Here is a 72,089-nt window from a genome sequence, read left to right on the forward strand (position 1 = left end):
CTATTATCTTGATACATGAATTATAATAATAACTATACATTTATTATTGCCTCTAGGGCATAATTCCAACAGTCTCCCACTTGCACTAGAGTCAATAATCTAGCCCTCACATCACCATGTGAATTACATTGTAATAAATCTAACACCCATACAGTTCTGGTGTCGATCATGCTTTGGCCGTGGAAGAGGTTTAGTCAGCGGGTCTGCTACATTCAGATCCGTGTGCACTTTGCATATATTTACGTCCTCCTCCTCGACGTAGTCGCGGATGAGGTTGAAGCGTCGTTTGATGTGTCTGGTCTTCTTGTGAAACCTTGGTTCCTTTGCTAAGGCAATGGCACCAGTGTTGTCACAGAACAAGGTTATTGGATCCAGTGCACTTGGCACCACTCCAAGATCCGTCATGAACTGCTTCATCCAGACACCCTCCTTAGCCGCCTCTGAGGCAGCCATGTACTCTGCTTCACATGTAGAATCTGCTATGACGCTTTGCTTGGAACTGCACCAGCTTACTACACCCCCATTAAGAATAAATACGTATCCGGTTTGCGACTTAGAGTCGTCCGGATCTGTGTCAAAGCTTGCATCGACGTAACCCTTTACGGCGAGCTCTTCGTCACCTCCATACACGAGAAACATCTCCTTAGTCCTTTTCAGGTACTTCAGGATATTCTTGACCGCCGTCCAGTGATCCACTCCTGGATTACTCTGGAACCTACCTGCCATACTTATGGCCAGGCTAACATCCGGTCTAGTGCACAGCATCGCATACATGATAGAGCCTATGGCTGAAGCATAGGGGACGGAGCGCATATGCTCTCTATCTTCATCAGTTGCTGGGCACTGAGTCCTACTCAATCTCGTACCTTGTAACACTGGCAAGAACCCTTTCTTGGACTGTTCCATTTTGAACCTCTTCAAAACTTTATCAAGGTATGTGCTTTGTGAAAGTCCTATCAGGCGTTTTGATCTATCCCTATAGATCTTAATGCCTAGAATGTAAGCAGCTTCTCCTAGGTCCTTCATAGAGAAACTTTTATTCAAGTAACCTTTTATGCTTTCCAAAAGCTCTACGTTGTTTCCAATCAGTAATATGTCATCCACATATAATATTAGAAACGCCACAGAGCTCCCACTCACTTTCTTGTAAATACAAGATTCTCCAACCACTTGTATAAACCCAAATGCTTTGATCACCTCATCAAAGCGTTTGTTCCAACTCCGAGATGCTTGCACCAGTCCATAAATGGATCGCTGGAGCTTGCACACTTTGTCAGCATTTTTAGGATCGACAAAACCTTCGGGTTGCATCATATACAACTCTTCCTTAAGGAAACCGTTAAGGAACGCCATTTTGACATCCATCTGCCAGATTTCATAATCGAAAAGTGCAGCTATTGCTAACATGATTCTGACGGACTTAAGCATCGCTACGGGAGAGAAAGTCTCATCGTAGTCAATTCCTGGAACTTGTAAAAAACCCTTTGCCACAAGTCGAGCTTTATAAACGGTCACATTACCGTCAGCGTCCGTCTTCTTCTTAAAGATCCATTTGTTCTGAATAGCCTTGCGGCCCTCAGGCAGTATCTCCAAAGTCCACACTTTGTTCTCATACATGGATCCTATCTCGGATTTCATGGCTTCTAGCCATTTGTTGGAATCTGGCCCCACCATTGCTTCTTCATAATTTGCAGGTTCATTGTTGTCTAACAACATGATTGATAAGACGGGATTACCGTACCACTCTGGAGCAGCGCGTGATCTCGTCGACCTACGTGGTTCAACAGAAACTTGAACTGGAGTTTCATGATCATCATCATTAACTTCCTCCTCAACTGGCGTCGCAATGACAGAGGTTTCCCCTTGCCTTGCGCCACCATCCAGAGGGATGAAAGGTTCGACATCCTCGTCAAGTTCTATCTTCCTCCCACTCAATTCTCTCGAGAGAAACTCCTTCTCGAGAAAAGTTCCGTTCTTAGCAACAAACACTTTGCCTTCGGATTTGAGATAGAAGGTGTACCGAACTGTCTCTTTTGGGTAACCTATGAAGACGCATTTTTCCGCTTTGGGTTCCAGCTTTTCAGGCTGAAGCTTTTTGACATAAGCATCACATCCCCAAACTTTAAGAAACGACAACTTTGGTCTTTTGCCATACCACAGTTCGTATGGTGTCGTCTCAACGGATTTTGATGGTGCCCTATTTAAAGTGAATGCAGCTGTTTCTAATGCATAACCCCAAAATGATAATGGCAAATCAGTAAGAGACATCATAGATCGCACCATCTCTAACAAAGTACGATTACGACGTTCGGACACACCATTACGCTGTGGTGTTCCAGGCGGTGTTAACTGCGAAACAATTCCACATTGTCTTAAGTGAGTTCCAAACTCGAAACTCAGATACTCACCCCCACGATCAGACCGCAGGAACTTGATCTTCTTGTTGCGATGATTTTCCACTTCACTCTGAAATTGCTTGAACTTTTCAAATGTTTCAGACTTGTGCTTCATCAAGTAGACATAACCATATCTACTTAGATCGTCAGTGAAGGTGAGAAAATAACGATATCCGCCGCGTGCCTCCACGCTCATTGGACCACATACATCGGTATGTATGATTTCCAACAAGTCACTTGCACGCTCCATTGTTCCGGAGAACGGAGTCTTAGTCATCTTGCCCATGAGGCATGGTTCGCACGTGTCAAGTGAATCAAAGTCAAGTGACTCCAAAAGTCCATCAGCATGGAGCTTCTTCATGCGCTTTACACCAATATGACCCAAGCGGCAGTGCCACAAAAATATGGCGCTATCATTGTTTACTCTAACTCTTTTGGTCTCAATGTTATGTATATGCGTATCTCTATCAAGATTCAATATGAACAATCCTCTCACATTCGGTGCATGACCATAAAAGATGTTACTCATAGAAATAGAACAACCATTATTCTCAGACTTAAAAGAGTAACCGTCTCGCAATAAACAAGATCCAGATATAATGTTCATGCTCAACGCAGGCACTAAATAACAATGATTTAAGTTCATCACTAATCCCGATGGTAGTTGAAGTGACACGGTGCCGACGGCGATTGCATCAACCTTGGAACCGTTTCCTACGCGCATCGTCACTTCGTCTTTCGCCAGCCTTCGTCTATTCCGCAGTTCCTGCTTCGAGTTGCAAATGTGAGCAACAGAACCGGTATCGAATACCCAGGCACTACTACGAGAGCTGGTTAAGTACACATCAATAACATGTATATCAAATATACCTGATTTTTCTTTGCCCGCCTTCTTATCTGCCAGATACTTGGGGCAATTGCGCTTCCAGTGACCCATACCCTTGCAATAGAAGCACTCTGTTTCAGGCTTAGGTCCAGCCTTGGGTTTCTTCGGCGGATTGGCAACAGGCTTGCCGCTCTTCTTCGAATTGCCCTTCTTGCCTTTGCCGTTTCTCTTGAAACTAGTGGTCTTGCTTACCATCAACACTTGATGTTCTTTACGGAGTTCAGACTCTGCGACTTTCAGCATCGCAAACAACTCGCCGGGAGACTTGTTCATCCCTTGCATGTTGTAGTTCAACACAAAGCCTTTATAGCTTGGCGGCAGTGATTGAAGGATTCTGTCAGTGATAGCTTCTTGCGGAGTTCAATCCCCAGTTCAGCTAGACGGTTTGAGTACCCAGACATTTTGAGCACATGTTCACTGACAGACGAGTTTTCCTCCATCTTGCAAGCATAGAATTTATCGGAGGTCTCATACCTCTCGATCCGGGCGTTCTTCTGAAAGATAAACTTCAACTCCTGGAACATCTCAAATGCTCCATGACGCTCAAAGCGACGTTGAAGTCCCGGTTCTAAGCCATACAAGACTGCACATTGAACTATTGAGTAGTCCTCCTTACGCGCTAACCAAGCGTTCTTAACATCCTGATCAGCCGTAGCGGGTGGTTCATCTCCTAGTGCAGCATTAAGGACATAATCCTTGTTTCCAGCTTGTAAGATTAGCTTAAGATTACGAGCTCAGTCTACAAAGTTGCTTCCATCATCTTTCAACTTAGCTTTCTCTAGGAACGTATTAAAATTGAGGATGACACTTGCGTGAGCCATGATCTACAACACAAATATATTCAAAGTGGACTTTAGACTATGTTCAAGATAATTAGAGTTCAACTTAATCAAATTATATGCTAAGCTCCCACTCAAAAAGTACATCTCTCTAGTCATTTGAGTGGTTCATGATCCACTTACACTATCCCAAGTCCGATCATCACATGAGTCGAGAGTAGTTTCAGTGGTAAGCATCCCTATGCTAATCATATCAACTATATGATTCATGATCGACCTTTCGGTCTCATGTGTTCCGAGGCCATGTCTGCACATGCTAGGCTCGTCAAGTTTAACCCGAGTGTTCCGCGTGCGCAACTGTTTTGCACCCGTTGTATGTGAACGTTGAGTCTATCACACCCGATCATCACGTGGTGTCTCGAAACGACGAACTGTAGCAACGGTGCACAGTCGGGGAGAACACAATTTCGTCTTGAAATTTTAGTGAGAGATCACCTCATAATGCTACCGTCGTTCTAAGCAAAATAAGGTGCATAAAAGGATTAACATCACATGCAATTCATAAGTGACATGATATGGCCATCATCACGTGCTTCTTGATCTCCATCACCAAAGCACCGGCACGATCTTCTTGTTACCGGCGCCACACCATGATCATCCATCAACGTGTCGCCATCGGGGTTGTCGTGCTACTTATGCTATTACTACTAAAGCTACATCCTAGCAAAATAGTAAACGCATCTGCAAGCACATATGTTAGTATAAAGACAACCCTATGGCTCCTGCCGGTTGCCGTACCATCGACGTGCAAGTCGATATTTCTATTACAACATGATCATCTCATACATCCAATATATCACATCACATCATTGGCCATATCACATCACAATCATACCCTGCAAAAACAAGTTAGACGTCCTCTAATTTTGTTGTTGCATGTTTTACGTGGTGACCAAGGGTATCTAGTAGGATCGCATCTTACTTACGCAAACACCACAACGGAGATATATGAGTTGCTATTTAACCTCATCCAAGGACCTCCTCGGTCAAATCCGATTCAACTAAAGTTGGAGAAACCGTCACTTGCCAGTCATCTTTGAGCAAAGGGGGTTACTCGTAACGATGAAACCAGTCTCTCGTAAGCGTACGAGTAATGTCGGTCCAAGCCGCTTCAATCCAACAATACCGCGGAATCAAGAAAAGACTAAGGAGGGCAGCAAAACGCACATCACCGCCCACAAAACATTTTGTGTTCTACTCGAGAAGACATCTACGCATGAACCTAGCTCTGATACCACTGTTGGGGAACGTCGCATGGGAAACAAAAATTTTCCTACGCGCACGAAGACCTATCATGGTGATGTCCATCTACGAGAGGGGATGAGTGATCTACGTACCCTTGTAGATCATACAGCAGAAGCGATTAGAGATCGCGGTTGATGTAGTGGAATGTCCTCACGTCCCTCGATCCGCCCCGCGAACAATCCCGCGATCAGTCCCACGATCTAGTACCGAACGGACGGCACCTCCGCGTTCAGCACACGTACAGCTCGACGATGATCTCGGCCTTCTTGATCCAGCAAGAGAGACGGAGAGGTAGAAGAGTTCTCCGGCAGCGTGACGACGCTCCGGAGGTTGGTGATGATCTCGTCTCAGCAGGGCTCCGCCCGAGCTCCGCAGAAACGCGATCTAGAGGAAAAACTATGGAGGTATGTGGTCGGGCAGCCGTGAGAAAATCGTCTCAAATCTGCCCTAAAAGCCCCATATATATAGGAGGACGGAGGGGGACCTTGCCTTGGGGTCCAAGGGAACCCCAAGGGGTCGGCCGAGCCAGGGGGGAGGACTCTCCCCCCCCAAACAGAGTCCTACTTGGTTTGGTGGGAGGGAGTCCTTCCCCTTTCCCACTTCCCCTCCTTTTTTTTTCTTCTTTGATTTTTCTTCCTTGGCGCATAGGATTTGGTGGGCTGTCCCACCAGCCCACTAAGGGCTGGTGTGACCCCCCCAAATACCTATGGGCTTCCCCGGAGTGGGTTGCCCCCTTCCGGTGAACCCCCGGAACCCATTCGTCATTCCCGGTACATTCCCGGTAATTCCGAAAACCTTCCGGTAATCAAATGAGGTCATCCTATATATCAATCTTCGTTTCGGGACCATTCCGGAAACCCTCGTGATGTCCGTGATCTCATCCGGGACTCCGAACAACATTCGGTAACCAACCATATAACTCAAATACGCATAAAACAACGTCGAACCTTAAGTGTGCAGACCCCGCGGGTTCGAGAACTATGTAGACATGACCCGAGAGACTCCTCGGTCAATATCCAATAGAGGGACCTGGATGCCCATATTGGATCCTACATATTCTACGAAGATCTTATCGTTTGAACCTCAGTGCCAAGGATCCGTATAATCCCGTATGTCATTCCCTTTGTCCTTCGGTATGTTACTTGCCCGAGATTCGATCGTCAGTATCCGCATACCTCTTTCAATCTCGTTTACCGGCAAGTCTCTTTACTCGTTCCGTAATACAAGATCCCGCAACTTACACTAAGTTACATTGCTTGCAAGGCTTGTGTGTGATGTTGTATTACCGAGTGGGCCCCGAGATACCTCTCCGTCACACGGAGTGACAAATCCCAGTCTTGATCCATATTAACTCAACTAACACCTTCGGAGATACCTGTAGAGCATCTTTATAGTCACCAAGTTATGTTGCGACGTTTGATACACACAAAGCATTCCTCCGGTGTCAGTGAGTTATATGATCTCATGGTCATAGGAATAAATACTTGACACGCAGAAAACAGTAGCAACAAAATGACACGATCAACATGCTACGTCTATTAGTTTGGGTCTAGTCCATCACGTGATTCTCCTAATGACGTGACCCAGTTATCAAGCAACAACACCTTGTTCATTATCAGAAGACACTGACTATCATCGATCAACTGGCTAGCCAACTAGAGGCATGCTAGGGACGGTGTTTTGTCTATGTATCCACACATGTAAATGAGTCTTCATTCAATACAATTATAGCATGGATAATAAACTATTATCTTGATACAGGAATTATAATAATAACTATACATTTATTATTGCCTCTAGGGCATAATTCCAACAATTACATCCTTCATTAACTTCCTTTGCTTGGAAGGAGGAGGGTTAGTAGCGAGAACCTCATCTTGCTCTTCTCCCTCATCATGACGATAATCTCGAGTGAACGGGTGCACAACAGCTTTGACAAATCTCATTCTTTGCCTTTCTACCTTAACTTCTTATACAACGCCTTGGTTTCCTTGGAGGTGATAGGGGCTTCAAGAGATTTCATTTCCCCCTATTGAAGCTGACTCAGGTGCCTTCCTGGCTTCAATGCTGGCATATTCCTTCCTGACAAGTTTCCTCTTGGATGTATTTCCCTTAGGTATGAAATCAGCATCCTCTTCATCTGAGTTCCTTGGATTCCTTTCTCTAGTGACTCCCTTGGGAAAGTCATGGGAGCTAGGAGTCCTTGGGTCTAAATAGCTTCCCCCAGAACTAGTGCAAGCATCAAGATCCATACTCTCCTCTCTGAAGTTATTCTGGCTATCATCAGGTCCTGACATGGTTGAGCATTGATCTCGTGAATAGAGGTAGAGGAGTGGAAAAGATAAGCATCACAAAATACAGAGGTTTTTGCAAGTTTGAACTCAAAAAGTTAGTTTTGTATTTTCTTGGTGTCAGATTCAGTTCCACCGATTTTCAAATTTCGGAGCTTCTAAGGAAACAAACTTTGTTACCACAGAGTTGCTTGCTCATTTTGGTTTCACCGAAAAGTGACTCGGTCTCACGGAAGTTGTTCTTAGAAACCCTAAAACACCAAATCTGTAACACAAACAGGAACTTTTGGTTTCACCGAAAAGCCCTTTATGTTGTGGGAGACCCACATCGGTGACGCCGATTTTTTCACTCGGTCACTCTGAAACGCATACGGCAGAAACCTACACCTAAATTTTCTCGTTCGACTACTTCTATGAGATTTTCTTGTGGATAGGAATATTGCAAATTGTGGCTAGAAGAGGAATGAGTCCTAATGCACATGAATCAGGGGTTAGAGTGCAAAAGGGGTGGAAGTTTTACCCTAGCTTGGCAAAAACATCGCTATGACGGCAACGGAGAAGACGAACACGTTGACCAGCGACGGACTCGTGCGGTGAGGGTGCACAAGAGGCAATGGAAATTGTCCGGATACACGGGAGGCCACGATAGTGGGGTGCGTGACATTCAGTTCGAAGTGAAAATTCAAAGTTCGGACACGCAGAGATGTATGTAGCCACCTCCAATCGGTGGCACCGAGCCAAATATTTTGGTTCCATCGAGATGCATAACTACGTGTAGACAGAGCAACTCAATGTAGCGGAGATTTAGAGATCGGTAGTACCAAGATTGAAAACCTAGATCAACCCTAGTGCTTCAATGGAACCGAGTTTTAAGAATTGGTCACACTAAGAAACACTTGGGAGGTTTTCGAAGTCGGTCCTTGTCGAAATAGTAACTCTGAGTGCTCCTCACCTAGAGGGTCCGATAAGTGCTTGCTCAAATTTTGCGGTGAAGGATGAATTGAATTTGAGAAGATATAGCATAGACAGCTAGAGGGGGTACCAAGGAATTCTTGTACATCCAATTGGCCAAAAAAATTGAAATCCAAAATAACAACAATTGGATTTCCTTGAATGGATAAAAATATGCACACCAACATGCTAACACAATAAGATGTCAAATAGAATATGTCAAACATGCACAACCACTCTAGTATCAACCAAGCACTTTGGGGATGGCGAAGTCATCTATATATGAGTATATTGATTTAGGAGGCAAACAAGAATACTTGATCATAGGTCATACTCATTGTTTAAGCACAAGTGGGGTTACCACTTTTCCATAAAAGCTTTTAATGTGCTCACACCTTGTGAGATGCTTTGACTCAAGTCCTAGAGTAAAACTCTCCTTTGATGTGTCATCCCCCCTTCGTGGAGGTGGAGTAATAATGGATGCTCTATGTTAATGAAGATCATCTTGAGTTAGGAGCTATCCTTGTTGTTTTGTAGTCTCCTCGTCCACATGCATTAGTCCCACAAAAGGAACAAATACAAGGATATCTATGGACATGGAGTGTAAAACATGTATAAAGATGTCCATCGATACATTAATTACCTTGTCCCCTGCTTACCAACGAGGTTATTTGTGATTCCATGAAGTATTGCATAGAGTTGGAGTTGATATCAAGTAGCACTTGCCAAAAAGGTGTGAGTGAGTTTTGCCGACAAAATTGCCCCTCGTCAACTTGTCTAGTTCTTCTTCTTGGGGACCCACATCAATTTGATGGGGATCCTTGGAGTTGAGGTAGCACTTGATGAAGTAGAGCTAGTGGTGCCCTTGTGAACTATAACACCCAAGATGCGATCATATCCTTATTTTGGCACAAGGGCCTTGGCACGGATAGAAACACATCTCGCCATTTTGCAAGAATGGATATCGTTACAAGTACATGTACTAAAAAGATGAGTATAAGGAGTTGGCTTACACTCGCCACAAGCTACATAAAGATCACATCAATACAGCAATATCCAGTCGTCACGAAGAAGAGCAGGGTCCGTCTACGGACAATAATAAATGATAAAAGCACGACGTCCATCCTTGCGATCCCAGGCTGCCGGCATGGAACCCATCCTAGATCGATGATGAAGAAGAAGAAGAACCTCCAAATAGCACAATCAGCACACTCACGTCAAAGTAACTCTTTACCTATGCCTGCAACTGGTGTTGTCGTCATCTATGAGCCATAGGGACTCAGCAATCTCATTTCCAAAGGTATCGAGACTAGCAAAGCTTAATGGATGAGGTATGGTTAGGTGGTCAGGCTGCAGCAAGAGACTAAGAATTTATTTGAGGTGGCTAACTTACGAGTTCAAGAATAAGAGGCGGATGATCTACGCACATCAGACTTGAACTAATAATGATGAGATGAATGATCCTGAACTCTACTTATGTCAGACATAACCCCACCGTGTCCTCGGTGAGAGAAGGCCCTCACGAAATAGATAGTCATTGGCATGTTTTAATTAGTTTACTTCAAGTTTTCTAGAACCAAATGTTAAACAAAGTTTCCACATTGCCACAAAACCGCGGGCATGGCTTTCCGAAAGATTTAACCCTGCAGGGGTGCTCCAACTAGTCCATCACAAATTACCACAAGCCACATAGAAAGCTTCAATCACGAAAGTCGTGATCTCCTCGGATTCCTTAGTGGAAAACCTCAACTCTGAGATAACCCAAAGCATGATCAGAATCCCGATGCACAAGATGTTTCGTAGAAGGTAAAACTAATCCAGCAAGACCGCCCGACATGTCGATGATCCTGATAGGTGCCGCGTATCTCGTTCTCAGGACACGATGAATAAGCACCTACGGTGGCCTGATAGATATCACCCAAGTTGCCCTGGATTGGCCCTGCATAGTGCTCGGTTTTGGACCAACACTCATGCGTAGAACTGATCCGAGGGTTGATTAATTATACGCAAGGGTTGACTGGTCCTTATGCAAGTTTATTAGTTATTAGGAAAAACTAGTACCATAGTTGGGCCTCACCAGAAAAGCTTTAACTAAAACAAACTATCAAGGGGGTCCCCATAACAACCCCAATCGTGTTAGGAGTGCTCATTTATGGAATATAACACCGGTAGCCGAAACTAAGGCGGCAAAGGTGGAACAAAACACTAGGCTAGAAAGGCCGAGCCTTCCACCTTTTACCAAGTATATGTGTGCATTAAATTAAGTAGCAATTATATGGTGATATAATAAGGAACCCATATTATCACATGGAAGGAATTGCACCAACAACTAGCAACACTATACAATGGTTAAGCAAGCGATAACATAGCCAATCAGTGGTTTGCTAGGATGTAGAAAGGTTGAAGGTTTTCATGGCAATGTTGAGAGGCCGACATTTAACATGTGGTAGGCAGCGAGACATAACGAAAAACGAGACAACTAGGATGGCCTTGATATTAATGATATCTAGGGAAATGATCATCTTGCCTGAGATTCCGCTTGGAAGAAGAACGACTCCATGAAGCAGACGGACCAATGTAGTCGAACGGATACTCACATTCCGACATGCTTGTGGAACTCTATCGAGAAGAAGCAAACCAAAACAACAATCAACACATGATAACACCACAGCATATGCACGACATGATGCACAACACATATGATGCACGTTCATTCAATATGTAAGACATGGCATGGCAATTCAGAACAGTCAAACACTACACATTAAGTGAAGCTCAATATGCAACAAGTTGCATATTGACGAAACTCCACATTCCAATATTTAGTTCACTCTCGTTTAGGTACTCGTCAATATTAAATGATGTTAAACATGACAGGAGGTGAAACAGAAATAAACTACCTATCTAGACATTTTAAATGAGGCCGGAAACAACATATAGCATTTCTGAAACGACCCCGCAAATTGACCTTGTAATCTGACCAGATCTGTCCTAAACGTATTTTAAGTTTGTTAAACAGCAAAACAACGTGGTTCACGTGATTCTACTCGTCGTTCTAGTCCATTTACATATATGGGTCATCTCCAACGGAGCTACGATTAATTATCTATGAACTAAACCATTTTTAACATGTTGTCATGCAAACCAACATAAACTTGATGGCTAATAGTTTTAAATATGCATGAGAGTTGGAAAATATTAATCTACACGTTCTACATATATAACTTAATCCAATCCGACGCACGGTTGAAAAGTTACACGTGTTTTAAAAACATGCAATTTTTGTGAAATCCCTAGTAATTAGCTAAAATCGCAGAATTGGAAAAAACATATGCGGGCCGAATCTAAGCAGCTCGGCCAACAGGGCATGAGCACAGGACAACTATGTCGCGCATGTGTAAGGGATAGAGGGGCAAGGGAGTCTCACCTCGGGGCAAGGCCCGGCTGGAGAGGACGGTGAGGCAGGCCAAAAGGGGGAGTCGGCCGGCTCGGGACTGTTGGGCCTCTGCATGGAGGCTGGCCCAGCGGAGCTGCGGTCAACGGGGGTGCGGGGCTTCGTCCTCCATCTCTCTCCCGTAGCACAGGAACGTCGATAAGAGGAGCCACTCTATCGAGGGGGCTCGGGGACGGTCGGAGTTTCGAGGAGGCTCGGGATCGACGGGTCCGAGGGCGAGGAGCTCGTTCCAGACGGAGGCGGCTTGAGGCGGTGCCCGGACGAGCAGATCGGTAGGCGGTTTGGATCGGGACATCCGGCGGCTCGGGGTTGCTGCTCCTGCTCGGGGGCGAGCCGACGGCTGGCCAGCGGAGCTCCAGCGAGGGGGCGTCGCAGATCCGGCGTCGGGGCACCGGTTGCGGTTCCCGACGGCTAGCCTCCGGAAGCAGGAGCAGATCGGGAGGAGAGGAGCAGCTCGGGAGGAGCTGGGCTGTAGGTGGCGACGGCGGTTACCTGGCCCGGATCACGCCCGGGCGGGCCAGATTTGGGTCCGGCGGGCCCTGGCGATGCTGGGAGGTGGGAGGCGACGAGGTGGCGGCGTGCACGGTTTTCGAGGTGGGGAGCAAGGTTGCCCAAAAATAACAAGGGGAGTTGTTTAAATAGTATTAGGTGCTAGGGTTAGGGGGTTTTGCGCGTTTCTCGACCCTCCGATCAGAGAGGTGGTTTTGGTGGGCTGGAGTGGGCTGTGTTAGAGAGGCTTGGTCGGGACGAGCGGGAGACTCGTGGCGTGTGACACGAGTTTTTTTAAAACATGGTACGTCCGACAATTAAATCGGTTATAGTGTCGTTATATAAAAAAAAGTATGGGTATCAAACGAGCTCCGATTGCGACGAAATTTGGCACGCGGCCTACCTACATTAAAATAAGTCCACACGCCAAGTACAACCCAATCCGAGAAAGTTTTACATACACTTTTCAAAACAAGAATTAACGATGTTGTGGGCGCGTCCGAGTGTGGTTGGTCTCATCAGGGTCAACGCAAGAAAAAGAGAACCGGCAACTAATAACTTATGCAGGTTTTGAAAACTGGCGGCAATGGAGTGCCAATGCAATGGAGATGATGCGGATGATATGATGATGGATGTGATAACCAGACGAATCACACGACGAGAACGGAATAAAAGGGGATTCTTCTGGAGCATCGGTCTCGGGCTATTACAACTCTCCTACACTAACAAGAGATCTCGCCACGAGATCTAAGGATGAAATGGGGAAGAGGATGAGAAAGAGCAATAGGTAAAACTTAGTCATTTGTTTGACAAATGAGTGAAGTCAATGAATCTTGAAGGTTGCAAAGAGATGAAGAATGATATGAGAAAGAAGCAAGAATTCAAAAGAAATTTTGGGAGCACTTAGGTAGGAAATTGAGGCAAAATTTTGATAAGATGAAAAGATCTTGACAAGATTCACAAGAAGCCAACTAAATTGAATAAGCAAGGAGAGAACATGATCTTGATAGAACAAGATGATCGATTGAAGAGAGAAACATCACCGCAACTCTGGATAAGAGAATAGAAACTAGATCTTTGAGAAGAATAGAATGAAGAAGGAAAAGACAATTCCCATCATAATTGAATTTGGCAAGCATCCTTGCAAGAAGAATGGAACCGAGTTTTTGGCAACCCACCAACGGACAGAACAAGCTTGTAGCGGACTTACGAAAACCATCTCAACAATGAGGTGACGACCAGCAACTAACAGAAACAAGGATTGATTGGATGCAACAAGAAAGGCAAAACTTCTTACACGTAGAGGATACATAGAGGACTTGGATCAATGATAATCACCATAATAGCAACAATCCTTAGGAAAAGATTTAGGTGAAATCCAAACCAAGCTAGCTCAATGGAAGCAAAGATGGGTCAAAAAATATCTCATGATCAAATAATTGGTGGGTTTAAATATCTCATGCTTGAAATATATTCTCTTTGAGACTCCTCCACTAACAAGAACGCTATAACACCACCCCAAAGGATAAAGGAGGAAGAATTGCTCTTCGAATTGCAGAGAAAGAATACTTGAGGTACTACCACAAGAATATTGAAGAACACCTTGAAAATGAAGAGATCCTGAGCCACCTAACAGAAAACTTGGATGATGCATTGGAATAATTGAGAGACGAACGAAGAGACAGCCATTGAGAAGAATTTGAGAACGAAAGCTGAAACCTGAGAACGAAGAAATCTTCTGAAATGATGTCCTCCGGAGGATCAAGAAAAGAAACAACTCTGCAAAGCACCGGATAGATATGGAAGGAATTTATCATGATCAAAAACGATTCAAGATGATGACACAAATCTGAAATGAAAATCTTCACAAGAATGGAGCAAAATTTAAGAGAAACTCTCCATCGGTCTTCCAAGCTAAGAATGAAGATAAGGGACACCCCCAATATTATTGCAACACTCCGGAATGATGAACAAGGAAAAGTTGAGCCAATGATGAGAAATAAATTTGAAGTGATCTTGAAGAAGATATATGACAGATGGGATTCATACTTAGGTCATAATTGAAAAGAATAGAGATCTCCGAAAAAGATTAGAATGGCCAGGTAAGATCGTGGGAAAAACTGCTCAGAAAGAGAGATACTACACCGGTATCACTGAAAACTTGATGAGGTTGGGAACCTCGAAATAACTGAAAGGATTGAAAACAAGAAATTGTGAGATATCTAGACACTGCGGATAGAAAAGATATTGATGAATGACAAGAGAGGCCTGAAGAGAATTTCCAAAATTGTAAGCATTGAACAAATGGAAATGTTATGATGACACCAAAATCTTGAACTCACTCCACCGGGGAGAAAAAATGAAGAAACGATGAACTCAAAACTCCCGAGAATCTTCACCAAGAATCACCGGAAACAACATAGAAGATAAGAAAGCAGAAGCAACACTGAAAAGGAAGGCACTGGGATGATAATCTAATCACTGAAGAAAAGGGCGGGAGGGCAAGGAAAAACAAGACAACTTGGGACAAATGAGAAAAACTCCGGAAAGAAATGAGAGATTTATATTCCAAATATTGAAAAAGGATTGAATTTACTTGAACAATAGCACTCCGGTTGGAAAAGAATTGACATGATGACTCCGTTCGAAAAGAATTGATAACACAATTGATTGAGCAAAATAATTTGCATTCCCATAAAATATGAGAACACCTCTTTGAAAGTCGTAAATTCACCACTTGACATCGAAGCAACTCGAATTACCATACTCCAACAAAACAAAGGATGGGGCTTACGTAACAAGCCAGAATAACTTCATGACAAAGGTTCCATTCGATATTTTCGTGGATAGGATCACACGGGCTCTATCCTAGAATAGCCATCATGTACAAGGCAATGCACATGACATACGAAGCGTCCCTGAGTCGTAGCAAGCTACAAGGACTCTTTAAGACAGAACGAGAACCGCTGTAAGACGACTGTGAACAAACAAATCCACTAGATGTCGAACCCCAACCTCACATCATGCATCTGTTGCAAGATTGTCCTATAAGTAACTACTTGAAGTCCCACCTAAGAACTCCCGAAATTTTCTGGTCATGCAATTGGGTCCACGGATACAAGGAGTAAAATCCATCACTCAACTCCTAGCAATAACACTACCCGTCCAGTGTATCACATCCGTCAACACATAACCAGAGATCTCCGAAACTCATCTATCTTAGACCCTCGTAATCACAATGATACCAAGTATGGTGGTACCCCCGAACTCTATGAACCAGTACTGGGATGCCGGGCTTATCTCGCCACTACTAGTATTGAAGCAATTTCGAACATCCTTCGTCCTGTGATACTAAGTAATCTGAATGATAACGATGTGCTCAAGAATCCCCTGGAGCTCAACTCCCCGAAATGAAATCAACATAGCAGGAGGCACCAAGTCAGAACTCCGTCACATCGGCATCATATAGATTCCAAAAATATCAGCGTGATCCTAAAAAATATTTGAGTGAGAAGAGGAGTAGAATTAAAATTATTACGACAAGATTCCTCACCAGAGCATAGAAGAGGAGAAAAAAGAATCCTACCCTTCGATATATAACTAGACTAAAAGTAGTTTTTACTATATTCGAGTCGGCCAAGTTCGATCAATCAAGGGGGCTCCTAGGTCAGTACACCTCTAATACCAACTACTAATGCCCAGGATGCAATGATATCCTTATTTTGGCGAGAGGGGCTCGATAGGGATAGAAACGCATCTCGTCATTTCACAAGAATGGATATCGTTACAAGTACGTGTACTCCGAAGATGAGTATAAGGAGTTGACTTACACTCGCCACAAGCTACATCAAGATCACATCAATACAAAAATATCCAGTCATCACGAAGAACGGCAGGGTCTGTCTACGGACGGAAACAAACGATAAATAAACGACGTCCATCCTTGCTATCCCAGGCTGTCGTCCTAGAACCCATCCTAGATTGATGAAGAAGAAGAAGAAGAAACTTCAAGTAGCACAATTAGCACGCTCAAGTCAAAGTAACTCTTTACCTGTACCTGCAACTGGTGTTGTAGTAAGCTGTGAGCCACAAGGACTCAACAATCTCATTTCCAAAGGTATTAAGACTAGCAAAGCTTAATGGGTGAGGTATGGTTAGGTGGTGAGGCTGCAGCAAACAACTAAGCATTTATTTGTGGTGGCTAACTTACGAGTACGAGAATAAGAGGGGGATGATCTACGCACATCGGACGTGAACTAATAATGATCAAATGAATAATCCTGAGCCCTACTTACGTCAGACATAACCCCACCGTATCCTCGATCGGAGAAGGAGCTGACGAAAGACACTATCACGGTTATGCACTCAGTTGGCAAGTTTTAATTAGTTTACTTCAAGTTTTCTAGAACCAGATGTTAAACAAAGTTTCCACGTTGCCACATAACCACGGGCACAGCTTTCCGAAAGATTTAATACTGTAGGGGTGCTCCAACTAGTCCATCAGAAATTACCACAAGCTGCATAGGAAGCCTCGATCATGAAACTCATGATCTCCTCGGATTCCTCAGCAGAAGACCTCAACTCTAAGATAAACCAAAGCATCACCGGAATCTCGATGCACAAGATATTTCGTAAAAGGTAAACCTATTCAGCAAGGCCGCCGGATGTGTCGACGGTCCCGATAGGAGCCGCTTATCTCGTTTTCAGGACACAACAGATAAGCAACGCATACGGTGTCTTGATAGAAATCACCCAAGTTGCCCTGGGTTTGCCCCGCACAGTGCTCTATTTTGGACCAACAATCATTCAGAACACTGGCCTGGGGGTTGATTAATTATCCACGTGGGTCGACTGGTCCCTATGCAAGTTTATTAGTTATCAGGCAAAAGTAGTACCAAAGTTGGGCCTTGCCAGACAAGCTTTAACTAAAAAATTTTATCAAGGGGGTCCCCATAGCAACCCCAATCGTGTTAGGAGCGCTCAATTATGGAATATAACATCGGTAGCCGAAACTAAGCCGACAAAGGTTAAAAAATACACCAGGCTAGAAAGGTTGAGCCTTCCACCTTTTACCAAGTATATAGGTGCATTAAGTTAAATAGAAATTATATGGTGATATAACAAGAAACCCGTGTTATCACATAGAAGCAACCGCACCTGCAACTAGCAACGCTATCCAATGATTAAGAAAGCGGTAACATAGCCAATCAGTGGTTTGCTAGGATGTAGAAAGGTTGAAGGTTTTCATGGCAATGTTGAGAGGCCGACATTTACCAGGTGGTAGGAAGCTAGACATAATGAAAGAAAAGAGACAACTAGCATGGCATTGATAGTAATGATATCTAGGGAAATGATCATCTTGCCTGAGATCCCGCTTGGAAGAAGAACAAGTCCATGAAGCAGACGGACCAATGTAGTTGAACGGATCCTCACATTTCAACATGCTTGCAAAAATCTATCGAGAAGAAGGAAAACGAAACAACAATCAACACATGATAACACCACAGCATATGCACGACATGATGCACAACACATATGATGCATGATCATTCAATATGCAAGGCATGACATGGTAATTCACAACAATCAAACACTACACACTAAGTGAAGCTCACTACACAACAGGCAAAACAAAGTTGTTCACATGATTCTACTTGTCGTTCTAGTCCATTTACATATATAGCTCATCTCCAATGGAGCTACAATTAGTTATCTACGAACTAAACGGTTTTTAACATGTTGTCACACAAACCAATGCAAACAACACGACTAACATTTTTAAATATGCATGAGAGTTGGAAAGTATTAGTCTACGCAAAATTCTACATGTTCTACATATATAACTTTATCCGATCCGAGGCACGGTTGAAAAGTTACACACGTTTTAAAAACATGCAATTTTTCTGAAATCCATGGTAATTAGCTAAAATCACAGAACTGAAAAAAAACATATTTGGGCCGAATCTGAGCAGCTAGGCCAATAGGACATGAGCGCATGACAACTATGCCACGCACGGGCGAGGGACAGAGGGGCAAGGGGTCTCACCTCGGGCCAAGGCCCGACTGGAGAGGATGGCGAGGCAGGTCGAAAGGGGGAGTTGGGCCGGCTCGGGGCGGCTCGGTCTCGGCAGGGAGGCCGGCCCAGCGCAGCTACGGTCAACGGGGGCGCGGGGCTTCGTCCTCCATCTCGCTCCCGCATCAGAGTCACGACGACGGAGGAGGCACTCCGGTGAGGGGGCTCGAGGACGGTCGGGGCTCCGAGGAGGCTCGCGATCGACGGATCCAGGGGCGAGGAGCCCGTTCCCGATGGCGATGGCTCAAGGCGGTGCCCGGACGAGCAGATCGGTCGGCATCTTGGATCGGGACATCCAGCGGCTCGGGGCTGTAGCTCCTGCTCGGGGGCGAGCTGGCGGCTGGCCAGCGGAGCTCCGGCGAGGGGGTGGCGCAAATCCGGCGGCGGGACACCGGTGGCGGTTCCTGGCGGCTAAGGCACCACGGCTGGCGTGCGGCAACAGCAGCACATCCGGAGGACAGGAGCAGCTCGGGAGGAGCTCGGGCTAGAACTGGCGGCGGCGGTTGCCTGGCCCGGATCGGACCCGGGCGGGCCAGATCTGGGTCCGGTGGGCCCTGAGGGTGCTGGGAGGTGGGAGGCGACCAGGTGGCGACTGGCATAGTTTTCAAGGTGGGGGGGCTAGGGTTGCCCAAAAATAACAAGGGGAGTTGTTTAAATAGTATTAGGGGCAAGGGTTAGGGGGTTTTGGGCGTTTTTTGACCCTCCAATCGGAGAGGTGGTTTTGGTGAGCTGTAATGGGTTATGTTAGAGAGGCTTGGTGGGGACGATAGGGAGATTGGTGGCCCGTGACAAGAGTTTTTTTAAACACCCTATGTTTGACAATTAAATAGGCTATAGTGCCGCTATATGATAAACGATACAGGTATCAAACGAGCTCTGATCGCAACGAAATTTGGCACGCGGCCTACGTACATTAAAATAAGACCGCACGCCAAGTTTCAACCCAATCCGAGAAAGTTTTACACAAACTTTTAAAAACAAGAATTTAACAATGACGCGGGCGCGTACGAGTGTGGTTGGTCTCAAAACGGCCAAAGCAAGAACGGAGGGAACCGACAACTAATAACGGATGTAGGTTTTGAGAATTACCGGAAATGGAGTGCCGATGCAGTGCAGATGATGCGAATGATGTGATGATGAATGCGACAACCAAACGAATCACATGGTGAGGACGAAATAAAAAGGAAATCTTCTGGAGCGTCGGTCTCGGGGTGTTACATGAACCCACTTGACCATAGCTTGAGACTCTTCTTCGAATGGGTCAATTTCTTCTTGAAGCTTGTCTTTGCCCTTGAGCTTGTGATCTTTTGGTGGAAGATCATCTTGAGCTTTTTTTCCCTTAGAGAGAGTAGGATCATACTTCTCCTTTTGGCGAACAAACTTTTTCTTGGAGTATTGGCCTTCTTCCCATTCAACTCCATTGGCATTGAACTGATGTTCATAGCCAATACCTTGGTTTTTCCGGTGCCATCCTTGCTTGCTTACTTTCGGTGCCATACTCATACGTCCATTTTGCATCATGAATCCTTATTGACATCTGTCTTATTATTCTCCATTATTCCCTGTTATTATGTAATTCTTATGCCTTTTCTCTATGAATATGCAAGGTATATGAAGAGGGAAGTATGTGGAAACGGGAATTCTGGACTAAGAAACCGAGAAAAGGGCAGAAAAAGCAAGTTGCTCCAAATGACTTGAAACTTCACGGAGAATTTTTCTCGAATATGTAAGAATTATTGGGCCAAAAATACACCGGAGAGGGGCAGCCACCTGGGCACAAGTCAGTAGGGCCCGCCTAGGCCACACCCTAATGGCTTGTGGGTCCCGTGCTCGCCCTCTATTGCCTCTCTTATCCTATATAGTGTGTTTACCCTATAAAATCAAGATATAACTTTCCGGACGAAGCGCCGCCGTCTCGAGGCGGAAACCTGGGCAGAGGCCCTTTTGCTCTCCAGAAGAGCGATTCTGCTGGGGGAATTCCTCTCCGGGAGGGGGAAATCGAAGCCATCGTCATCACCAACGCTTCCTCCTTCGCGGGAGGACCAATCTTCATCAACATCTTCACCAGCACCATCTCATATCCAACCCTAGTTCATCTCGTGTATTCAATCTTTATCTCAAAACAACAGATTGGTACCTATGGGTTGCTAGTTGTATTAATTACATGTTGTAGTTGATGCTAGTTGGATTACTTGGTGAAAGACATAATGTTGAGATCCTTAATCATATTTGTTACACCTCTTATGTTGAACATTTTTATGAGGTGTGAGTAGTTACTTTTGTTCCTGAGAACATGGGAGAACTCTGGTTATAAGTAATCATATAAAGTTAGCATTCCTTCGTTATTCTGATGATATGTATGTTGTTACTTCCTTTAGATGTGTCGTGTGAACGTCGACTACATGACACTTCACCATGTTATGGGACTAAAGGAAGTCATTGTGGAGTAACAAGTAGATGATAGGTTGCGAGAGTTACAGAAGCTTAAACCCTAGTTTATGTGTTGCTTCATAAGGGGCTGATTTGGATCCACATGTTTCATGCTATGGTTAGATTTATCTTAGTTCTTCTTTCCTAGCTGTGGATGCTTACAAGAGAGGTTAATCATAAGTAGGTTGTTAGTTCAAGTAATAATAGTGCCTTAGTTCTTCTTTCCTAGTTCCTGCATGATCAAGTCCTTGAGTTCTGCCTTGTTGGGTAAGCATTAACGCTTCCCAAACCACACTACTCCTTGTTCATCCACGGAAAATTAGGGGGCCTTGCCTTCATGGATCTTCTTCTTGATGCCTTCAATGCTCTTGTGCCCTTCCTAGGCCTCCTTGATATCGTCAGCCAGCATTGGTTTGACTTCGAGGTTAGCCAGGAAACCTGGATTAACTAGCTCCAACCCGAAGCTTTCCATTTCTTCATATAAGGCGGGGAGCCTTTCCTTGAGCATAACATTCAAGGTGCTGGTCTTCCTGCTTAAGGCATCAACCACTACATTGGCCTTACGGGGGTGGTATTGAATGTTGAGGTTGTAGTCTTTGATTAACTCCAACCATCTTCGTTGCCTCATATTCAATTCCCTTTGAGTAAAGATATATTTCAGACTTTTGTGGGCAGTGTATATTTCACATTGCTTCCCTAGAAGGTAATGTCGCCATGTCTTCCGGGCATGCACTACTGCTGCCAACTCGAGGTCATGGGTGACATAATTCTCCTCATGCAGGTGTAGTTGCCGTGATAGATATGCCACGACTCTGCCGTCTTGCATTAGGACTCCACCGAGCCCGGTTCTGGAGGCATCACAGTATATCACAAACTCCTTGCTGATATCCGGAGTAGCCAATACGGGGGCGGTAGTCAATATCTTCTTCAACTCCTGGAAGATTGCTTCACACTCCCGCATCCATTTGAACTTCTTGCCTTTCTTCAAGAGCTGAGTCATGGGTCGAGCGATGTGAGAGAATCCTTCTACAAACTTGCGGTAATAGCTCGCAAGCCCGAAGAAGCTCCTGACTTCCTTCACATCTATTGGCGACTCCTAGTTGGTTACCGAAGTAATCTTGGAAGGATCGACCGCCAATCCACTTGCCATCATGGTGTGACCCAATAATCCAACTTTATTCAGCCAGAATTGGCATTTGCTGAATTTGGCATAAAGTTAGTGCTCTCAAAGCTTCTCCAACACTAACCTCAAGTGTTGCTCATGCTCTTCTTCGGACATGGAGAAGATTAATATGTTATCAATAAATACGATGACAAACTTATCCAGGTATTCCATGAAGACCTTATTCATGAGGTACATGAAGTAAGTTGGGGCATTTGTCAACCCGAAAGACATGACAGTGCACTCGTAGAGACCGTACCGGGTCACGAACGCAGTCTTGGGTATGTCTTCAGTTCGGATCTTTACCTGGTAATATCCAGATCGAAGATCGATCTTGGAAAATACCTTGGCTCCATTTAAATCGTCAAACAAGTCTTCAATCTTGGGGAGTGGGTACTTGTTCTTGATCGTGACCTCATTGAGAGAACGGTGATCGACGCAGAGTCTGATAGTCCCATCCTTCTTAGACACGAACAGAACAGGTGATCCCCAAGGTGATCCACTCGGACGAATGAATCCTTTCCTGAGTTGCTCATCCAGTTGCTTCTTCAGCTCTGCTAGCTCATAGGATCCCATCCTATAAAGCTTCTTGTAGATAGGCCTCGATGTCTCGGTAGCTCATTAGGAAAGACGTCCGGGTAATCATAGACTATTGGTACTCCGTCCAGCTCTTCTCCCGACAGGCTATTCACCTACGGTACTCGAGTGGATATTGGCTCAGAGACATACTTGACTTTGACCCCTTGGTCGCTTGTCATGGTAATAGCCCTGTTGGCACAGTCCAAGATGCTCTGGTGTTTGGCCAACCAATCCATACCAAGAATTACTTCTAGGCCTTGCGAATTAATGTCGATGAGATCTGTTGAGAAGCATATCCCATTGATAACAATCTCGACTCCTCTACTCCCTAGGTTGGTCCTTAACATTGCTCCCGGGGTATGTACTGCCATTTTCCTGTTAAGAAGGGTAGGCTTCAAACCACATTTTTCCGCAAACTTTTGAGTAACAAAATAATGTGAAGCACCACAATCAAACAATATTGTTGCTGGGGTGGAGTTGACGAGGAACGTACCGAAAATGCAGTCCGGGTCTTCCTGTGCCTCTTCTACGGAGATGTGACTAATACGTCCCCTGCTGTGATACTGCTGATTGCGGGAAGCTTGATTCCTGCCTGGTGCTCCTTGACCTTGATTTGGCGCATTGGGGCGCGGTGCGTCGGGCTTCTTGTTGGGACACTGCTTGGAATAGTGCCCAGTTTGTCCACATCCAAAACAGGTAACTTGTCCTGGAAGGTTGGTCTTGGCTCCACTGTTGTTCGGTGGGTTGAATGTTGGCTTGGTGTTGACTTGTTGCTGAGGCTGGTAGTTCTGGCGAAATGTTGGAGCCTTATACTGCTGTTGCTGATAACTGGGTCTTGCTGGAGCTGACTGCCATGGTCGTGGCTTCGGATTACTCAGTCCTCCACTACCCATCAGCTTGCACTTACGGGTGTCGTCCATTGCACGACGCTTATCTTCTAACATAAGTGCCTTATTAACCAGATCGCACAAGGTTCGGCATTCACAAACAACCAGTTGATACTGGAGTGACTGTTGCAGTCCTTCCATAAAGCGCTCCACTTTTGCGGCCTCAGTGTTGACGTCCTCTGGTGCATATCTTGACACGAGGTTAAACTTCTGCAAATACTCCTTGACAGTTCCACTGACTTGCCTTAAGGCTCGGAATTCCCGCAACTTAATGGTCATCATTCCGGGAGAAATGTGAGCAGTGTAGAATCCTTCCTTGAACATTGCCCAAGTGATGACTTGTCCAGCTCGCATGATCTGGAATCCATCCCACCAAGCTTTGGCCGTGCCTCCGAGACAGTGAGAAGCATAAAGGATTTTCTTGCGATGATCAGTGCACTTGACCAGTGCGAGGAGTTCTTCGATAGTACGGATCCAGTCATCGGCATACAATAGTTCAGTCGCCTCCGTGAATATGGGTGGCATAGTCCGCATAGACTCAGATAGAGTAGAGCGACCATTTCCATTCCCGTTCTACAACGGGTTGTTCACCAAGAGATCCAGTTGCTGGATAGCGGCATTACTGTCTTGACGTTCCTCTCGGAGAGCTTGAAGGAACTGAGCCATAGTCAACTTTCTAGAGGAGGCGGTGGCGGTGGAATATCGCCTTGCTGCTGCTCGTGGTGATCTCCAGCTTGAGCGTCCCCTCCGGTTCCCTACTGCTGACCTGAAGAGGCAGAGCCGGGGTTGCCAAAGGTGCTGGTGTGAGTTGAAATCACCATCCTGTCAGGGAGTAGACAGGTCAATATGCCGCACTGGCCGGAATCATAAGGGATGGTGCTCTATCAAAGGGGGTTTGGTGTCGTTCTAGTGTGAGATTTTTAAACCAAGATTTTTGGGGAAAGCTAATGCATTAGATTAAAACAAGGGATGTAGTCACTTACAAGTTGCCTAAGGCAGAAATGCGACTTGCATCAAACATGCTTACACAATACGCATGCTTCGCATGAACCGATACATGAACTCACTACACTTGGGGAGACTCCTAATTGCCTAAGCTGTAATCCTAAGCGGCGGACTGCTCGGTTTTGTAGGCTTTCCTCCTTCAGAGTAGTAGGAGAAGGAAGTGGTCCATCACAGCGTCTCTTAGTTGATGAAACAGTGTGAAGCTCAGTGTACTCTTCCGCGGTCAGGCGGCGACTCTGAATAGGAGTGGCCTGAAGCGGTGGTACTCCTTCTCGGAAGACAATGGTTGATTGCCCTCCGGGTGCTCCTTCATTATTAACCTTGCGGGTCTTCATCTTCTCCAGGCAAAGTAGGTCCTTGACTTTGTGTAGTTCTGAGCAAATCGTCATTCACACCTTGATCAAAAGGTGCTTCAAAGTGTCGGAGGAGAGAATGAAGTAGGTCTGAAACCTTAGTGGCGTCCCGTCCTCTGAAGATGGGCTGAGTGTCCAAATCCTGTCAATCCCATCCTTAATAAAAGGTAGGTGACGAGTAGCTGGCTCGTTAGCCATATCGAGAAGGATGTCGCAGAGACGCACGAGCGCCTCTCGTGCGGCTGTCTCCACTGCCAACATCAGATCCTCCATCTGTGGTCCTTCAAAGAACCAACTAGTTGGGGAGTCATTAGCCTTCACTATCACGTCCACATGATATTCCTTGGTGTTAGCGTTGACCCAGTGCTCGTGGTAGAGGAAGATGGGTGTGCGGCGTACTTGACACTTCTCGAGGTTATCTCCCAAAAGTAGGGGAAATCCCGTCTCGAGAAGGATCTCAGGTGCGGCAGCCATCTACAAATATGTAGGGGAGAGGGTTAGAACGTTTTAGTGGGTGCAGAAAATCTCAGGGGTAAAGGCTAGGTGCACTAATTGTCTCGGCTATCGTACATGCTACCTAAGGCTTTGTATAGTCAGATGGCTCTGATACCAGCTCTGTGGGGACCCCAACTTATGATCGAGATCGCCGAATGAACATGCTTAGTGATCCCAGAGATCAATGCTCACCGAACACACAAACACTGAATAATAAGAGTCTTACATCCAAGTGCCAAATTATTACATCACGTGACCGAGAGGTCAAGTTCACAAGATAGGGCCTATAAGGCCAAATCACACAAATACAACCAGCGGCAGAAATCTTGGGGCTAAACGGGTGCCCATGCCATCAGCCTACACCAATAGGCATTCTGATTGGGAAGCGTCCTAGTTCAGAGGGCCGTCTCCAAAGACGTACTCTTCTCCAAACTCCGGTCCTTCCATGTCTGGTCAATAATATAACCAGTGGCAAGCCAATGAGTACTTTTGAATGTACTCGCAAAAATCCCATGATATGAACAATGCAATTGAAAGTATAACAAGTAATATGCATCTTTGGTGGATAGCTCCTTATCTATGAATAAACTTGATCATGGATATGCATCATAAACTAGATGTTGATTTGAAGAACAGGTTACAAATATCAACATATTTGTCACGGGCTGAATACTCCGGATTCACCCTTGATGCCAAGTCACTAAACTTGGTCATATCAACTCTTTCATATTAACACTATTCTCCACACACTCACAATTGGTTTTTGTGGAAATGACTCGACGTAGTTTAAGCAGCACAACCCAACTGTCATTGACCGTGGAAACGACTATTCGAATAGTTTTACACTCTTCATAGGTAGTACGTTGGACCCACGATATCCGAGAAACTTCCATGTCATCCACGACTCGCGGTATATAACATACCCGAGGTAAGTACCCGGTCAATGTCTTTCCCTTGACGATACTAGACAAGGAGATCCACTCGATTGGTACCCTGCCCATATAATGTACGTCTTACGAGCACCGGCTCTGGACAGTATCATCCATGCAGGGACCAACGGTGTGCCTAGAACACGTAAAAACGGCATACTCGCCCTACCTGGCACGACCCCATCACGAGAGTGACCACACATCACTCCCGCCACTAGTAATGTGGCTCTTTGCTAGCACCGACCAGAGTAATCAATAAAGCCCCTTCCCATAAAGGGGTAACATGGTCGTACATGTAAGGTTGGGACGATTGACACATCATAAATCTATCCCCATTTCTGACGCCATACACACTCAAAATACCCGGTGCACCACTTCACCAAAAGTGGCCACCTAACTCATCATCACCCTCGGGCATTAGTGGCACCCGACGGGGTTTTCATAAACCTTTGATTTATACCCACATCATGCTCATGCTTCTATGATTATCTCTACTTGTCAACATGATAATAGCGTGACCCTCATAGGTGGTAGGATCATGCTCAAAATGCAAGTGCTCCGGAGGAGCCATCACTAACATCACTTCAATGATTTATCGATGCTTGTGATCACATGCAACGAAAATATTTGTGCTACTTAGCATGCAATATAACATATGCTCAGACATGGTCAAAGGGCTGCTTGCCTTGGTCAGCTAGGTATCTGGGGTCTTCGAGGTCTTCAAGTCCAACTCCTTCGTCACACGGGTTTTCTATCGTCGTAATAAATAAAAAGCAATAAGTGGCTCACTCCAAAACAGATCACAAAGTCACTTTAAAAATGTTGTTTATTTCTGGTAAATCCATATTGTTATTTAAAAAATATTTGTCTTTGGTTTTAGTGAAAGAATATTTTTTAAATCAATATAACATAAGCAAAACTATTCCAAATTAACCCTTTTTATTAGTATAAAACAGAGTAGTTGTTGCAAAAATTCATCCAATGGTTCTGTTAAATACTACATATTTTTAGAAAAATAACAGTGGAAGAATCATAATTTTTCACTAGTTAAATATTTTTACAAAAAACATTTAAAATCAAGTTTTAAATAAAAAATAAAAGGGCTACAGCCCCTGGCCTGGCTTGGTCTGGGACTAGGCCGACCCACTGGCCAGGCAACCAGCCTGACCAGGCGCGTGCACCGTCAGGTTTGAAACTGACACGCGGGCCCCTCCGGTCAGTGGCTGCGGGTAGCGAGGGAGATAGATGGGCCACCGACAGGTGGGGCACACCTGTCAGGGTCGTCTCCTACCTCTGGACAGAGAGGAGGAGGAGCACGTCGGCATTGCTACCGACATCCGCGGGCCCTAACGACGACGGGAATGGGTCTGACTCGTCGTCGCCTACCTGCTGGTGGTCGAGTCGATGACGGAGGGGCTCTGGTTCACCAGCGATGAGGTAGCTATGACGGAGGGGTTTCGGGTGAAGGTGAGGTGGCATCTACGGGCACAGATTCGCTCGAGGAAGAGGGGGAAAGCTTCCTGGGGTCACAGGAAGTGCTCTGGGGGGAAGAGGGACGCGAGAGCCGACGTGCAGCCGGAGATCGACCGGAGCTCCGAGGCGGAGAGGCCTCGGTCGATCTCGAGCATTGGGGCTCTGCTTGCTCAATGGGGTGGCTAGGGAGGTGATTGAGATCTCGATGAGGTGGATTGAGGGGTTCTAGAGCGAGGGGAGGGGCTATTTGTAGGCCCATGACGGTGAGCAGATTCGGGGGCGCCGGTGATCCATCGTGGCGTGCATAGGGGCGCGGAGAGAGGCTGGGGTCGAAACCACAGTCTTAGGACGTAGTTTTGGACCTCCAGGACTCACTTTGAGAGAGAGGGAGAGAGGAGAGGCGAGCTATCGTGGCCGCGCTCCTCTGGCGCTTCTGGTGCGCGCGGGCACGCATTGCACCTACTCTTAGCGCGGGAAAGGAGGGGCCCTGAGGGCTGCCCGATGCAGGGAGGCTGTCAGGGGAGAGGAGAGACACCGCAGGGAGGCTGGAACTGGCCAAGGGAGTCGCTCCCACCTCGGTTGCTCTCTCTAGCGCGCCCAGAGCGCAGCTTTGGCATGCCACGGCATGTTGGCGCAATCTGTGGTGCCTTGGACGTGTCTAGCGTGTCCTGGGCACTGGCTTGGAGATGCCTAGCTGTTGAAGTCCAGTGGGAGCCTCGGCTGGTCAAAGGAAGACAAGAAAACATGTGTTGTAAGCCTTGGGCTGAAGCTTAAATTGGAGATTTTGGTTTATCTACTTTGAACCAGAGAGGGGCCACTTGACTGGAGTTAGGCATTGATGTCAGCCACCTAATCTATGAGTTTGGGAGAAAGGGATTGGGTTTAGCTAAGGTTAGGAGGGGTTTTACCCAACTGTCACAAGGTGCTCGATAGTGGTTTGGGGTGGTTGCATCCCAGCACTAGCTTTACAACTTAACAGGATTGGGTTTGGTGCTAAAACATGGGGCTTCACCAAGTTTGAGCTCCATTGGACAAGTTTAGCTTTGTAAACTTGAAAACATCCCTAAATGACCATATATGTTCCTTCCAAAGGGAGTGTGGGAAAATCAAGTCCCACAAATCCCATTTTTTGCATGGAGTCCTCATTTGAGGTATTAGGCACTCCTGCAAAGTTTCACCTCCATTGGATAATCTGTGCTATGTAGTGTTGTTCTAACTTCATACTGGACATAAGGGATTTTGCAATTATTTGGTGACCTTAACCACCTTGGATCAAGGTGAAACTTTATGTGGGCACCAAATATGGCTTAGGGATACCACTGGAATTTTCTAGGAATTTATTGAGAATATTTCCTTTGGAAATATTTCAAAAGGTCAAAATAGACAGAAAAGGTTTTCAGGGTTTTACTCAACTAAATATAATATAAATAGGGGTTGAAAGTCTTATGTATGGAAAATATATGTCCTTGTGAGTATCTCCAAATTTTCTCAGATTTTTCTAAGGCAGAAAAGTATTTTTTCCATATAGGAATATCATTTCTGGCCTCAGAAATGGACGTGCAAATAAAATAGGAAAATAATTCATAAAATAATTGTTTTATGGTTTTGGTGAGCTATAATGGTTTTAGGACCAAATCTCCATCTTTGGGTGAGAGCACTTCTTGCCATCAAGGACTTGTAGTGCAACCCAAAGAAGGGTTTTGCATTTACCACAAATAAGAAAATGGTTTTTTAAATAAATAGTTTAGGTGAAATATGGTTTTTGATATCTCATAATCAAGCATTCAATTATACAATCACAATCATGGCACACACAACATTAGTTTTGACAAAGGTTTAATAAACTCATATTTTTGAATTACGGAAAAAGTGATAGTGAAAAGAGGGTGTGACAACAAATCATTTTGTGACTTAGCTACTTGATCTAGTTGGGTGTGAATCATAGAAGCATGTTTACATACACCTTTCACATCATTAGCAATTCTAAACATCAAGTCACTCAATTTATCTATCATCATGGCATTATTCCTCAATAAATCCTTAACATAGTTATTGAAGTGCTCTTGCTCAACAATGTAATTATCAAATTCATTCGTGCATTGATGAGGAGTCTAAGCATAAGGTATATCAATCTCATTAAAGGAATGGAAAGAGTTTACCTCTACTCCCTGTGTCGAGATATCAAGTCCATGTATTTCTCCGATCGTTGGTAATTTTCTTAATATCCTTAGTTTTAATACGTTTCTCCTTCATAGTTCTTTTTGCCTCTTGCATATCTTCGGGGCCAAGAAATAGAATACCTCTCTTCTTTAGGATAGATTCAGGTGGTAGTTTAGGGAGTGCCCAATCATCAGCATTTTGTAGCATATCATTTAATAGCTTTTTGGCTTGTTCAACGGTTCTTTCCTTCAACATACAATCAACACAACTATCTAGGAAATCCCTAGAAGGGTCTGTTAGTCCACTATAAAAAATATCCAGAATTTCATTTTTCTTAAGAGGACAATCAGGAAAGGCTCTTAGTAACTCGACGAGACTCCCCGAAGGTTGATGGAGATTCTCTTGTTTAATTTTTGCAAATTTAAATATTTCCTGTAAGGCACCTTGTTTCTTATGAGCAGGAAAATATTTCTTAGAAAAGTGATAGAGCATATCTGTAACGCCCAAGATGTGATCCGATCCTTATTTTGGCACAAATGCCTCGACAGGGATAGAAGCGCATCTCGGGTGTTGCAAGTTGGTATCAGAGCCAGGTTAGATCCTGGAGAAGAATCGTGCATCTTATTATCATATCGTCTTGTGTTCATCATAACTTTTAACCGTAACTCTGATTAACATGATCCACATATGTATCTTGGCTAGAAAAATGTGTAGAATAACATGGTGGCATTTATTTTTCTGTTTAACAACTCTAAAATGTTTTTAGTATAGAACTAGACCAAATTTTAAATTAACATATGGGGTCATTTTGAAAATGCTATATGTTGTTTCCGACCTCATTTAAAATGCCTAGATAGTGTAGTTTATTTATGCTTCACCTCTTTCCATGTTTAAACAACATTTAATTTTGATGAGTACCTAAACGGGAGTGAACTAAATATATGAATGTGGCATTTCGACAATATGCAACTCGTTCCATATAGAGCTTCACTTAATGTGTAGTATTTGATTGTTGAGATGTGCCATGCCTTGCATAATTAAACCGGGCATGCATCATGTCATGCATATCTTGTGGTGTTTACTGTGTTGATGTTGTTTCCGAATTGCTTCTTCTCAATAGAGCTCCGCAAGCGTGTCGGAGTGTGAGAGTTCATTCGACTATGTTGGTTTGTCTGGTTCACGCATGCATTCTTCTTCCAAGCGGGATCACAGGCAAGATGAGCATTTCCCCCACGTACCATTACTATCATTTCCATGCTAGTTGTCTCGTTTCTTTCGCTATGTCTCGCTGACTACCACCTGTTCAAAAAGCCTCCCAACTTTGCTGTGAAAAGCCTCTAACCTTTTCCCCAACCCAGCAAACCACTGTTTTGCTATGTTACCGCTTGCTTAGTCTTTTGATAGCGTTGGTAGTTGCAGGTGCAGTTGCTTCCATGTGACAACATTGGTTCCTTGTTATATCACCATATTATTGCTATTTAATTTAATGCACCAATATACTTGGTAAAAGGTGTATGGCTTGGCCTTCTAGCCTGGTGTTTTCTTCCATCCTTGCTGCCTTACTTTCGGCTACCGGTGTTAAGCTCCATATTGAGCGCTCCTAACATGCTTGGGGTTGTTATGGGGACCCCCCCCCCCTTGAATTTCATTTTGGGATAAAGCTTGTCTGGCAAGGCCTAACGTTGGTACTATATTTGCCAAACATAATAATACTGAAAAACATAGAGTGTCATGTACTCAAGGAGTAATTCAACATAATACAACGGGGGGACAGTGTTGATGGTGTTGGTCCCAAACAAAGCACCTTTCGGGGCCACCCAGGGCAACTCGGGGGATTTCTATTGGGGCATCGTACGTACTGCTCATCCATCGTGTCCTGAGAACAAGATACGCGTCTCCTATCGGGATCGTCGACACACTGGGCGGCCTTGCTGGATTTTTTTTACCTTTCTCGAACATCTTGTGCGAGGGATCCCAAGGATACTTTTGTCTATCTCGAGGTAGAGGTTTTCTTCCTAGAATCCGAGGAGATCACGGGTTTTTGGTAGTCGAGGTTTCTGATGGAGCATGTGGTAGTTTGTGATGGACTAGTCGCAGCACCCCTCCAGGGTTAAATCTTTCGAAAAGCCGTGCCCACAGTGATGCAGGATCTTGGAAACTTTGCTTAACATCCAGTTCTAGATAGCTTGAAGTAGACTTAACTAAAATATGCCAACTGTGTGCGTAACCGTGACTATCTCTTCTCTTGAGTTCTGCATCCGGAAGAGGACACAGTGGGGTAATGTTTGACATAATTAGGTGTTCGGGATATCTTTTCAAGAACATTATTAGTTCACATTTATTGTGCTTAGATCATCCCCCCTTTTATTCTTGTACTCGTAAGTTAGCCACCCAAACAAATGCTTAGTTGCTTGCTGCAGCCTCACCACTTAACCATACCTCACCCATTAAGCTTTGCTTGTCTTGATACCTTTGGAAATGAGATTGTTGAGTCCCTATGGCTCACAAATTACTACAACAACAATTGCAGGTACAAGTAAAGCAATACTTTGACGTGAGCGCGATGATTGTTCTGTTTGGAGTTTCTTCTTATTCTTTGATCTAGGATTGGTTCGAGGCAAGAAGCCTGGGATAGCAAGGATGGACGTCGATCTTTTATCATTTTTTCGTCCAAAGTTGGACCCTGCTCTTCTGCATGGTGATTGAATATGTTGTTGTATTGATGTGATCTTGATGTAGCTTGTGCTGAGTTGTAACGATATACATTCTTCTGTACATGGATATACTCATCTCTTCCGTACATGGACTTGTAACGATATACATTCTTGCAAAACAATGAGATGCACTTCCATCTGTGTCGAGGCCTTCGTGCCAAAATAAGGATAGGCTCACGTCTTGGGTGTTACAATATCCTGGGTACTACACGTACAACCAGGAGCAAGAGAAAGGAACCATTCCTTGGCCTCGCCTTTCAGCGAGAAAGGAAAGAGCTTAAGGATATAATAGTATTGTATCTTTTCAATATTGATAAACAAGGCAGCAATATCATCCAGTTTCATATGGTGTTCTACCACTATTTCATTTTCATAGCCATGGAAGGGATCAGATTCCTCTATAGGAATTAGTTCAGGGTCTATAGCAAATTCATAGTCCTTATCGGTAACTAGTATAGGAGAAGTAGCAAATTTAGGATCATATTTCATTTTCTTCATCATAGATTTTTCTTTTAGTTTGCCTTGTAATTTCTTCAAATCATATCTATCATTACAAGCAAGAAAGTTCCTAGCTACTTCATCATCCATAACATAACCTTCAGGTACATAAGGCAATACATATCTATTAGGAGGACAGGGTGTAGCAGGTAATTCAAAGTCTTCATCAGTTTCAGTATCTTCAAGTTCCCTAGATCTAGCAGTATGAGCATCAAGTAATTCTCCAAGTGGCACAGTTTCAGTTTTAGCAGGTGTAGCAATAGTATCATAATTAATTTGGTAATTAGAATCATCAAGTTCATGTGACATATCAGGACGAGCAACAGGTGGCGGTGTAACAAGCTGACTCAAAACAGTAGGTGAATCAAAAGCAGAGCTAGATGGCAGTGCCTTACCTCCTCTCGTGCGGGAGGGGATGATCTTAGTTCGATTATCTTTTAGATTCCTCATATTGGCAAATGGATATCCTGAAGTAAACACAATAAATAGATCTATGTTCCCTGACAATGGCGCCAGAAAAAGGTCTTGATAACCCAGAAGTGTAGGGGATCGCGACAGTCTTCACGGGTAGTATTTTTCCTTGATTTATTGATTTGACACATGGGGCGCCAAAGAATATTTGTTTGTCGTAACAATTGAGTTGTCAATTCAACCGCACCTAAAATATCTCCCTACAACAAAGATTTAGTAGCACAACAAATGATAGTAGTAACGGAAGTAGTGATAGCAGCAAATTTGGTAACTGTAGTAATGGTAGTAACAGTAGCAATTGAGTAGCACGTGTGACAGCATCACGAAGAGTAGCAACTTAGTGCTACCTCTTGATCTTGCGTTGGTTTTTCCCTTAAAGAGCAAAGGGTGATGCAGTAAGTATTTTCCTCAGTTTGAGAACCAAGGTATCAATCCAGTAGGAGTATCAAGGCAAGTCACCAATGTACATGCGCAAAAACTAACAAACTTGCACCCAACGCTAAAAAGGGGTTGTCAATCCCTTCACGATTAATTGCAAGGTGAGATCTGATGGTGGAAAGTGCAACAAAGTGAAAGTGTAGAGCTGAAAATATGATGTGAAGTAGGCTCGGGGGCCATAGTGTTCACTAGCGGCTTCTCTCATGAAAGTAAGTATTACGGTGGGTGAACGAATTACTGTGCAGCAATTGATAGAATCATGGAAATTTATGATGATATCTAAGGCTATGATCATGCATATAGGCATCACATCCGAACAAGTAGACCGATAGTTTCTACATCTACTACTATTACTCCACACATCGACTGCTATCCAGCATGCATCTAGTGTATTAAGTTCATAAAAAACGGATTAACGCCTTAAGCAAGATGACATCATGTAGAGGGATAAATTCATGGAATAGATATAAACCCCAAATTTTTACCCTTGATGGCAACAACACGATGCGTGCCTCGCTACCCCTTCTATCACTAGGTGAGCACACCACACGGTATGAACCCAAAACCAAGCACTTCTCCCATTGCAAGAATTATAGATCAAGTTGGCCAAACGAAACCACAACTCGAAGAAAATTACAAGGATACGAAATCATGCATATAAGAGATCATAAGAAACTCAAACAATAATCATAGATAATCTGATCATAAATCCACAATTCATCGAATCTCGACAAACACACCGCAAAAGAAGATTACATCGGATAGATCTCCATGAAGATCATGGAGAACTTTGTATTGAAGATCCAAGAGAGAGAAGAAGCCATCTAGCTACTAGCTGTGGACCCGAAGGTCTGTGGTGAACTACTCACGCATCATCGGAGAGGCAATGCTGTTGATGAAGAAGCCCTCCGTGTCCGAATCCCCCCTCCGGTAGGGCACCAGAAGAAGCCCCAGATGGGATCTTGTGGAGACAGAAGCTTGCGGCGGCGGAAGAGTATTTTCGTGGCTCTCTTTGGAAGTTTTGGATTTTTAGGGAATTTATAGGCAGAAGTAGGGCAAAGGAGCCACGGGGGGCCCACAAGCCTGGTAGGCTCCCCCCAGGCCGCGGCTAGGGGGCTTGTGGCCTCCCCCTGGATCCTTTTCCTTGGTTCTCAAGTTCCGTGCATATCTTCTATTACGGAAAAAATCATTCTGAAGATTTTATTCCGTTTGGACTCCGTTTAATATTCTCCTCTGAAAAAGGTCAAAAACACGGAAAAAATAGAAACTCGCACTTGCCAATGAGTTAATAGGTTAGTCCCAAAAAAGATATAAAATGCATACAAAACATCCAAAGTTGTAAAGATAATAGCATGGAACCATAAAAAATTATAGATACGTTGGAGACGTATCAAGCATCCCCAAGCTTAACTCCTGCTCGTCCTCGAGTAGGGAAGTGATAAAGACTGAATTTTTGATGTGGAATGCTACCTAACATATTTGTCCTTTGTAACTTTTTTCTTGTGACATGAATGTTCAGATCCGTAAGATTCAAAACAATAGTTTACTATTGACATGAAAACAATAATACTTCAAGCAAACTAGCAAAGTGATCATGAACTTTTGAAATAACAAGGCCAAAGAAAGTTATCCCTACAAAATCATATATTCTGGCTATGCTCCATCATCCCCACACAACCAATTTAAATCATGCACAACCCCGGTATTGGCCAAGTAATTGTTTTCGCACTCTTACTTTCTCAAACTTTTTCAACTCTCAAGCAATACATGAGCGTGAGTCATGGATATAGCACTATATGTGGAATAGAGTGTGGTGGAGGTTGGGAGGCAAAAAGGAGGAGATGGTCACATCGACTCGGCGTATCAAAGGGCTATGGAGATGCCCATCAATAGATATCAACGTGAATGAGTAGGGATTTCCATGCAACGGATGCACTTAGAGCTATAAGTGTGTGAAAGCTCAAAAGGAGAACTAGTGGGTGTGCACCCAACTTGCTTGATCACGAAGACCTAGGGCAATTTTGAGGAAGCCCATCATTGGAATATACAAGCCAAGTTATATAATGAAAATTCCCACTAGTATATGGAAGTGTCAAAACGAGAGACTCTCCATCATGAAGAACATGGTGCTATTGTGAAGCACAAGTGTGGAAAAAGATAGTAGCATTGTCCCTTCTCTCTTTTTCTCTCTCTTTTTTGGCTCTTTGGCCTCTTTTCATTTTTTTGGTGGGAATCTTTGGCCTCTTTTTTTTCCTCACATGGGACAATGCTCTAATAATGATGATCATCACACTTTTATTTACTCACAGCTCAATGCTTAGAGCAATGATGACTCTAAAGGAAATGCCTCCGGCAGTGTACCGGGATGTGCAACGATCTAGCTTAGCGTATGACGTTGAAACATCTCGCTAGCTGTCTTACGATCATGCAATGGCAATATGAAAGTGATGGCACAAGTCATGAGATGGAACGGTGGGAGTTGCATGGCAATATATCTCGGAATGGCTATGAAAATGCCATAATAGGTAGGAATGGTGGCTGTTTTGAGGAAGGTATATGGTGGGTTTGTGCACCGGAGGAAGTTGCACGGCACTAGAGAGGCTAGCAACGGTGGAAGGTGCAAGTGCATCTATACCATGGACTCATATTAGTCATGAAGAACTCATATACTTATTGAGAATGTTTTATTAGTAATCGAAACAAAGTGCTAAACGCATACTCCTAGGGGAAGGGTTGGTAGGTGTTAACCATCGCGCGATCCCGACCGCCACACAAAGGATGACAATCAATAAATCAATTATGCTCCGACTTCCTAACATAGCGGTTCACCATACGTGCATGCTACGGGAATCACTAACTTCAACGCAAGTATTTCTCGATTCACAACACCCTACTAACATAACTCTAGTATTACCAAATCCATGTCTCAAAACTAATTGAGAGGAATCAAACTTCTCTTTACTAATCGATGCACTTGAATATGGAAGTTTTTATTATATCCTCTTTGGATGCCTATCATCTTTAGGACTACTTTCATAGCACAAGCCGACTACCAAGTTACTCAAAGAGAGCACTCTCAAAAAGGTATAAGTGAAGATCGAGAGTTCTTATTTCTCCAAAATATGAGACCATCGTGCTTTAAAAATATCTAAGTGAAGAACTAGAGCAAAGTTATATAGCTCAAAAGATATAAGTGAAGCACATGCGAGCTAAATTGCCTAACTCAAAAGATATAAGCAAAGCTCAATGAGTATTCTAGCAAATTCACGATGAGTGCATGTCTCTCTCAAAAAGGTGTGCAGCAAGGATGATTGTGACACAACAAGAAGAAAAGACTCCTATAATACACGACGCTCCAAGCAAAACACATATCATGTGGTGAATAAAAATATAGCTCCAAGTAACGTTACCGATGGATTGAAGACGAAAGAGGGGATGCCTTCCCGGGGCATCCCCAAGCTTAGGCTTTTTAATGTCCTTGAATTTGGCTTGGGATGCCTTGGGAATCCCCAAGCTTGAGGTCTTTCCACTCTTTATCCCATTTTCCATGAGAACATCACCAAAAACTTGAAAACTTCACAACACAAAACTTAAACAGAAACTTGTGATATCATTAGCACAAGAAAACAAACTACCAACTCTTTAGGTACTGTAGAAAACTTGATTTATATTTATATTGGTGTTATATTACTGTATTCTCACTTTTCCATGGCTAGTACCCCCCCTATACTATCCATAGTTTCATCGAAATAAGCAATCAACACAACAAAAACAGAATCTGTGAAAAACAGAACAGTCTGTAGCAATCTATATACTTTGTATACTTCTGGTATCTCCAAAAATTCTGAAAAATTATTAAAATTAGGGAAATTGGAATATCAACCAGCAGCAAAAATAATCAACTCAAAATCTCTTTCTGGATAGGAATTAAAAATAATTTCATGAGCGCAAAGTTTCTGTCTTTTTCAGCAAGATCAAACAATCATCACCAAAACTAGTAATAAAGGTTTTACTTGGATGAAACACAAAAAGAAACACAACAAACACAATAATAACAGAATTATGATGGTGTGGACGCAACAAAACAGAAATCAAAAAGCAAAGATAAATTCATTGCGTTGCCTCCCAACAAGCGCTATTGTTTAACGCCCTTAGCTAGGCATAAGGCGATAGAATCAAGTATCATCGTCTTTAGTGCTCAAACCATAAGGAGGGTGTACACTCAACATTTTAAGATCTTCATCTCTCTTACTAGAGGGTTCATCACTGTTTTTAGGAAAAAAACAAACTTGGTGGCCTTATTGTGGGCAAAATTTGGAGTGTTCTGAACAGCAGCAAAAGCGGAACCCAAGTTGGTTATAACATCCTCTAGCTTGCCAATTCTAGCGGAATCATGACCTAGTTTTTCGTTAACTGTGGGTTCCCTCTCCTTTAAATTTTTCAAAGTCATTCCCACCTTGGATCCATACTGAGTGATTTGATTGTGGATCTTTTTATCCAAATTTTCAATGAGTTCACTCGTAGCCACTTTATTTTCAATGATATCCAGCCTACGCATCACATGCTCCAAGGTTAAGGTAGTTCCATTAACCAGGAGTGGGGGTGAGCCTACCAAATTTCTTAAGGCACCGTAAGAATCAACGGCATGGCTACCCAAGAAATTTTCGCCTACGATTGTGTCAAGAACATACCTATTCCAAGGGGAAATACCCACATAAAAGTTGTGAAGCAGAACGGTAGTAGATTGCTTACGAGTAGACCTGTTCTGATCATTGCAAATCCTATACCAATCATCCTTTAAGTTTTCTCCCTCATTTTGTTTGAAATTAAGAAATTCGCTCTCGGGAGTATCGCTCAGAGCGATAGGACTAGCCATAAGGATAGGTAGACTATCCCACACAAGCAAACAGAAAGCAAGCGAAAGAAAAGGGCGAACAAAAAAGGCAAATATTTTTGTGAACTTTTGGTTTTCAGAAGTGGGGGAGAGGAAAACGAGAGGCAAAAGGCAAAAAAGGTAAATGCGAGAGTTGAGTTTGCGACAGTTACTTGGATAAGCTTCACTTAGAATAGTCCTCGGTGGCAGAAATTGACACGTTGAAGGAAGACTATTCTTGACTTGATACTCCCCGGCAACGGCGCCAGAAATTCTTCTTGCTACCTCTTGAGATTGCGTTGGTTTTTACCTTGAAGAGGAAAGGGTGATGCAGCACAGTAGCAGTAAGTATTTCCCTTAGTTTGAGAACCAAGGTATCAATCCAGTAGGAGTATCAAGGCAAGTCACCAATGTACCTGCGCAAAAACAAACAAACTTGCACCAAACGCTATAAAGGGGTTGTCAATCCCTTCACGATTATTTGCAAGGTGAGATCTGAAGGTGGAAAGTGCAACAAAGTGAAAGTGTAGAGCTGAAAATATGATGTGAAGTAGACTCGGGGGCCATAGTGTTCACTAGAGGCTTCTCTCATGAAAGCAAGTATTACGGTGGGTGAACGGATTACTGTCGAGCAATTGATACAATCGCGCAAAGTCATGATGATATTTAAGGCAACGATCATACATATAGGCATCACGTCCGAAACAAGTAGACCGATACTTTCCGCATCTACTACTCTTACTCCACACATCGATCGCTATCCTGCATGCATCTAGTGTATTAAGTTCATAACAAATGGATTAACGCCTTAAGCAAGATGACATGATTTAGAGGGATAAATTCATGCAATAGATATAAACCCCATTTGTTTGCCCTTGATGGCAACAACATGATGTCTGCCTCGCTACCCCTTTTGTCACTAGGTGAGGACACCGCACGGTATGAACCCAAAACCAAGGACTTCTCCCATTGCAAGAATTATAGATCAAGTTGGCCAAACGAAACCCACAACTCGAAGAGAATTACAAGGATACGAAATCATGCGTATAAGAGATCAGAAGAAACTCAAATAATAATCATAGATAATCTGATCATAAATCAACAATTCATCAGATCTTGACAAACACACCGGAAAAGAAGATTACATCAGATAGATCTCCATGAAGATCATGGAGAACTTTGTATTGAAGATCCAAGAGAGAGAAGAAGCCATCTAGCTACTAGCTATGGACCCGAAGGTCTGTGGTGAACTACTCACGCATCATCGGAGAGGCAATGATGTTGATGAAGAAGCCCTCTGTGTCCGAATCCCCCCTCCGGTAGGGCACCAGAACGTGCCCCAGATGGGATCTTGCGGAGACAGAAGCTTGCGGCGGCGGAAAAGTATTTTCGTGGCTCTCTCTTGCTGTTTTGGATTTTTAGGGAATTTATGGGCGGAAGAAGTAGGGCAAAGGAGCCACGGGGGGCCCACAAGCCTGGTAGGCGCCCCCCCAGGCTGCGGCTAGGGGGCTTGTGGCCTCCCCGGGATCCTTTGCCTTGGTTCGCAAGTTCCGTGCGTATCTTCTGTTACGGAAAAAAATCATTCCAAAGATTTTATTCCGTTTGGACTTCGTTTAATATTCTCCTCTGAAAAAGGTCAAAAACATGGAAAAAAACAGAAACTTGCACTTGGCACTGACTTAATAGGTTAGTCCCAAAAAAGATATAAAATGCATACAAAACATCCAAAGTTGACAAGATAATAGCATGGAACCATCAAAAATTATAGATACGTTGGAGACGTATCACTTAGCAAGATTCAATATATGTAACGTGTAGGCACGTGGATCAGCGAAGGATAATGATTTAGATGACATTGGTCATGTGTTAGTTACATACTAGGTCGACACAGAACTAGCTCCAATTCATCAATATAATGCAGGCATATATTCCGTATATAGTCATATGATTGCAATAAGAACTTGCATGACATCTTTTGTCCTACCCCCATGTGGTAGTGGGGTCCTATTGGAAACTTAGGGATATTAAGGCCTCCTTTTTAACAGAGAACTGGAACAAAGCATTAACACATGGTGAATACATGAACTCCTCAAACTACGGCAATCAGTGGAAAGAATTCCAATTATTATCACATTGGGGTATGCAGATCAAGACACGTAATAGGTAACTACAACTTGCAAGATAGGATCCAAATAACTCTCATATTCATGAAAACATAATAGGTTCAGATCTAAAATCATGGCACTCGGGCCCTAGTGACAAGCATTAAGCATAGCAAAGTCATAGTAACACCAATCTCGGAACATAATGGACACTAGGGATCAAGCCCTATCAAACTTAACTCGATTACATGATCAATATCATCCAATCCCACTGCTGTCCCACAAGCCTACAAACCGTTGCAACATTATTGCCCAACTCCGTGGAACCAAAGCAAAAACTCGGTTACACTGACTAGTACAAAATGTGCAACTTTTGTCATTTCAGTGAGACCAATATATAAAACTCGGTAAGTCAGATTTTGGCTGGACTAGGCAGTTCCTCACTTCGGTGGAACTGATTCACAAAACTTGGAAATTCCAAATATTAGAAAATGGATACCATAAGGTTGGTCACTATTTCTTGTTGCATCAAAATGGACTTGGTGTCGCTTAGTAGCTAGGATTTGGCTCTGGATTCTGTCTAAGGAAAACTTGGTAGTGTCAAATGTGTATATTTTTTGTCACCGAATTTAGGCTTTAGGGTTTGGACATAATATATTGGTGGGATAATTCATGAGGGGTTTTGGTGGCTAACTCTAATTACTTGAGCAACTACATCATCATAGTTATCTCATCCCCTTTTAATAGTATTGGTTTTCCTATGGACTCAAATGTGATTTCTCACAAAATGCAAAATGTAGAATCTTAAAGCTTGTTGCCATTTGATGTTCGATGCATCTAGGTAATGTACTCACAACCTTTGACAATCCATTCACTGAACTCGTCCTGAAATATACTTGCTAGAATCATTAGTTCAATGAAATATATGTTGTTATTAACTACCAAAACTACCTAGGGAGAAATTGTGCTTTCAATCTCCCCCTTTTTGGTAACTAATGAAAACATTTAGATCAAATCTTTGACATACAATATTATCAATGTATAGAATCATCGCTTTGAGAAGTATGTGATAACAAAGAGCTCCCCCTAATTTGTGCATTCTTTTAAATTTCCGTTTGAGTGCAAATGCACAATCGATTAGGATCATGGGTAACTCTTCCATGTCACATATATCTTGGTGGTGCGCATAAATGATATGAATGGATTATAATGTACATAACACCAAACATGAGTGCATGATCATCATATGAATATCATGAAGACAGGAAATAGTAACATCAATTAGAAAGCATATGATCAAACACCACAAAGTTTAAGACGAACAAAAGAGAGGCGACATATATTTTTCTATACGAGAAGAGCAACCAAAATGCAACTCTCTCTCTCTCTCAATTGAAGCCCTATGATCTACAAAACTCTCCCCCTTTTGCAAAAGGTTACCAAAAATCTCGAAGGTATAGATCTAAGCGACACTATGGGCATCGTCTCCTCCATGGGGTGATGAAGCTGCCATGGTAGTCATGGAAAGAGTCGATAAGAGGGAGTTCATGAATGCTTTAGCAGAAGTCCTTTGGGCTGATTGAGTTATCATTGGAGGTGCTAATGGAGGTATGGTAGACGTACTAGCCACTTCACACACTAAGGATCTCACATCCTAAGTAGGCATGACAACACATCAAGCCTGAGTCCTGAACTCAGTCTGGACTCATAGTGTGGGACTCTCATCCTCTTCATCTGAGATGGGCAATGGAACTGCATCTACCTCCTGCTTTAGCGGATTGACCGTGGTGGTCAGCTCATTCTCCTTGTTATCAAGGTCATGAAACTTCGTATCCACTATCTTCTTCAGACTCTTCTGGTTTAGCAGCAGCTCATTCATGCTCTTGTCCATTCCTTGAATGGTACGGACTAGATAGGCAAATCGATCACCTTTTGTCTTCCAAACTGGAGCACTAGTGGCTCTAGGTGCCCGTGCCTCGGCCTCAGCCTCAATGTCAGCCTGTGCAGTCGATGAAGTGGGATGAGAAGGATCCATCACCACAACATTATCCTCAAAGTATGGCTGGAGGGGTAGCTATGGTCTATCAAGTAGATATTGAATCTTTCCAACATTGGAAATGATGAGCATGTGAATGTAGGAAGCATATCCACAACATCTCTTCTAATCAACAGTTGTTCTCTTGATGGTATCAACAATCAGATCCATCACTCTAATCCTAGTGTGGCTATCCACATACTGCAGCATATAAATGGAATAGCCTCGAATCATCTTGTCATCTTTATATTTGGGCATGAGGATGAGCCTCGGTATAGTGTTGGAGGTAGGAAGACCATCTTGCAGAAAGTAGACATAACCAAGCATGTGTGTCTTCAAATATTCCTTGGGGTATGGTGTGTAGATGTTTGCCGTAGAGTTGTGGTTCCTAAGATGGTAGCCCACCGTCACACCCTGTTTTCACTCTACTTCAACTTAGTCCTTTCAAAGTTTGAATTTGTTAAAACTTTTTAAGAAAATTATATGAGTGCCATGATTGTCATGTTTGTGTGTATGCTTGAGAGTATGGATCTAAAAACAATATTTTTGTAACATGATATTTCCAAAAAGATCCTTTCTTTCATTTTGATTAATTCAAAACCTTGCTTTGGATTTGCAATACAAGTCCCTGATTCCAAGGGAGTGCTCTCATCCAATGATTGTATTCTGATTTTAGCACTATTGTAACTCTCAAAAATCATAAAATGATTATTTTACAAAATATTTTTCTATTTTATTTGCATGACCTTTTTTGAGGCCAGAAATGATATTTCTAAATGGAAAATTATTTTTCCGCCTTAGAAAAATCTGAGAAAATTTGGATATACTTAGAGGGCATACATTTTCCATACATAAGATTTTCAACCCCTATTTATCTTCAAAAAAATTGAGCAAATCCTTGAAAACCTATTCTCTCTGTTTTGACCTTTTGAAATATTTCCAAAGGAAATATTCTCTATAGATTCCGAGAAAATTCTATCATGCCTCCCAAGCTTTATTTGGTGATCATGCCAAGTTTCACCTCATTCCAAGGTGGTTTGGTTCACCAAATAATCCTAAAACCTTTTCTGTCCACAAATAAATCATAGCAACTCTACATAGCAAAGTTTGTCCAAATGACTCAAAACTTTGCAGGAGTGCTCAATACCCCAATTGAGGAGACCCTGCCAAGAATTGGATTTGTGGGGATTAATTTACCCACATTCTCCTTTAATAAGACAAAATTGTCCATTTGGGGGTGTTTTCAAGTTTACACTGTCAAACTTGTCCAATGGAGCTCAAATTTGTTAGAGCGTCCTACTTTTGCATAAAACCCAATCCTGTTAACTTTCAGCATCACTGGTGCAGGTTAACTACCCCAAACACATATCAAAGACCTTCAGCAAGAATGGTCAAACAGCACCTAACACCCTCTACACCCACTCCCTTCTCATTAAAATCTAAGCACAGGCTGACAGCATCACTCCTCAACTTCAGACGAGAGGCCCCTCTGTGGTTCCAAGCAAGTAAGCCAAAATCTCCAATTTAGTCTCTGGTTCAAAACTGACAGCATCTCCCAAAGCACTTCCCATTGACCAACAATGAGTCTCTCGGCTCCTAATAGCATAGGGGCATCTAAGCCAACCCCCGGAAACGCCAGATAGGGCCGAAGCACCACAGAGCGCGCCAGCATGCCGTGGCATGCCAAATCTCGCTCTGAGCACACTACATGGTGCAACCGAGGCAAAGGTGTCCAGCACTGGCCGGTTCTCACCTCCCCTCGATGTCTCTCTACGTCTTCGACAAACCTCCTGACTCAGGGCAGCCTCATGGCCCCTTCTCCCCCTATCTACTAACCTAGGCGATGCGTGCCCGCGCGTGCCATATTCGGCCAGAAGTGCGCGGCCCCTCAGCACGCACGCACTAAGCTCCCTCTCCCTCTCATTGAGTCCCTGAAGTCTCAAACCACGTTCATGAAACCGTGTTATCGACCCCCAAGCTCTCTCTCCCTCTCCTGTAGCCGTGGTGAAACTACCGGCACTCCCCCGCTCGGTGCACCATTGCCGACCTATAAATAGGCCCTCCCCCTTCACTCCAGCACCTTAGCCCACTCCTCCAGACCCTCAATCGAGCCACTAGCCACTCCACTCAAGCAGAAAGAGCTCAGGTGCTCGAGATCGACCGAGGCCCTGCCGTTTCGGAGCTCCGTCGATCTCGGCTATAGGCCAGCACTCACACTCCTCTCACCTCCTCCGTGATCGTAGTGAGCTCAGCAAGCCTCTCCACCTCTTCCCCGAGCTTTTCCCTGCCCGTAGCACCCATCTCCACCACTACCCGAACAATCTCCGCCACGGCCACGTCGTCACCGGTGACCCAGGACCTCCCCATCATTCATTCGACCACCAACAGGTATGAGATGATGCCACGGTGTCGTTCCTACCATCGCGAGGCCATGAGGGCGTCGGAGCCGCCGTCGGCGTGCCTCCCCTCCCCTCTGTCCCGAGGAGGAAAACGACCCCGATAGGCAGGGCCCACATGTCGGTGGACAGTCTCTCCCCCTCTCTCCTCTCTATGCCGCTGACCGCAGGGGCCCGCACATCAGGTTTAAACCTGACGGCGCGTGTGTACCTCGGCTGCTGGTTATCTAACTGGTCCGCTGGCCAGTTGGGCCGGCCGAGCCAGGCCAGGGTTGAGCCCTTTTTCTTTTTCATTCTAAATATGTTTTTGAATCATTTTTGTAAGATTAAATATTTAATCAAATTTAAATATTTTCCACCACAATTCTTCTAAAAATGTGTAGAATTTACTAGTGTTGTTGTACTAATTTTTGGAAAAACTTTCATACATAGCTTTAATTAAAATGCCTAGTTTAGGAATTTTAGCTCATGTTAATTAGGTTTTAAAAATACCTTTTTACATCAAAACGAGAGACAAACATTTTTAAAACTATAGTTAAGATTTCTCAGACTAAGTTGCAATTTTTAAAGTAAGTCTGTGCTCTCTTTATGAGTGTGCTTCTTATTAGTATTATATTTATTACGATGATAGGTCACTCGTTTGACGAAGGAGTTGGACCCGAAGACCCTGAAGACCCCGGATACCTAGTTTATCAAGGCAAGTAGCCCTTTGAACATGTCTAAGAAAATACCCGAGGGTGATGGTGTTGAGCTGGATGACCACTTGAGAATGAAGTGGTGTACCGTAAAGGTTTTGTTTGAGTGGTTTCGGAAATGGGATTAGATTTATGATGTGTCGACCGTCCCAAGCTTACATGTGCGACCATGATACCCCACTATGAGACGGGGCTTTTTTGATTACTTTGGTCGGTGCTAGCAAAGAGCTCGCATTACTAGTGGAGGGAGTGATATGTGGTCACTCTCGTGACGGGGTCGTACGAGGTAGGTCGACTATGCCGTTTTTACGTGTCCGGGCACATCGTTGGTCCCTGAATGGATGATACACTCCAAAGTTGGTGCTCGTAATACGTACATCATGTGGGTCGGGTACTAACCGAGTGAACTATTTGTCTAGTGTCGTCAGTGGAAAGGCATTGATCGGGTACTTACCTCGGGTATGTTATATACCGCGAGTCGTGGATGACAGGGAGTTTCCTGGATCTCGTGGGTACAGTGTACAACCTATGCATAGTGTAAAACTATTCGAATAGTCGTGTCCACGGTCAAGGACAGTTGGGTGGTGCTGCTTAAACTACGTCCAGTCGTTTCCGCATAAACCAAGAGTGTGTGTGTTCATAAGTTTTATCTCAAAGAGATGATAGGGTCAAGTTCGGTGACTTGGCGTATAGGGTGAACCCGAAGTGTTCAGCCCTCAATAGATATGATGATATTTGTAATCTATTTTATGATTGCCATCTAGCTTATGATGCATATCCTTACAAGTAGTTGACCATGCATACTCCTAAATAAAATATTGCTTTCCGCTAAGGCTGCATATTACTTATTATCGTACCAACTGCATTACCTGCATCATGGGCTATTTGCGAGTACATTCAAAGTACTCACTAGCTTGCCACTGGTTATGTTATTGACGAGACATGGAGGAACCGGAGTTTGGAGATGAATTCGTCGTCGGAGACGGACACGTGATCTAGGACACTTCCTAGTCAGAATGATTGTTGGTGAAGGTTGATGGCATGGGTTCCCATTTATGGCCAAGTTTTCTCCTCGTAAATGTATTGGTGTGATTAGCCTTATAGGCCCTACCTATGAGAGACTCAACCATAATGGTCAATTGTTGTACCCAATGGTATGTAAGGATGTAAGACTCTTAATATTCAGTATCTGTGTGTTTGGTGAGCATTGATCTCTGGGATCACTGAGCACGATCATTCGGCGATCTCGACTCGTAAGTCGGGGTCCCCACACCCACACATCAATTGTTGACTGGTATCTAGTGCCTTCGGTCACACTATCTTTCCATTAGGATAAAATGAGAAGTGGAACAGAATTGCATGATTATCTCATCATTCCATGTAGTCATCTCTCTACCAACAAACTCATCAATGCCAATCATCTTCAAGTTCTCCTAGAAATGAGGGAAGTGATATTCATTCGACTTGATGAACTTCCAAAGAACATATCTCATTTCACTGACAACTGGGCTCATGTCAAACAAAACAGTCTCATAAAAGTCTTTCTCCTCCTTAATGTGAAAGTGAGCATCAATAGTAGTCCTTCTCCTCACTTCATATGCATCATTGGCTATCCATCTCCTGGGACCTTGATCCTTACTCTCCTTCATGTTCTCTGCAACAGGATGGTCATCATTGTGATCTGGCAGGTGAGATATGAGTCCTCAAAACAACAATCTCCTCGTCTTCCTCTGCAGCATCTCTGGAGGTAGAACTCTTGTTCTTTTCTGCAGAAGCGATGTCTCTGGTGGTCCTCTTGGGCTTGGAGGCAGCTGGCTTAGTCCTTGGAGCTAAGGGATTTCCCTTCAAAGCAAGATTGTTGGGCATTACATCCTTCATTAACTTACTTTGCTTGGAAGGAGGAGGGTTAGTAGTCGGAACCTCCTCTTGCTCTTCTCCCTCATCACGATGATAATCTCTAGTGAAAGGGTGCACAATAGCTTTAACAAATCTCCTTCTTTGCCTTTTTACCTTAACTTCTTAGACAACGCCTTGGTTTCCTTGGAGGTGATAGGGAACTTCAAGAGATTTCATTCACCCCTTTTGCAGCTAACTCAGGTGCCTTCCTGGCTTCAGTGCTGGCATATTCCTTCCTGACAAGTTTCCTCTTGGATGTATTTCCCGTAGGTATGAAATCAGCATCCTCTTCATCTGAGTTCCTTGGATTCCTTTCTCTAGTGACTCCCTTGGGAAAGTCATGGGAGCTAGGAGTCCTTGGGTCCGAATAGCTTTCCTCAGAACTAGTGCATGCATAAAGATCCATACTCTCCTCTCTGAAGTTATTCTGGCTATCATCAGGTCCTGACATGGTTGAGCATTGATCCCGTGAATAGAGGTAGAGGAGTGGAAGAGATAAGCATCACAAAATACAGAGGTTTTTGCAAATTTGAACTCAAAAAGTTAGTTTTGTATTTCCTTGGTGTCAGATTCAGTTCCACAGATTTTCAAATTTCAGAGCTTCTAAGGCAACAAACTTTGTTAACACAGAGTTGCTCGCTCATTTTGGTTTCACCGAAAAGTGACTCGGTCTCACAGAAGTTGTGCTTAGAAACCCCAAAACCCCAAATTGGTAACACAAATAGGAACTTTTGGTTTCACTGAAAAGCCCTTTGTGCTATGGGAGACCCACATTGGTGACGCCGATTTTTTGACTCAATTGCTATGACGGCAACGGAGAAGACAAACACGTTGACTAGCGACGGGCTCGTGCAGCGAGGGTGCACAAGAGGTAATGGAAATTGTCCGGATACACGGGCGGCCACGATAGTGGGGTGCGGGGCATTCAGTTTTAAGTGAAAATTCAAAGTTCGGACACGCAGATATGTATGTAGCCACCTCCTGTCGGTGGCACCGAGCCAAATATTTTGGTTCCATCAAGATGCATAACTATGTGTAGACAGAGCAACTCAATGAAGCAGAGATTTAGAGATCGGTAGTACCGAGATTGAAAACCTAGATCAACCCTAGTGCATCGATGGAACCGAGATTTAAGAATTGGTCACACTAAGAAACACTTGGGAGGTTTTGGAAGTCGATCCTTGTCGAAATAGTAACTCCGAGTGCTCCTCACCTAGAGGGTCCGATAAGTGCTTGGTCAAATTTTGCGGTGAAGCATGAATTGAATTTGAGAGAAGACATCATAGACAGCTAGAGGGGGTACCTAGGAATTCTTGTACATCCAATTGGCCAAAAAAATTGAAAGCCAAAATAACAACAATTGGATTTCCTCGAATGGATAAAAATATGCACACCTACATGCTAACACAATAAGATGTCAAATAGAATATGTCAAACATGCACAACCACTCTAGTATCAACCAAGCAATTTGGGGATGGCGAAGTCATCTATATATGAGTATATTGATTTAGGAGGCAAACAAGAATACTTGATCATAGGTCATACTCATTGTTTAAGCACAATTTGGGTTACCACTTTTCCATAAAGATTTTAATGTGCTCACACCTTGTGAGATGCTTTGACTCAATTCTTAGAGTAAAACTCCCCTTTGATGTAACATCCCCCCTAAGAGAGACAAACTAACCTTGGATTTTATCGTTGACGTAATAATGGATGCACTATGTTAATGAAGATCATCTTGAGTTAGGATCTATCCTTGTTGTTTTGTAGTCTCCTCGTCCACATGCATTAGTCCCACAAAAGGAACAAATACAAGGATATCTATGGACATGGCGTGTAAAACATGTATAATGATGTCCATCGATACATTAATTACCTTGTCCATTGCTTACCAACGAGGGTATTTGTGTTTCCTTGAAGTATTGCATAGAGTTGGAGTTGATTGCAAATAGCTCTTGCCAAAAAGGAGTGTGGGTGAGTTTTCCCGACAAAATCACCCCTCGACAACTTCTCTAGTTCTTCTTCTTGGGGACCCACATCAATTTGATGGGGATCCTTGGAGTTGAGGTAGCACTTGATGAAGTAGAGCTAGTGGTGCCCTTGTGAACTGTAACGCCCAAGATGCGATCATATCCTTATTTTTGTGCGAGGGCCTCGACACCGATAGAAATACATCTCGCGGTTTCGCTAGAATGGATATCCTTACAAGTACATGTCCTGAAAATATGAGTATAAGGAGTTGGCTTACACACGCCACAAGCTACATAAAGATAACATCAATACAACAATATCCAGTCATCACGAAGAAGAGAAGGGTCCGTCTACGGACAAAAACAAATGATAAAAGTAGTATGGAACCCATCCTTGCTATCCCAGGCTGCCGGCATGGAACCCATCCTAGATCGATGAAAAAGAAGAAGAAGAAACTCCAAATAGCACAATCAGCACGCTCACGTCAAAGTAACTCTTTACCTATGCCTACAAATGATGTTGTTGTCATCTATGAGCTATAGGGACTCAGCAATCTCATTTCCAAAGGTATCAAGACTAGAAAAGCTTAATGGGTGAGGTACGGTTACGTGGTCAGGTTGCAGCAAGCGACTAAGAATTCATTTGAGGTGGCTAACTTACGAGTACAAGAATAAGAGGAGGAAGATCTGCGCACATCAGTCATGAACTAATAATAATGAAATGAATGATCCTGAACTCTACTTATGTCAGACATAACCCCCACCATGTCCTCAGTAAGAGAAGGCGGTCACGAAAGCGATAGTCATTGTAACACACTCAGTTGGCAAGTTTTAATTAGTTTACTTCAAGTTTTCTAGAACCAAATGTTAAACAAAGTTTCCACATTGCCACATAACCACGGGCACGACTTTCCGAAAGATTTAACCCTGCAGGGGTGCTCCAACTAGTCCATCACAAATTACCACAAGCCACATAGAAAGCTTCGATCACGAAAGTCTTGATCTCCTCAGATTCCTTAGTGGGAAACCTCAACTCTGAGATAACCCAAAGCATGACCGGAATCCCGATGCACAAGATGTTTCGTAAAAGGTAAAACTAATCCAGCAAGACCGCCCGACGTGTCGATGATCCCTATAGGAGCCGCGTATCTCGTTCTCAAGACATGACGGATAAGCACCTACGGTGGCCTGATAGAAATCACCCAAGTTGCCATGGGTTGGCCCCACACAGTGCTCTGTTTTGGACCAACACTCATGCGTAGAACTAACTCGGGGGTTGATAAATTATCCGCAGGGGTTGCCTGGTCCCTATGTAAGTTTATTAGTTATTAGGAAAAAGCAGTACCATAGTAGGGCCTTGCCACACAAGCTTTAACTAAAACAAATTATCAAGGGGGTCCCCACAACAACCCCGGTCATGTTAGGAGCGCCCATTTATGGAATATAACACCGGTAGCCAAAACTAAGGCGGCAAAGGTGGAACAAAACACCACGCTAGAAAGGTTGAGTCTTCCACCTTTTACCAAGTATATAGGTGCATTAAATTAAGTAGCAATTATATGGTGATATAACAAGGAACCCATATTATCACATGGAAGGAACTTCACTTGCAACTAGCAAAGTTATCCAATGGCTAAGCAAGCGGTAACATAGCCAATCAATGGTTTTCAAGGATGTAGAAAGGTTGAAGGTTTTCATGGCAATGTTGAGAGGCTGACATTTAACATGTGGTAGGCAGCGAGACATAACAAAGTAAATGAGACAACTAACATGGCATTGATAGTAATGATATCTAGGGAAAATATTATCTTGCCTGAGATTCCGCTTGGAAGAAGAACAACTCCATGAAGCAGACGAACCAATGTAGTCGAAAGGATCCTCACATTCTGACATGCTTGCGAAACTCTATCGAGAAGAAGCAAATCGAAGCAACAATCAACACATGATAACACCACAGCATATGCACGACATGATGCACAACACATATGGTGCATGATCATTCAATATGCAAGGCATGGCATGGCAATTCAGAACAGTCAAATACTACACTTTAAGTGAAGCTCAATACGCAACAAGTTGCATATTGATGAAACTCCACATTCCAATATTTAGTTCAGTCTCGTTTAGGTACTTGTCAATATTAAATGTTGTTAAACATGGTAGGAGGTGAAACAGAAATAAACTACCTATCTAGACATTTTAAATGAGGCCGGAAACGACATATAGCATTCCCGAAATGACCCCACAAATTGACTTTGTAATCTGACCATATATGTCCTAAACGTATTTTAAGTTTGTTAAATGGAAAAACAACGTGGTTCACATGATTCTACTCATCGTTCTAGTCCATTTCCATATATGGCTCATCTCCAACGGAGCTACGATTAATTATCTATGAACTAAACCATTTTAACATGTTTTCACGCAAACCAACGCAAACATGATGGCTAATAGTTTTAAATATGCATGAGAGTTGGAAAATACTATTCTACATGAAATTCTACATGTTCTACATATATAACTTAATCCGATCCGACGCACGGTTGAAAAGTTACACGCATTTTAAAAACATGCAATTTTTGTGAAATCCCTAGTAATTAGCTAAAATCGCAGAATTGGAAAAAAACATATTCGGGTCGAACCTGAGCAGCTCGGCCAACAGGGTATGAGCACAGGACGACTATGTCATGCAGGGGCAAGGGATAGAGGGGCAAGGGAGTCTCACCTCGGGCCAAGGCCCGGCTGGAGAGGACGGCGAGGCAGGCCCAAAGGTGGAGCTCGGCCGGCTCCGGGCGGCTGGTCCTCGGCAGGGAGGTCGGCCCAACGCAGCTTCGGTCCACAGCGGCGCGGGGCTTCGTCCTCCATCTCGCTCCCGTAGCAGAGGCATGTCGATAGAGGAGCTACTCCAGCGAGGGGGCTCGGGGTCGGTCGGGGCTCCGAGGAGGCTCGGGATCGACGGGTCCGAGGGCGACGAGCTCGTTCCCGATGGGGGCGGCTTGAGGCGGTGCCCGAACGAGCAGATCGGTCGGCGGCTTGGATCGGGACATCCGGTGGCTCGGGGTTGCTGCTCCTGCTCGGGGGCGAGCCGGCGGCCAGCTAGTGGAGCTCCAGCGAGGGGGCGGCGCAGGTCCGGCGGCGGGGCACCAGTTGTGGTTCCCGACGGCTGGCGTTCGGAAGCAGCAGCAGATCGGGAGGAGAGGAGCAGCTCGGGAGGAGCTGGGGCTGGAGCTGGCGGCGGCGGTTGCCTGGCCAGGATCGTACCGGGCGGGCCAGATCTGGGTCCGGTAGGCCTTGGCGATGCTAGGAGGTGGGAGGCGACCAGGTGGCGCCTGGCACGGTTTTCGAGGTGGGGAGCTAGGGTTGCCCAAAAATAACAAGGGGAGCTGTTTAAATAGTATTAGGGGCTAGGGTTAGGGGGTTTTGAGCGTTTCTCGCCCCTCCGGTCACAGAGGTGGTTTTGGTGGGCTGTGTTAGAGAGGCTTGGTGGGGACGAGCGGGAGACTCGTGGCGTGTGACATGAGTTTTTTTAAAACACCGTACGTACGACAATTAAATCGGCTATAGTGCCGCTATATAATAAATGGTATGGGTATAAACGAGCTCCGATTGCGATGAAATTTGGCACGCGGCCTACCTACATTGAAATAAGTCCACACGCCAAGTACAACCCAATCCGAGAAAGTTTTACATACACTTTTAAAAAAATGATGTTGTGGGCGCGTCCGTGTGTGGTTGGTCTCAAAACGGTCAACGCAAGAACAAAGAGAACCGGCAACTAATAACGAATGCAGGTTTTGAAAACTGGCGGCAATGGAGTGCCGATGCAATGGAGATGATGCGAATGATGTGATGATGAATGTGATAACCAGATGAATCACACGACGAGAACGGAATAAAAGGGGAATCTTCTGGAGCGTCGGTCTCGGGCTATTACAACTCTCTTACACTAACAAGAGATCTCGCCGCGAGATCTAAGGATGAAAAGGGGAAGAGGGTGAGAAAGAGCAATAGGTAAAACTTAGTCATTTGTTTGTCAAACGAGTGAAGCCAATGAATCTTGAAGGTTGCAAAGAGATGAAGAATGATATGAGAAAGAAGCAAGAATTCAAAAGAAATTTTGGCAGCACTTCGGTAGGAAATTGAGGCAAAAAATTTATAAGATGAAAAGATCTTGACAAGATTCCAAACAAGCCAACTAAATTGAATAAGCAAGGAGAGAACATGATCTTGATAGAACAAGATGATCGATTGAAGAGAGAAACATCACCGCAACTCTAGATAAGAGAATAGAAACTAGATCTTTGAGAAGAATAGAATGAAGAAGAAAATGACAATTCCCATCACAATTGAATTTGGCAAGCCTCCTTGCAAGAAGAATGGAAGGGAGTTGTTGGCAACCCAACAACGGAAACAACAAGCTTGTAGTGGACTTACGAAAACCATCTCAACAATGACGTGATGACCAGGCACTAACAGAAATAAGGATTGATTGGATGCAACAAGAAAGACAAAACTTCTTACACCAAGAGGATTCATAGAGGACTTGGATCAATGATAATCACCATAATAGCAAAAATCCTTAGGAAAAGATTTAGGTGAAATCCAAACCAAGCTAGCTCAATGGAAGCAAATATGGGTCGAAAAATATCTCATGATCAAATAATTGGTGGGTTTAAATATCTCATGCTTGAAATATATTCTCTTTGAGACTCCTCCACTAACAAGAACGCTATAACACCACCACAAAGGATAAAGGAGGAAGAATTGATCTTCGAATTGCAGAGAAAGAATACTTGAGGTATGCTACGGCAACAAAAGTCTTTCCCCAACAACGCCAGGAATTCCTCTTGCTACTTCTCTTGTTTGCGTCGGTTTTTCCCTTGAAGAGGAAAGGGTGATGCAGCACAGGAGCAGTAAGTATTTCCCTCACTTTCAGAACCAAGGTATCGATCCAGAAGGAGGGCCTCGACAAGTCCAGAGTACCTGCGCAAACACAAACGAGCTTGCACCCAACGCTTCAAAGGGGTTGTCAATCCCTTCAAGATTGCTTGCAAAGTGAGATCTGAAGGCGGAAAGTGCAACGAAGTAAAAAGGTGTTAGGCTCAAAATATGGTGTGGAGTAGACCTGGGGGCCATAGTGTTTACTAGAGGCTTCTCTCAAAATAGCAAATATCATGGTGGGTGAACAAATTACTGTTGAGCAATTGATAGAACCGCGCAAAGTCATGACGATATCTAAGGCAATGATCATACATATAGGCATCACGTCTGAGACAAGTAGACCGATACTTTCTGCATCTACTACTATTACTGCACACATCGACCGCTATCCAGCATACATCTAGTGTATTGAGTTCATGACGAACAGAGTAACTCCTTAAGCAAGATGACATGATGTAGAGGGATAATCTCAAACCAATGATGAAAACCCCATCTTTTTACCCTTGATGGCAACAACATGATGCGTGCCTCGCTACCCCTGCTGTCATTGGGTGAGGTCACCGCACGGTATGAACCGAAAACCAAGCACTTCTCCCATTGCAAGAATCATAGATCTAGTTGGCCAAACAAAACCCACGACTCAAAGAGAATTACAAGGATATGAAATCATGCATAAGAGAGATCAAAAGAAACTCAAATAAGATTCATAGATAATCTGATCATAAATCCACAATGTTGGAATTATGCCCTAGAGGCAATAATAAATATAGTTATTATTATAATTCCTGTATCAAGATAATCGTTTATTATCCATGCTATAATTGTATTGAATGAAGACTCATTTACATGTGTGGATACATAGACAAAACACTGTCCCTAGCAAGCCTCTAGTTGGCTAGCCAGTTGACCACAGATAGTCAGTGTCTTCTGATTATGAACAAGGTGTTGTTGCTTGATAACTGGATCACGTCATTAGGAGAATCACGTGATGGACTAGACCCAAACTAATAGACATAGCATGTTGATCGTGTCATTTTGTTGCTACTGTTTTCTGCGTGTCAAGTATTTGTTCCTATGACCATGAGATCATATAACTCACTGACACCGGAGGAATACTTTGTGTGTATCAAACGTCGCAACGTAACTGGGTGACTATAAAGATGCTCTACAGGTATCTCCGAAGGTGTTAGTTGAGTTACTATGGATCAAGACTGGGATTTGTCACTCTGTGTGACGGAGAGGTATCTCGGGGCCCACTCGGTAATACAACATCACACACAAGCCTTACAAGCAATGTGACTTAGTGTAAGTTGGGGGATCTTGTATTACGGAACGAGTAAAGAGACTTGCCGGTAAACAAGATTGAAATAGGTATGGGGATACTGACGATCAAATCTCGGGCAAGTAACATACCGAAGGACAAAGGGAATGACATACGGGATTATATGAATCCTTGGCACTAAGGTTCAAACGATAAGATCTTCGTAGAATATGTAGGATCCAATATGGGCATCCAGGTCCCGCTATTGGATATTGACCGAGGAGTCTCTCGGGTCATGTCTACATAGTTCTCGAACCCGCAGGGTCTGCACACTTAAGGTTCGACGTTGTTTTATGCGTATTTGAGTTATATGGTTGGTTACCGAATGTTGTTCGGAGTCCCGGATGAGATCACGGACGTCACAGGGGTTTCCGGAATGGTCCGGAAACGAAGATTGATATATAGGATGACCTCATTTGATTACCGGAAGGTTTTCGGAGTTACCGGGAATGTACCGGGAATGACGAATGGGTTTCGGGAGTTCACCGGGGGGGCAACCCACCCCGGGGAAGCCCATAGGCCTTGAGGGTGGCGCACCAGCCCTTAGTGGGCTGGTGGGACAGCCCAAAAGGGCCCTATGCGCATTGGAAGAAAAATCAAAGAGAAAGAAAAAAAAAGGAGGAGGTGGGAAGGGAAGGAAGGACTCCCACCCACCAAACCAAGTCCAACTCGGTTTGGGGGGGGGGAGACCTTCCCCCCTTGGCTCGGCCGACCCCCTTGGGGCTCCTTGAGCCCCAAGGCAAGGCCCCCCCTCTCCCACCTATATATACGGAGGTTTTAGGGCTGATTTGAGACGACTTTTCCACGGCAGCCCGACCACATACCTCCACGGTTTTTCCTCTAGATCGCGTTTCTGCGGAGCTCGGGCGGAGCCCTGCTGAGACAAGGTCATCACCAACCTCCGGAGCGCCGTCACGCTGCCGGAGAACTCTTCTACCTCTCAGTCTCTCTTGCTGGATCAAGAAGGCCGAGATCATCGTCGAGTTGTACGTGTGCTGAACGCGGAGGTGCCGTCCGTTCGGTACTAGATCGTGGGACTGATCGCGGGATTGTTCGCGGGGCGGATCGAGGGACGTGAGGACATTCCACTACATCAACCGCGTTCACTAACGCTTCTGCTGTACGGTCTACAAGGGTACGTAGATCACTCATCCCCTCTCGTAGATGGACATCACCATGATAGGTCTTCGTGCGCGTAGGAAATTTTTTGTTTCCCATGCGACGTTCCCCAACACACAATTCATCGGATCTCGACAAACACACTGCAAAAGAAGATTACATCGGATCGATCTCCATGAAGATCATGGAGAACTTTGTATTGAAGATCCAAGAGAGAGAAGAAGCCATCTAGTTACTAGCTATGGACCCGTAGGTCTATGGTGAACTACTCACGCATCATCGGAGAGGTCATGGTGTTGATGAAGAAGCCCTCCGTATCCGAATCCCCCCCTCCGGCAGGGCACCAGAACGTGCCCCAGATGGGATCTTGCGGAGACAAAAGCTTGCGGCGACGGAAAAGTACTTTCGGTGATCTCCTGATTTTTTGTGGAATTTTTGCGGATATATAGGCGCAAACCCTAGGGCAAAGGACGTCCACGGGGCCCACAAGCCTGTGGGCCGCGGCCTCCCTGTGGCCACGGGGTGAGGGCTTGTGGGGCCCCTGGGGCCCCCCTGCCTTGGCTCTCAAGTCTCCTGATCTTCCGTTACGGAAAAAATATTTTCGGGGATTTTATTCCGTTTGGACTCCATTTCAAAATATCCTCTGAAAGGGGTCAAAAACATGGAAAATACAGGAACTGGCACTTGGCACTGAGTTAATAAGTTAGTCCCAAAAAATATATAAAAGGCATGCAAAACATCCAAAGTTTGACAAGATAATAGCATGAAACCATCAAAAATTATAGATACGTTGGAGACGTATCAAGCATCCCCAAGCTTAACTCCTGCTCGTCCTCGAGTAAGGAAGTGATAAAGAATGAATTTTTGATGTGGAATGCTACCTAGCATAGTTGTCCTTTGCAACTTCTTTCACGTGACATGAATGTTCAGATCCGTAAGATTCAAAACAATAGTTTGCTATTGACATGAAAACAATAATACTTCAAGCAAACTAGCAAGGTAATCATGAACTTTCAAAATAACAAGGCCAAGGCAAGTTATCCCTACAAAATCATATATTCCGGCTATGCTCCATCATCCTCACACAACTAATGTAAATCATGTACAACCCCGGTATTGGCCAAGTAATTGTTTTCGCACTCTTACTTTCTCAAACTTTTTATAACTATCACGCAATACATGAGCGTGAGCGATGGATATAGCACTATAGGTGGAATAGAGTGTGGTGGTGGTTGTGAGACAAAAAGGAGGAGATGGTCACATTGACTCGCCATATCAAAGGGCTATGAAGATGCCCATTAATAGATATCAATGTGAATGAGTAGGGATTGCCATACAAGAGATACACTAGATATATAAGTATGTGAAAGCTCAAAAGGAAAACTAGTGGGTGTGCATCCAACTTGCTGGCTCACGAAGACCTAGGGAAATATTGAGGAAGCCCACCATTGGAATATACAAGCCAAGTTTTATAATGAAGATTCCCACTAGAATATGGTGGTGACAAAGCAAGAAGCTCTCAATCATGAAGAACATGGTGCTATTATGAAGCACAAGTGTAGAAAAAGATAGTAGCATTGTCCCTTCTCTCTTTTTCTCTCTTTTTTTTATTTGGGCTCTTGGCCTCTTTTTTTTCTTTTCTCTTTTTTTTTTGGCTCTTTGGCCTCTTTTTTTTATTTCCTCACATGGGACAATGCTCTAATAATGATGATCATCACACTTTTATTTACTCACAGCTTCAAAGCTCAAAATGATGATGACTCTATAGGAAATGCCTCCGGGAGTGTACCGGGATGTGCAACGATCTTGCATGGCGTATGACGTTGGAAACATCTCGCTAGCTATCTTACGATCATGCAATGGAAGTATGAGAGTGACGGCACAGGTCATGAGACGGAACGGTGGGAGTTGCATGTCAATATATCTTAGAATGGCTATGAAAATGCCATAGTAGGTAGGTATGGTGGCTGTTTTGAGGAAGGCATATGGTGGGTTTGTGCACCCGCGAGAATTGCGCGACACTAAAGAGGCTAGCAATGGTGGAAGGTGAAAGTGCATATATACCATGGACTCACAATAGTCATGAAGAACTCACATACTTGTTGCGAAAGTTTTTATTAGTAATCGAAACAAAGTGCTAAATGCATACTCCTAGGGGAAGGGTTGGTAGGTGTTAACCATCGCGCGATCCCGACCTCAACACAAAGGATGACAATCAATAGATCAATTATGCTCCAACTTCCTAACATAGCGGTTCACCATACGTGCATGCTACGGGAATCACTAACTTCAACACAAGTATTTCTAGATTCACAACACCCTACTAACATATCTCTTAATATTACCAAATCCACGTCTCAAAACTAATTGAGAGGAATCAAAACTTCTCTTTCTACTCAATGCACATGAAGATGGAGGTTTTTGCATCCTCTTTGGGTACCTATCACCTTTGGGACTACTTTCATAGCATAAGCCAACTACCAAGTCACGCACCGCCATGCTATAAAAGATATAAGTGAAGCACATAGAGCAAAAGTATCTATCTCAAAAGATATAAGTGAAGCACTATGAGCATTCTAGCAAAATCACGATGAGTGCATGTCTCTCTCTCTAAAAAAGGTGTGCAGCAAGGATGATTGTGACACAACAAAAATAAAAGACTCCTACGATACAAGACTCTCCAAGCAAAACACATATCATGTGGTGAATAAAAATATAGCTCCAAGTAATGTTACCGATGGATTGAAGACGAAAGAGGGGATGCCTTCCCGGGGCATCCCCAAGCTTAGGATTTTTGGTGTCCTTGAATTTGGCTTGGGGTGCCTTGGGCATCCCCAAGCTTGAGCTGTTTCCACTCCTTATCTCATCCTCCATGAGAACATCACCCAAAACTTGAAAACTTCACAACACAAAACTTAAACAGAAACTCGTGATAACATTAGCACAAGAAAACAAACTACCACCTCTTTTGGTACTGTAGCAAACTTAAATTCCATCTATATTGGTGTTGGGCTACAATATTCTCACTTTTCCATGGCTAGTACCCCCGATACTAACCATAGTTTTCATCAAAACAAGCAACCAACTCAACAAAAACAGAATCTGTCAAAAACAGACCAGTCTGTAGCAATATGTATACTTCGTATAATTCTGATACCTCAAAAAATCTGAAAATTACGACTGCCTGGGAAAAAGGCATATCAACCAGAAGCAAATAGAATCAACTCAAAAGCTCTTTTTGAATAAAAATGAAAAATCATCTCGTGAGCGAAAATTTTCTGTCTTTTTCCAGCAGGATCAAACAACCATTACCAAGACTACTCTTAAAGGTTTTGCTTGGCTCAAACACAAAAAGAAACACAAAAAACACAATCACAACAGAATTATGATGGTGTGGACGCAACAAAACAGAAAGAAAAAGATAAATTCATTGGGTTGCCTCCCAACAAGCGCTATTGTTTAACGCCCTTAGCTAGGCATAAAAGCGATAGAATCATGTATCGTCGTCTTTGGTGCTCAAATCATAAGTGGCCCTCATCATGGATTCATAAGGCAATCTTATTTTATTTCTAGGAAAGTGTTCCATGCCCTTCCTTAAAGGAAATTGAAATCTAATATTCCCTTCCTTCATATCGATGATAGCACCGATAGTCCTTAGGAAAGGTCTACCAAGAATAATAGGGCATGCAGGATTGTAATCAATGTCAAGCACAATGAAATCCACGGGTACATAGTTCCTATTTGCAATCATAAGAACATCATTGATCCTTCCCATGGATTTCTTGACAGTAGAATCAGCAAGATGCAAATTAAGAGAACACTCTTCAATCTCATTAAAACCCGGAACATCACATAGAGACTTTGGAATCGCAGAAACACTAGCACCCAAATCACACAAAGCATTGCATTCATAGTTTTTGATTTTGATTTTGATGGTAGGTTCCCACTCATCATTAAGCTTTCTAGGGATAGAGACTTCCAATTCAAGTTTCTGTTCAAGAGATTTTATCATAGCTTCGACGATATGATCGGTAAAGGCCTTGTTTTGGCTATAAGCGTGTGGAGAGTTTAACATGGATTGCATCAAAGAAATGCATTCAATCAAGGAGCAACTATCATAATTGAATTCCTTGAAATCCGTGGTAGTAATTTCATTACTACTCAAAGTTTTAACATCTTCTACTCCACTTTCAATGCTTTTAGCATCAAGATAGATGGACTCCGAATCATTGGGGCACTTTTCAACCAAAGTGGATTCATATCCAGCCCCATAATCATTAGGTTTGACACAAGAAAACAAAGATTCAAGGGGAGTCACACCAACCACTTTATGATCTTCGTGATTCTCATCACGAGAAGACGCCTTTTTAAGCCATTCATGTCTAGCACGAATTTGGGATGTTCTTTCTTGGCTCTCAATCATGGAAGCACGCGTAGCTTTCAAAGCTTCATCCATGTTGATTTTGGGAGGATCACATCTAACTTTCAAAGCATCAACATCAATAGACATTCTATCAACGCTCTTAGCCAAATTGTCAATTTTGAGTAGCTTTTCCTCTATGGACGCATTAAAAATCTTTTGAGAGTTGATGAACTCTTTGATATTACTCTCTAGATCATAGGGTAATCTATTGTAATTTCCATGAGTATTGTTGTAGGAGTTTTCAAAATTATTAGAGGAGTTACTTGGAAAAGGCCTAGGAACATAGTTTCCTCTAAAAGCATTGTTGTTGCCAAAGTTATTCCTACCAACAAAATTAACGTCCAAGCTAGCGTTGCTACTCTCAATCAAAGAAGACATGGGCATATCATTAGGATCCAAAGGAGCACTTCTACTAGCAACCAAATTCATTAACTCGTCCATCTTAGCACTCAACGAGTTAATTTCTTCTATAGTGTGTACCTTCTTACTAGTAGGTGACCTTTCACTGTGCCGCTGAGATTAATTTGTCATGATGTTGTCTAGGAGCTTTGTGGCTTCCCCTAACGTGATTTCCATGAACGTTCCACCTGAGGCGGAGTCCAAGATATTTCTAGAAGCGAAATTCAAGCCAGCGTAAAAGATTTGAATAATCATCCAAAGACTCAAGCCATGAGCGGGACAATTTCTAATCATTAATTTCATTCTCTCCCAAGATTGTGCAACATGTTCATGATCAAGTTGCTTGAAATTCATGATGTCATTACGGAGAGAGATAATCTTAGCTGGCGGAAAATACTTGGATATAGAAGCATCTTTGCACTTATCCCAAGAATAGATGCTATTTTTGGGCAAAGAAGAAGACCAAGTTTTTGCGCGATCTCACAACGAGAAAGGAAAAAAGCTTCAATTTAATCATGTCATTATCCACATCTTTCTTCTTTTGCATGTCGCAAAGTTCAATGAAGGTATTGAGATGGGATGCGGCATCTTCACTAGGAATGCCGGAGAATTGCTCTTTCATAACAAGATTCAGCAAAGCAGCATTGATTTCATATGACTTCGCACTAGTGGCCGGAGCAATCGGAGTACTAATAAAATCATTATAATTAGTATTCGAGAAGTCACAAATTTTGGTGTTTTCACTCATGGTGACTTCGGCAAGCAAGCAAGCATACAAGCAAACAAAGAGCAAGCGAGAGAAAGGCAAACGAAAAGGCCAAACGAAAAAGCCAAACGAAAAAGGCAAATTGGTGAAGTGGGGGAGAGGAAAACGAGAGGCAACTGGCAAACAAAATAAATGCAAGAGATGAGTTTGGGACACTTACTTGGATGAGTTCTTGACTTGATCTTCCTCCCCGGCAACGGCGCCAGAAATTCTTCTTGCTACTTCTCTTGTTTGTGTCGGTTTTCCCTTGAAGAGGAAAGGGTGATGCAGCACAGGAGCAGTAAGTATTTCCCTCAGTTTGAGAACCAAGGTATCGATCCAAAAGGAGGGTCTCGTCAAGTCCAGAGTACCTACACAAACACAAACGAGCTTGCACCCAACGCTTCAAAGGGGTTGTCAATCCCTTCAAGATTGTTTGCAAAGTGAGATCTGAAGGTGGAAAGTGCAACGAAGTAAAAAGGTGTAAGGCTGAAAATCTGGTGTGGCGTAGACCGGGGGGGGCATAGTGTTCACTAGAGGCTTCTCTCAAAATAGCAAATATCACGGTGGGTGAACAAATTACTGTCAAGCAATTGATAGAACCGCAAAAATTCATGACGATATCTAAGGCAATGATCATACATAGAGGCCTCACGTCCGAGACAAGTAGACCGATACTTCCTGCATCTACTACTATTACTCCACACATCGACCGCTATCCAGCATGCATCTAGTGTATTGAGTTCATGAAGAACAGAGTAACGCCTTAAGCAAGATGACATGATGTATAGGCATAATCTCAAACCAATGATGAAAACCCCATCTTTTTACCCTTGATGGCAATAACACGATGCGTGCCTCGCTACCCCTTATGTCACTGGGTGAGGTCACCGCACGGTATGAACCCAAAACCAAGCACTTCTCCCATTGCAAGAATCATAGATCTAGTTGGCCAAAAAAAACCCACAACTCGAAGAGAATTACAAGGATATGAAATCATATATAAGAGAGATCAGAAGAAACTCAAATAAGATTCATAGATAATCTAATCATAAATCCACAATTCATCATATCTCGACAAACACACAGCAAAAGAAGATTACATCGGATAGATCTCTATGAAGATCATGGAGAACTTTGTATTGAAGATCCAAGAGAGAGAAGAAGACATCTAGTTACTAGTTATGGACCCGTAGGTCTATGGTGAACTACTCATGCATCATCGGAGAGGTCATGGTGTTGATGAAGAAGCCCTCCGTATCCGAATTCCCCCCTCCGGTAGGGCACCACAACGTGCCCCAGATGGGATCTTGCGGAGACGGAAGCTTGGGGCGGCGGAAAAGTACTTTCGATGATCTCTTGATTTTTTGTGGAATTTTTGGGGATATATAGGCGCAAACCCTAGTGCAAAGGGCGTCCAGGGGGCCCACAAGCCTGTGGGCCGCGGCCTCCCCCCTGGCCGCGGGGTGAGGGCTTGTGGGGCCCCTGGGGGCCCCTGTCTTGGCTCTCAAGTCTCCTGATCTTCTTACGTTACGGAAAAAATCTTTTTGGGGATTTTATTCCATTTGGACTCCGTTTCAAAATCTCCTCTGAAAGGGGTCAAAAACATTGAAAAAACAGGAACTGGCACTTGGCACTGAGTTAATAAGTTAGTCCCAAAAAAATTATAAAAGGCATGCAAAACATCCAAAGTTTGACAAGATAATAGCATGAAACCATCAAAAATTATAGATACGTTGGAGACGTATCAAGGTACTGCCACAAGAATCTTGAAGAACACCTTGAGAATGAAGAGATCTTGAGCCGCCTAAGAGAAAACTTGAATGAGGCATTGGAATAATTGAGAGACGAACGAAGAGACAGCCATTGAGAAGAATTTGACGACGAAAGCTGAAACGTGAGAACGAAGAAATCTTTTGAAATGATGTCCTTTGGAGGATCAAGAAAAGAAACAACTTTGCAAAGCACCGGATAGATATGGAAGGAATTTCTCATGATCAAAAACGATTCAAGATGATGACACAAAGCTGAAATGAAAATCTTCACAAGAATGGAGCAAAATTTAAGAGAAACTCTCCTTCGGTCTTCCAAGCTAAGAATGAAGAGAAGGGACACCCTTAATATTACTGCGACACTCCAGAATGATGAACAAGGAAAAGTTGAGCCAACGATGAGAAATAAATTTGAAACGATCTTTAAGAAGAAATATGACAGATGGGATTCATACTTACATCATAATTGAAAAGAATAGAGATCTCCGAAAAAGATTAGAATAGCCACGTAAGATCCTGGAAAAACCTATGGGTTATGGGCCCACTCAAAATAAACAACGTTGAAAAGATTGCTCAGAAAGAGAGATACTACACCGGTATCACTAAAAACTTGATGAGGTTGGGAACCTCAAAATAATTGAAAGGATTGAAAACAAGAAACTCTAAGATATCTAGACACTGCGGATAGAAAAGATATTGATGAATGACAAGAGAGGCTTGAAGAGAATTTCCAAAATTGGGAGCATTGAACAAATGGAAAGGTTATGATGACACCAAAATCTTGAATTGGCTCCACCAGAGAGGAAAGCAAATGAAGAAAGGATTAACTCAAAACTCCCGAGAATCTTCACCAAGAATCACCGGAAACAACACAAAAGATAAGAGAGCGGAAGCAACACTGAAAAGGAAGGCACTCGGATGATAATATAATCACTGAAGAAAAGGGCGGGAGGGCAAGGAAAAACAAGACAACTTGGGACAAATGAGAAAACTCCGGAAAGAATCGCACGGGGTCTATCCTACAATAACCATCATGTACAAGGCAGTGCACATGACATACGAAGCGTCCCCGAGTCGTAGCAAGCTACAAGGACTTTTTCAGACACAAGAGAACCGATGTAAGACGAGCGTGAACAAATGAATCCACTAGATGTCGAACCCCAACCTCACATCATGCATCTGTTGGGAGATTGTCCTATAAGTAACTACTTGAATTCCCACCTAAGAACTCCCGAAATTTTTTGGTCATGCAATCGGGTCCATGGATACAAGGAGTAAAATTCGTCACTCAACTCCTAGCAATAACACTACCCGTCCAGTGTATCACATCTGTCAACACATAACCAGAGATCTCGGAAACTCATCTATCTCGGAAACACGATACCAAGTATGGCGGTACCCCCGAACTCTATGAACTAGTACTGGGGATGTCGGGCTTATCTCGCCACTACTAGTATTGAAGCAATTTCGAACATCCTTCGTCCTGAGATACTAAGTAATCTGAATGATAACGATGTGCTCAAGAATCCCCTGGAGCTCAACTCCCCGAAATGAAATCAACACACCAGGAGGCACCAAGTCAGAACTCTGTCACATCGGCATCATATAGATTCCAAAAATATCCGCGTGATCCTAAAAAAATTGAGTGAGAAGAGGAGTAGAACTAAAATTATTACGACAAGATTCCTCACGAGAGCATAGAAGAGGAGAAAAAAGAATCCTACCCTCCGATATATAACTAGACTCAAAGTAGTTTTTACTATACTCGACTCGGCCAAGTTCGATCAATCAAGGGGGCTCCTAGGTCGGTACTCCTCTGATACCAACTCGTAATTCCCAAGATGCAATGATATCCTTATTTTCGCGTGAGGGGCTCGACAGAGATAGAAACGCATCTCGTCGTTTCGCAAGAATGGATATCGTTACAAGTACGTGTGCTCAAAAGATGAGTATAAGGAGTTGACTTACACTCGCCACAAGAGACATCAAGATCACATCAATACAACAATATCCAGTCATCACGAAGAAGAGCAGGGTCTGTCTACGGACGGAAACAAATGATAAATAAACGACGTCCATCCTTGCTATCCCAGGCTGTCGTCCTAGAACCCATCCTAGATTGATGATGAAGAAGAAGAATAAACTCCAAATAGCACAATCAGCGTGCTCAAGTCAAAGTAACTCTTTACCTGTACCTGCAACTGGTGTTGTAGTAATTTGTGAGCCACGGGGACTCAGAATCTCATTTCCAAAGGTATTAATACTAGCAAAGCTTAATGGGTGAGGTATGGTTAGGTGGTGAGGCTGCAGCAATAAACTAAGCATTTATTTGAGGTGGCTAACTTACGAGTACAAGAATAAGAGGGGGATGACCTACGCACATCGGACGTGAACTAATAATGATCAAATGAATAATCCTGAGCCCTACTTACGTCACACATAACCCCACCATAACCTCGATCGGAGAAGGAGCTCACGAAAGACACTGTCACGGATATGCACTCAGTTGGCAAGTTTTAATTAGTTTACTTCACGTTTTCTAGAACCGGATGTGAAACAAAGTTTCCACGTTGCCACATAACCGCAGGCACGGCTTTCCGAAAGATTTAACACTGCAGGGGTGCTCCAACTAGTCCATCAGAAATTACCACAAGCTGCATAGGAAGCCTCGGTCACGAAACTCGTGATCTCCTCGGATTCTTTAGTGGAAGACCTCAACTCTGGGATAACCCAAAGCATCACCGGAATCCCGATGCACAAGATGTTTCGTAAAAGGTAAATCTAATTCAGCAAGGCCACCTGACGTGTCGATGGTCCCGATAGGGGCCGCTTATCTTGTTTTCAGGACACAACAGATAAGCAAGGCGTACGGTGTCCTGATAGAAATCACCCAAGTTGCCCTGGGTTGGCCCCGCACAGTGCTCTACTTTGGACCAACACTCATTCGAACCAATGGACCGGGGTTTGACTAATTATCCACGTGGGTCGACTGGTCCCTATGCAATTTTATTAGTTATTAGGCAAAAGTAGTACCAAAGTTGGGCCTTGACAGACAAGCTTTAAATAAAAAAATTATCAAGGGGGTCCCCATAACAACACCGATCGTGTTAGGAGCGCTCAATTATGGAATATAACACCGGCAGCCGAAACTATGCCAACAAAGGTGAAAAAATACACTAGGCTAGAAAGGTTGAGCCTTCCACCTTTTACCAAGTATATAGGTGCATTAAGTTAAGTAGCAATTATATGGTGATATAACAAGGAACCCATGTTATCACATGGAAGCAACTGCACCTGCAACTAGCAACGCTATCCAGTGGTTAAGAAAGCGGTAAAATAGCCAATCAATGGTTTGCTAGGATGTAGAAAGGTTTAAGGTTTTCATGGCAATGTTGAGAGGACGACATTTAACAGGTGGTAGGCAGCGAGACATAACGAAAGAAACGAGACAACTAGCATGGCATTGATAGTAATGATATCTAGGGAAATGATCATCTTGCCCAAGATCCCGCTTGGAAGAAGAACGAGTCCATGAAGCAGACGGACCAATGTAGTCGATCGGATCCTCACATTTCAACATGCTTGTGAAAATCTATCGAGAAGAAGGAAACCGAAACAACAATCAACACATGATAACACCACAACATACGCACGACATGATGCACAACACATATGATGCATGATCATTCAATATGCAAGGCATGACATGGCAATTCACAACAATCAAACACTACACATTAAGTGAAGCTCACTACATAATAGGCAATACAAAGTGGTTCACATGATTCTACTCGTCCTTATAGTCCATTTACATATATAGCTCATCTGCAATGGAGCTACGATTAGTTATCTACGAACTAAACGGTTTTTAACACGTTGTCACGCAAACCAATGCAAACTACGCGGCTAATATTTGTAATATGCATGAGAGTTGGAAAATATTAGTCTACGCAAAATTCTACATGTTCTACATATATAACTTTATCCGACCCGACACACGGTTGAAAAGTTACACGCGTTTTAAAAACATGCAATTTTTCTGCAATCCGTGGTAATTAGCTAAAATCACAGAACTGGAAAAAAACATATTCGGGCCGAATCTGACAGCTGGGCCAACAAGACATGAGCGCAGGACAACTACGCCGCGCACGGGCGAGGGACAGAGGGGCAGGGGGTCTCACATCGGGCCAAGGCCCGGCTGGAGAGGACGGTGATGCAGGCCGAAAGGGGGAGTTGGGCTGGCTCGGGGCGGCTGGCCTTGGCAGGGAGTCCGACCCAACACAGTTACGATCAACGGGGGCGCGGGGCTTCTTCCTCCATCTCGCTCCCGCGGTAGAAGCACGACGGCGGAGGAGCCATTCCGGTGAGGGGGGATCGAGGACGATCGGGGCTCCAGGGAGGCTCGGGATCGAAGGATCCGGGGGCAAGGAGCTCGTTCCCGACGGCGGCGGCTCAAGGCGGTGCTCGGACGAGCAGAACGGTCGACGGCTTGGATCGGGACATCCAGCGGCTTGGGGCTGCAGCTCCTGCTCGAGGGCGAGCTGGCGGCTGGCCAGCGGAGCTCCGGGGAGGGGGTGGCGCAAATCCGGCGGCGATACACCGGTGGTGGTTCCTGGCGGCTAGGACACCGCGGCTGGCCTGCGGTAGCAGCAGCAGATTTGGAGGACAGGAGCAGCTCGGGAGGAGCTCGGGTTGGAGCTCGTGGCAGCGGTTGCCTGGCCCTGATCGGACCCGGGTGGGTCAGATCTGGGTTCGACGGGCCAGATCTGGGTCCGGCGGGCCCTGGGGGAGCTGGGAGGTGGGTGGCGAATAGGTGGCGGCTGGCATAGTTTTCGAGGTGGGGGGCTAGGGTTTCCCAAAAATAACAAGGGGAGTTGTTTAAATAGTATTAGGGGCAAGGGTTAGGGGGTTTTGGGCGTTTTTCGACCCTCCGATCGGAGAGGTGGTTTTGGTGGGCTGCAATGGGTTCTGTTAAAGAGGCTTGGAGGGGACGAGAGGGAGACTGGTGGCCCGTGACATGAGTTTTTTTAAACACCGTACGTCCGACAATTAAATAGGCTATAGTGTTGCTATATGATAAACGATACAGGTATCAAACGAGCTCCGATCGCAACGAAATTTGGCAGGCGGCATACGTACATTAAAATAAGACCGCACGCCAAGTTTCAACCCAATCCAAGAAAGTTTTACACACAATTTTAAAAACAAGAATTTAACAATGACGCGGGCGCGTGCGAGTGTGGTTGGTCTCAAAATGGCCAACCAAGAACGGAGAGAACCGACAACTAATAACGGATGCAGGTTTTGAGAACTAGCGGAAATGGAATGCCGATGCAATGCAGATGATGCGAATGATGTGATGATGAATGCGACAACCAGACGAATCACACGGTGAGGACGGAATAAATAGGGAATCTTCTGGAGCATCGGTCTCGGGGTGTTACATGAACCCACTTGACCATAGCTTGAGATTCTTCTTTGAATGGGTCAATTTCTTCTTGAAGCTTGTCTTTGCCCTTGAGCTTGTGATCTTGTGGTGGAAGATCATCTTGAGCTTTTGTTCCCTTAGAGAGAGTAGGATCATACTTCTCCTTTTGGCGAACAAACTTTTAATTGGAGTATTGGCCTTCTTCCCATTCAACTCCATTGGCATTGAACTTTCATTCATGGCCAATACCTTGGTTTTTCCGGTGGCATCCTTGCTTGCTTACTTCCGGTGCCATACTCATACGTCCATTTTGCATCATGAATCCTTATTGACATCTCTCTTATTATTCTGCATTATTCCCTGTTATTATGTAATTCTTATGCCTTTTCTCTATGAATATGCAAGCTACATTATGAAGAGGGAAGTATGTGGAAACTGGAATTCTGGACCAAGAAACCGAGAAAAAGGCAAAAAAAGCAAGTTGCTCCAAATGACCTAAAACTTCACGGAGAATTTTTCTCAATACACTGGAGAGGGGCAGCCACCTGGGCACAGGTCAGTAGCCCCCCCCCCCTAGGCCACGCCCTAATGGCTTGTGGGCCCCGTGCTCGCTCTCTGATGCCTCTCTTATCCTATATAGTGTGTTTACCCTATAAAATCAAGACATAACTTTCGGGACGAAGTGCCGCCGTCTCGAGGCGGAAACCTGGGCAGAGGTCCTTTTTCTCTCCGGAAGCGCGATTCTGTCGAAGGAATTCCTCTCCGGGAGGGGGAAATCGAAGCCATCGTCATCACCAACGCTTCCTCCTTCGCGGGAGGACCAATCTTCATCAACATCTTCACCAGCACCATCTCATCTCCAACCCTAGTTCATCTCGGGTATTCAATCTTTATCTCAAAACTACAGATTGGTACCTATGGGTTGCTAGTTGTATTAATTACACGTTGTAGTTGATGCTAGTTGGATTACTTGGTGAAAGACATAATGTTGAGATCCTTAATCATATTTGTTACACCTATTATGTTAAACATTTTGATGAGGTGTGAGTAGTTACTATTGTTCTTGAGAAAATGGGAGAAGTCTGGTTATAAGTAATCATATAAAGTTAGCATTCCTTCGATATTTTGATGATATGTATGTTGTTACTTCCTTTAGCTGTGTCCTGTGACCGTCCACTACATGACACTTCACCATGTTATGGGACTAAAGTAAGTCATTGTGGAGTAACAAGTAGATGATGGGTTGCGAGAGTTACAGAAGCTTAAATCGTAGTTTATGCGTTGCTTCATAAGGGGCTGATTTGGATCCACATGTTTCATGCTATGGTTAGATTTATCTTAGTTCTTCTTTCCTAGTTGTGGATTCTTGCGATAGAGGTTAATCATAAGTAGGTTTTTCTTTCAAGTAATAACAGCGCCTTAGCGTCAATCCACCCACAAATCAAATTATCAAAGTAGCAAACTCGAATCAACTCAATATGATGAACATGACTAAACAGAAATTCACATGTGTCCTTGGGAGCGCTTGCTTTATATAAGAGAAATTTCAGGCCTGTCCATTGCTATAAAAAGGATTGGTCTACCTTGCTATACTTTGCTACTATTGTTACTTGTCACTTGTTACGAATTACCTTGCTACAAAACTATCTATCACTGTTACTTATAGTACTTGCAGAGAATACCTTGCTGAAAATTGCTTACCATTTCCTTCTACTCCTTGTTGGGTTCGCCACACTTACTTATTGAAAGGACTAC

This window comes from Hordeum vulgare, chromosome 4H (genome assembly GCF_904849725.1).
Source record: "Hordeum vulgare subsp. vulgare chromosome 4H, MorexV3_pseudomolecules_assembly, whole genome shotgun sequence".
Classification (NCBI taxonomy): domain Eukaryota; kingdom Viridiplantae; phylum Streptophyta; class Magnoliopsida; order Poales; family Poaceae; genus Hordeum; species Hordeum vulgare.